This window comes from Tenrec ecaudatus, chromosome 2 (genome assembly GCF_050624435.1).
Source record: "Tenrec ecaudatus isolate mTenEca1 chromosome 2, mTenEca1.hap1, whole genome shotgun sequence".
Classification (NCBI taxonomy): domain Eukaryota; kingdom Metazoa; phylum Chordata; class Mammalia; order Afrosoricida; family Tenrecidae; genus Tenrec; species Tenrec ecaudatus.
Genome location: NC_134531.1, coordinates 198,976,629 through 199,048,717, shown reverse-complemented (window position 1 = coordinate 199,048,717; position 72,089 = coordinate 198,976,629). Strand labels below are relative to the sequence as shown.

The 72,089-nt window shown below is 37.5% G+C and overlaps 4 protein-coding genes and 1 pseudogene across 4 annotated transcripts in view; all 5 read left to right on the top strand.

Moving 5' to 3' along the window:
* The first annotated feature begins 18,721 nt into the window (after positions 1 to 18,721).
* On the top strand, positions 18,722 to 20,877 carry LOC142440366 (olfactory receptor 14I1-like; annotated as a pseudogene).
* Positions 20,878 to 29,928: 9,051 nt separating this feature from the next.
* On the top strand, positions 29,929 to 30,867 carry LOC142441196 (olfactory receptor 14C36-like). The gene has a single exon (XM_075543248.1). The coding sequence runs from the start codon at positions 29,932 to 29,934 to the stop codon at positions 30,865 to 30,867; it is 936 nt and encodes a 311-aa protein (XP_075399363.1). The 5' UTR covers positions 29,929 to 29,931.
* Positions 30,868 to 46,543: 15,676 nt separating this feature from the next.
* LOC142440365 (olfactory receptor 14C36-like) lies at positions 46,544 to 47,524 on the top strand. Its single transcript, XM_075542824.1, has one exon. The coding sequence runs from the start codon at positions 46,544 to 46,546 to the stop codon at positions 47,522 to 47,524; it is 981 nt and encodes a 326-aa protein (XP_075398939.1).
* A 13,852-nt stretch (positions 47,525 to 61,376) lies between these two features.
* On the top strand, positions 61,377 to 62,357 carry LOC142440364 (olfactory receptor 14C36-like). Its single transcript, XM_075542823.1, has one exon. The coding sequence runs from the start codon at positions 61,377 to 61,379 to the stop codon at positions 62,355 to 62,357; it is 981 nt and encodes a 326-aa protein (XP_075398938.1).
* A 9,338-nt stretch (positions 62,358 to 71,695) lies between these two features.
* Positions 71,696 to 72,089, top strand: part of LOC142440363 (olfactory receptor 14C36-like) — a 981-nt gene continuing 587 nt past the window's right edge. The window contains exon 1 of the mRNA XM_075542822.1: positions 71,696 to 72,089. This exon is cut by the window's right edge and continues 587 nt beyond it. Coding sequence (XP_075398937.1) covers positions 71,696 to 72,089 — 394 coding nt within the window.

Here is a 72,089-nt window from a genome sequence, read left to right as displayed (position 1 = left end):
ACCACAAAAGTGACAATAATTACACAATAAAAAAGATGGATTTAGACAGTATAAATGAGGACTACTTCCAATAATACTTACAGTCTTTTTTTTTTAATGTCTCTATGAAATGAGAATCATCTTTAGGAGAGAGAACTCCTCACAACATTAATTTTATTAACCAGACAATTCTTTGTAAAATGGTATAAAATTTTATTTTGAAAATTAAAGGACAATTGGGTGAAGATGGTAACTTAAGCGTATCATAATTCGAAACAACCCCCACAATTACACCAAGAAATATAGCCCAAAATGGTGCTAGACCTTGAGGGATTCTGAGTAAGCGATCAAATGGCAGAGAACTTCAGACTGGAAAAAGTCTTTAAGAAAATGCTGAGTTGACTACGATAGGAAATGCTTTTCCCCTCCTTGCGGTCCCTCCACTGAGCCATGCAAGCCACAGGTGGCTTTCACCTGAGGAGAGGGGTCAGTAAAGCAATGTGCCTCCACCCCACCAGGTGCGCTGATTGTATAAAGAGACACACTCCAGTCTTCAGCTCTCATATCATCGAATCAGCCTGCCTATCAGGTCATAGGGAATGTGACCGCTTCTCCCACACAGCATGGGCTAGAAAGCTGCTGTGAATTGTAGTCGAAGACCTCCTATAGTGGATCCCACTCCCACCCCCAGAACACTGCCCTTCTGTGTACCTACTAGCACAGGCCCTCGTACGCAACAAGTCACATCTCCTCGGGCTCAGTTGTGTCTGCCTCCCTTCTTCTTTGCTTGTAACTGGGCTAGAAATGGGCATCTTTTTTGGAACCCACCAGCAAGTCATTACAATAGCAGCTAGGAAGATTTCCTTTAGTTTCTATACTGGGTGTGCCAGCCTCTCCACATCTAGTAACTGCTGACCCTTGGTTTGCTGCTTGTCACTACTGAAATCTCTCCTCTCTTGGCCTTAGAGGATTTGCTACAGAAGGACCCTGCAGTTAAGCTAGGACACATGTCTCTTATGGAGGCTATGCTTCCAACCAGTCCAAGATGTATGGAGCTTATAACAACTCCACGATTTCTCGGAATTATATCTACAGACTACCAGTTCCTCATATTTTTAGATAGAGGAAAATCTGTCTGTGCTTTGCCTGAATGACAGCTGAGATATAAAGAGAAAAGAAAGAAGCCTAGCAAGGTTAATACAGAAGCAAACAGTTACATATGAGGCATCCCTACCCAAATGATTAAATGTGATTGTTCTAGAAAGCAATGGAATGATATATTTAAATTGGGTTGGTAGTGGGGCGTGTCAAAAAGAAACTACACCCAGTTATCAAACTGTCCTTCAGGAATAATGTGGAAGCTAACACATTCTTGGAGAAGCAGAAGCTTTGAGAGTTCATATCTACCGGACTGATCACACACACACACACACACACACACACACACACACACACACACAACTACTGAAGGTATTTCTTCATATAAAAGAGACAAAACACAAGAAAGTAATTCTAAACCATACTTAAAATTATCTTCATGAAAGGCAATTTCATAGACTTGAAGATTCTAAAATGTGGTTTTTCATGTTATTAATAAAGCATGCATTAAGATAAGTGAAAACATAAAATATACTATTCAGTAGTAACAACCATAAAATGAAAGTAGTAAAAAATGAATATTTGTATATGGTACTGAGGATGTTGATATGAATTCAAATTAGGATATCATAAATGTAACATTCATCATAACTGCTAAATTAATATCTAAATAAATAAAGGGAGGAATTAATGAAACTAGCTAACTGAAAAAATAAAAAACACACATTAGTAGCCAGTTGTTTTTAAAATTGTGGAAGATACTCAGAGAGTTCCTACTCATAGTGACCCTCAGTACTGCAGAATGAAAGGACACTGCTCCGTTCTATGACATTCTCATAACCTTTGCTATGTGACACCCATGGTAGGACTCATAGTGCCAATCCACCTCCTTAAAGGAGTTCTTTTGGTTACCTTGCATTTTACCAATCATGTTTTCCACCTCTAAGGACTGCTTACCCTCGACCACATGTACAAAATGCATAAGATGAAGTCTTTCCATCTTTACTTCTCAGGAGCGATCTGACTATTCTTCTCCCAAGTCAGGTTTGTCATTATTCTTGCAACACCATAATTCAAAGGGATCAATTGTTATGTGTTCTTCCTTACTCACTGTCCAACTTCTTCACGCATATACAGGGATTTACAATACCATGTGTTTATGTAAATATATTTATATAGGATGATAGGGAAATATATCTATGTGTGTATATATTCATATGTTAAATATTAAGGTTACAACAGACATTGGCCCTCCACTCAAGTACTTCCTCAACACAAGAACATTTTGTTCTAAACACAATGGCTGAAGATAAAATGGGTGCATGAGTAAATGTGGTGAAGAAAGCTGATGGTACCCAGCCAGCAAAACATATAAGATTTTGGAGTCTCTAAAGCTTGAAAATAAACAAGCAGCTATCTAGTTGAGAAGCAACAAAGCCCACATGGACGAAGCGCATTAGCATGTGTGATCATGGGGTGTCAGTGGGATCAGATATCAGACAACAATGATTCAGAACAAAAAAATCACATCAATATAATAGACAATTGGACATCCCCTAGCGCAAAAGTCAGAAGGAAGAGATGGACCAGTTAGGGTGTATGTAGCACCGACAAGACATACAACTTTCCTCAAGTTTTTTAATGCTTCCTCCCCCCATTATCATGACCCCAATTCTACCTTACAAATTTGGGTAGATCACAACACGTACACTGGTACACCTAAGAGTAAACACAGGGAATCCAGGGCAGATTAAACCCCTCCGAGGTAATAATGAGAATAGCAAAAGCAGGACGGGAAGAGGAAGGTGTGTGGAGAAGGGGAAAATTGATCATAATGATCAATATATAATCCCCTTTCAAGGGAACAGACAACAGAAAAATGGGTGAAGAGAGACATTGTTCAGTGTTCGATATGAAAAATAAATGATAAATTATCACGAGGGATGGAGTGTGGAGGTATGGGAAAATGAGCTGATACCAAGGTTTCAAATAGAAAGAAAATTTCTAGTTCCTAAATGCTTCTTCCCCACCAACTATCATGATCCGAATTCTACCTTGCAAGTCTAGACAGAGCAGAGAATGTAGACTGGTGCAGATAGGAGCTGGAGACACAGGGAATCCAGGGCCGATGACACCTCCAGGACCAAGGGTGTGAGTGGGGATACTGGGAGGGTAGTGGATGAGTGGGTTGGAAAATGGGAAACGATCACAAGGATCTACATGTGACCTCTTCCCTGGGGGATGGACAACAGAAAAGGGGGTGAAGGGAGACGTAGGACAGGGCAAGATATGACAAAATAATAATTTATAAATTATCAAGGGCTCGTGAGGGAGAGGGGACTGGGGAGGGAGGGGAAAAAAAGAGGACCTGATGCAAAGGAATTACGTGGAGAGCAAATGCTTTGAAATTGATGAGGGCAAAGAATGTACAGAGTGCTTTACACAATTTATATATGTATGGATTGTGATAAGAGTTGTATGAGTCCCTAATAAATTGTTAAAAAAAGAAAATTTGATTTCTTGATTATTATTTTCATGGGAGTTGATTATGAATCCAATTTAATTAAATTAATGGAAAACTCCTCCCCGCTTATCCTGGTGTCATTTTGGCATGTCCTAGTGATCAGGAGGATGCATGCATGGCACAGCTGTCAGCAACACAGCAGCATGCTAGCTACCACCGTACAGCAGAGTCCCAGATGAATGGTGGAGCAGGCCATATTCAACATGCAAAGAAAGTTTAAGAGCCAAAAAGAAAAAGAAAATGCAGGATTACGTTTTCACATAATGAAAATTACTGTGAATATAACAAGTCTGTATGTTTGTCAAAATGCAAACACTATCAGAATGGACACAAAACAAAATAAGCAACAACAAGCAAAAAGATTCTGAAACTTTCTCATAATCATAGGGTAGTTATAACAAGCAGATGAAATCATGAAGTAAAAGAGCTGAGCAGAAAATTCACACGTACAACTCTGGAAGACAAATTAAAATGTCATAAAGAAATGTGCATAGACCTAGACTTAAAAAACAAAAAGTCGGGAACATGCTCAGCATGACGTAAAATGATATAACTCAAGAAAAACTTGCAAATTGAGATACTGAAAGATTCTCTGGAGAAAATACTAAGAGTTGTAGAAAGCATTAAAAGAAATTGGAAAGAATATTCAGTGTCACATTACCAAGAACAGAAGGACTAGTCAATATCGTGTAGGATCAAGAACCCATGGTACTGAAGGAAGGTGTCTAAACTGTACTGCAACTGCTAGACAAAAACAAAGCTCCAGGAATTGAAGAAATGTCATTAAAAGGTTTTAACAAGCTGGTGAAACACTAGAACTCAATTATCCATGCCAATAATTTTGGAATACAGTTACCCGGCCAACTTACTTGAAGAGATCCATATTTGTACACATTCCTAAGAAAAGTGAACTAACAGAATGCTCAAACTTTAAAATAGTATCATTAAAAAGCAGGCTGGTTTCAGAAAAGGATGTGGGACAATGACTACCATTGGCTGATAGCTGGAGGAAAAAAATGAAACAGAGATTTTACATGTCTTTATAGACTACGGAAAGACATTTGTCTTTATGAGAATCAAAACAGAATCTCAGCGGATGTCATTAGGCTCACCTGGAACTTGGAAGAGAAGTGGTTGTTCAGTCACAACAAGGGAACATCTCGCTCACATAGGGTCGATGCAGACACATAGCAACCATACAGGACAGGTTACAGGTGTCCTTATGACTTCCCAAGTCTCTACCTCTTTCAGGGAGTAGAAAGCCTCTTTCTTTTGTGGTAAGACTCGTTTGAACTACTAACCTTGCACTTAGCAGCCCAATGAGCAACAATTACAACACCATATTGGGGACCTAAGGCCCATCTGTAAGCAACTGGCCATCCCCTTGAAGGGTCACAGTGAGGAGATGAGCCAGTCAGCGTGCAGTATAACAACGATGACACGTCCAACTTTGCTCTAGTTTCTAAATGATTCCTCCCCCGGAAGAAGCCCCCCCCCCCCCCCGCCACCGCCTCCGCATTATCATGATCGCACTTCTACCTTACAAATCCGGCTAGACCAGAGGATGTAAACTGTTGCATATAGGAACTGGAAACACAGGGAATCCAGGGCAGATGATCCCTTCAGGACCAGTGGTGAGAGTGGCGATACTGGGAGGGTGGTGGGAGAATGGAGTGGAAAGAGGGAACTGATTACAAAGAACTGCATATATCCTCCTCCCTGGGGAACAAACAACAGAAAAGCAGATGAAGGGGAACATGAGACAGTGTAAGATATGACAAAATGATAATATTTTAATAATTATCAAGAGTTCATGAGGAAAGGGGGAGCAGGAAGGGAGGGGGAAAATGAGGAGCTGATACCAAGGGATCAAGTAGAAGGCAAATATTTTGAGAATGATGATGGCAACAAATGTACAAATGTGCTTTATGCAATGGATGGATGCATGGATTGTGATGAGTTGCCGGAGCCCCCAATAAAATAATTAAATTTTTTTTGGTTTTTTGTATTTCTATATTTTTCCAATTTAAAAAGATATGCATAAATACATTAGAATTTATGCAAGCAACTTATTGATTATGTCAATCTTATGCAAATATATATTGCAAATGAACCTTGACCATTGTTCAAGAGTCATTATCACACTAATAAGAATGCCAGTTTTCAAGGCAAAACAACGTATAGGATACATACATGTATATGTATATTTAAATTAGTATAAATTAAACATGTGTATATGGGTGTGTATAGGTAAAATGACAGTAGATGTGTAATAAAATTAACAGTAAATATAAAACAGAAGTATTATTGAAACTACAGATGCTTGGTCATATCTGGTAAATTAATGTCAGCTACATAAAATTTACCTTTTTGATCATCAAAATGAAAATGGGGTTTCCATTGGGAAGGAGTGGATAACAATGTAATATCTTTCATAGATTCTGATAGCCCAAAGAAAAATTAAAACCAGCTACATTTTCCATGAGTCTTGTGTTTTAAGGACTGTCAATCAAATATTATACCTACATAGGTGCTTTGTTCTAAAACTAGAATCCTCTATGGTTGGAAACTTTACATACACCCACAGGCACTCGCACCACACTCATAAAGGACCCTGCCTTATTTCTGTAAGGAAATAGGAAGTGATCTGATGTCCAAGACTATGACATTAAGATTCTTTTATTTAAGGAAGGAGTGAAACAAAATGGTGGGGGTGAGTCTATAACAAAATATTCACTTTTATTACTGTGTAATCCTTAATGTTTAGGACATTGCTTTCCCCAAAGTATAAAATTAAACTCCTAGTGAGAAGAGAGAAGGTGATCAAGAAAAAGTTGTAAGAATTTATAATAGTTACTGCTTAAAGAAAATTACCGATATCATATTAATGCTAAATTTATTTGTAAATTTGAGTTCAGAAAAAGACAAAGCAACAGGATATTTACTCAGATTTATTTAAAACTTAGTTTCTAGAGTAATTAATTTCTTGGTTGACTAAATTTTATTTTAAATTCCTCAATCTTTTAAGTAATCATTTAAAGATGTATATTATGTAGTTCTCTGTAATATACATTGAACAACTGAACTATTCAATTGCATTATATTTAAATTATATAAAACTGTTGTGGAAAAAAGTCACTGAAGCAATTTACAGCTTATTAAGTTATATTAAGTCATTATGTCTGTGAATATTATGTAAAGTTGAGTTAGTCACACATTTTGTTTTGTTGTCACTACCTGTCATTTATCAGATAAGTAGTTTTAATGAAAATTGGTTCATTTGACAACATATGATTCCCTCTCACTCACATACAACACTCAGGCCATATGCACTGTTTCCTAGACCTAGAGCATGGTTGAATAAGCTTGTCATCACTATTAGGGGTTATATTATTCAAAAATAAGCTTAAATAAAGTTATAGGTAACTTGTTTTTAATGAGTGAATGAATAGTTTAATGACATTCGTATATGTGATGTGCAATAGTTTTTTTTCAAATGTGAAGTGTTACTTCACTACCTAGTTTATTTTGTCTTTATGGTGAGTATTTTTTAAAATTTTTATTTAAATGGAACTCTGAAACAACATTCTGAACTATACTTGATTTAGGTTTTATACAAGGTCAAATACATGACCTCTCTTTTGGACTACTTCTTAAACTAGATTTCAAATAATGTTAATTTTCATGCTTTCAAAGTTGTCAAACATCTGCTGCAACATGTTTCTAATTTGAACCACTGAGCTTGATGTTGCTCATACAGAGCTAAATAGTGAGTGGTGATTGTAGTAGAATGACGTAGGGAAGCATACTAAGATGGCACCATGAGAACCAAAGTCCCTGGTCTCTCAAAGAGTTTGTCTTGTATCAGGTGGGTAAGTTTCATGGTTTAGAACTGTGCCTTAAGGTGGTTAATTAATTAACTACACACAGAAGACCTACAAGTCTTTTAATGTCAAAGTAAGTTTTGCTTTATCATCCTTAGGTTATATGCCACTGACTACTCCACATCATAATATGTTCTTACGCCGATCAATAATTCATTATTCCTCAGGCACTGCTTTCAACACTGGAAACACAACTGTGAGAAAATCAGACGTGGTAACAAGACTGCATGAAGCGTAAGTTGATTTTCATTCAATCTGCAGGATTTCGTTCAGTTTTTTGATGGGAGCTACAAAGACTATAGCTAAAAATACTTTGTTAGGGAATTCAGTGTACCACAATACCATAATTTTCATTTCTCTGAATATAGTAAATAACACAAGCAACCAATATGTAGGACATTACTTCAAGGGAGGATGAGTAGTCGTGGATTTCTGGATCAAGGAATTACCTTATGTTTAGATCACCCTGGCTGGGATTTTATCATACACATTAGGTCCTCACCCTTAAGATAATCTCCATAGGCTATAAAATGTCATGGCATTCAAGAGACACTCCTCAAAAGCCTAAACCTCAACTAGGAGGTAAAAAGTATTATGTCTTAGTTATATAGGTCCATAGATGTAAGAAGTAATTAAAAAGTTGGACACAAATCAGTAGTGTTGATTTGAAAAAAATTTAAATAGTCACAGAGTGGTAATTGAACAGAAAGTCATGACATCATTATATAAAGAAGAAAGGGAATCCTAAAGTAATATTGATACATTGATTGGTTTTTATCACAAATATAACTTTAATCACTTATTTCTATGAAGAAACAAAGATAAATACCTTATGTACATAATTGTAGTAATAGCATATAAATATATAAGTATAAATTAGGATGAATTTATTATCCAGGTGTTAAATAATAAATAAGTAGTTAATATTTTTAATTTTTAAATTTAAATCTATCAAGCATTTTCCTGGATATCTGTTGTTATTGTTGTGGGCCATCAAGTCAGTCCTACTCAGAGAGACCCTGTGTGTCATAGAGGAATCGCTGCCCAGTCCTCAGCAAGCTTCAGTTTTTGTTACGTTTAAACACTTTGTTTTAATCACTGTATCTATATAGCTCCCTGAGAGTCTTATACAATGACACTCTGATTTACCAACATGATGTCTTTTTTCTTGGACTTTGTCTTTACTAATAACATCTTTAAAGTACATGGGATGAAATATTGCCACTCTTGCTTCTAAGAAGCAATATTGCTGTATTTCTTCCAAGAATGATTTCTTGGTTCTTTTGGAAGTCGAGGGTAATTCCAATATTTTTAACTAACATCATGATTTAAGTACATAAATTCTTCTGTTGTCTTCCTTATTTTCTCTCCTTATTCACTTCCATAAGAATATGAGGCAAGTGAAATTTCCATGGGTTAAGTGTACCTTAATCCGCCAAGTGACATCCTTCCTTATCAACATTTTAAAGAGGTCTTAAGTAGCAGATTTATCAAATGCAATCCATGATTAGATATTTTTAGCTGCTGTCTCATTGGATCATGATATTAATTTTGGGGTCATTTCTGATGATTTTGGTTTTCGTTATATTGTGTTGCAATCCATACTGAAGACTGTAGGCTTTGATTTTTATCACCAAATGTATCAAATCCTCCATCATTTCACAATAAGATTGTATCATGTGCATATTGCAGGCTGTTAGTAAGCAAAAACAACAACATGTAATACACATATGACACAATCTTCTTTTTTTTATAAGAAAAGGCTTTATATTCATGAGCAGCTGATTTGAGACAGTATCCCAGCCCAGTCCAGATCAAGCCCATAAGTCCAATATTAGCCCATATGTCTGATACCAATCTATAAAGTCCTCTTCAGACTCACGGAACACATGCAATGATGCCGAAGGCAGGACGATCACCAGCCAGTGGGTAAACAGTCTTTAGATCCAGTTGTGTTGTAAGCATCTTAGCGCTGACAGGGGTCTCTATGTGGCTCCTCTAGTTCCCAGGGCATGGGGTCTATCAGCATAGTGCCATGTGCCTTGTCAGTAGAGTGTTGTCTCAGGCAGGATACAGATAGAGAGAAGTGTCTCCCATCTCCAAGAAGGAGTACCAGATTTCCCAGAATTCTCAGAAGACCATAGCCACAAACAGGCCTCATTGACTATAATTTGATTGACAGACTAGACTCCACCCTTTCACTTATCTCTCAAATTGACACCAGCTTATGTAACGAACACACAGATCAACCATTGACCATTATAACACCAGGGCTCCGGACTTATCTATTGCAGTTGATCATTTATGACCGTGGCCAAACAGGACTCACAAACATGATGAGCATGAGATTTATTAGTAAAGTATCAGGTTAGAATTAAATATCAGAAATCACTTGGGATATTGTTCCTTAACAAGATAGTGTCTTTTTAGTAGTGTTCATCAGGAAGTATCAGACCTTGCTCCATGGGTAGGCAAAAATAGTTCTACCAAGTTCCCGCCTTAACGGCAAGCCTCCTCCATCAAACAAGAGCAGGAGTTGTCTGGACCAGAATGCCCACTACTCTGTTTCATGGCAATTCCTCGATTCTTCTTCCTCGGCTGCCTCTGTTTCCCTGCAGCTGCTTCTCCCTTCTTCTTTTTTTTTTTTTAGGAGATTTTTCTTTTCTTTTATTTTTTATTTTTTTAAATCTTTTTATTGGGGCTCATAAGGCTCTTATCACAATCTGCACATACATCAATTGAGCAAAGCACCCTTATACATTCGTTGCACTCATCACTCTCATAATTCACCTTCCACTTTGGTTCCTGGAATCAGCTCAGTTTCCCTTTTTTCCCCCCATCCCCCTCCCTCCCCGATCCCACCCCTGGTCCCTTGATAGTTTATAAATAATTATTATATCTTATCTTACACTCCCCGGCGTCTCACCTCACCCGCCTCCCCATTGCCCTAGACGAACCCCTCAACACCAGCGGTGGGAGTGGCGACACCAGGAGGGAAGGGCGTGTAGAAAGGGAGAAACGATCTCGGAGATCTATGTATGACACAATCTTCTAGCTGGAATGGAGGAGAACTTGACATACGTGCTGAAAAAAACTATAGACTACAATCTATATGTTGAGCATATCATTTGAGAAACTAGATTATATGAAGAAGAAGGAGACATTGGAATTGGAGTATGTTTTATTAACAACCCACTATATGCAAATGACACAACCTTGCTAGCTGAAATTGAGGAAGATTTGAAGCACTTTCTGATGAAGATTAATACAGTAATCTTGATTAGGATTAAAACTCAGTATCAAGAAGACTGAAAACCTCATTATTAAATCAAAAGGACAAATAAGTCTATGTTGGGAAAAAAATGACAAGTGGGTTCCTTAAAGGTTGGGAAAGTGAGACTTCATCTTACATATTTTGAACATATTGTCAGGGGAGAGCAGACCCTGGAAAAGGACATCATGTCTGGTAAAGTGGAGGGCAGTGAAGAAGAGGAAGGCCGCCAAGATGTACTGACACGATGGTTACAAAAATGGGCTCAGGCACAAGAACACTTGTGAGGATGGGGCTGTACCAGGGAGTGTTTCCTTCAGTTCTGCATAAGGTATCTATGGGTCAGACTGACTGGATGGCATCTAACAACAAGAACAGTTAGCAACACATTTTAGGATTTTTCAAAGGATTTCTGTCAGAACTCCAATCCTGTTTCAGAAGATGATATGGTGAGAGGAATCTCATTGCTAAAAGTTTATGAAAAATGGAATGTAGCAGAAAAATATTTGTTGTCATGAATTTCGGCTGTTATCAGGAGCGACCAGTTTCTGGAAAATGACATAACACTTGGGAAATTAAAATATCATTGAAAAAGAGGATGGCCTCAAGGAGATGGAGTGACACAGTGGCTGCAACAATGGGTTCAACCATAACAATTACAAGGCTGGTGCAGCACCTGGCAGTGTATCTTTCTCTTGTACATAAGGTTGTCAATAACAGGATGGATGGGGGGAAAAAACTGATGAAATCAAGCATAGTAGTGTTCATAGTTCCTATTTAAGCACAATTAAGACGTTTCTGAATTTAGAAAAAATCATTCAAATAATTTATGTCCATGCCCAAAAGTTAGATTACACTGGTTTTCAGTTGGTGTTAGGTAGTAAGAGTTAAAGATAGGAAGGAAATGCAGAGGAAAGTCAAAGGATTAAATTTTAAGTAGTTTGAAGACAAGAAGATTGTGGAAGAAACCATAGTCCTGAGAAAATATGCAAAAGGAGTGGTGCGATAAGATTGTTATGCATTAGAGATAATGATGCGTTTTGCCCAATTGATTTCATTGACTGACAGGTGATAGTACTAAAATATATGATCTTAAATATTTCTACATTTACTTTTGTCCCTTGTGCAGGACTGGAGTAAACTACTTTATATAACACACTCCCTTGTATCCCGAAAATATCAATAACATCTGCCAAACTCAGTACAATAAAGTCAATGGCAACTCACAACAGGGTAAAATTGCCCCCTGTGAAATCATTATGAAATTTAATGACTTTTCTGAGAATAATGTCTTTGTCTTCCAATTTTGTCCAAATTAGAGATGTGTCATATTCCATTTTGTATATTTCCATAAATTCCATTACTCCACAGACAGAGTTTTTTGTTGTTTCCATCTTTGGTTGCTCTTGTAGAAATTGTTGCCAAAAATAAGTGCATATAACTGCTCACATTGTGTTCTGTTTCTGTGGAGCATACGCAGAACAGAGAGATTGCAGGACCTTATGGTATGTCTCTTTGCATTTGTTTAAGGAAGTGTCGTGTAGTTTTGTGGTGACTGCACAATTCTGCAATCCTATCATCAATGTTTGATCATTCAAATATCTCCAAATACTTGTAAGTCTTTGCTATTTTCTGTTATGTTGAATTTATCAAAGCATATCTATGTGAGGTGGCATCTCATGATTGTTTAACTTGCATTTTCCTTATTGTTAGTGACAGCATTTCTTTTATGGCTGTTTGTCATATTTTCATTCATAAATTGCTCATTCATATTTTGTCTCATTTTAACTAAATTACTTGTGTTTTTCTTATTAAATTGTGTCATGTTTTAATTTTTATTAACCCTTTATATGATATATCATTGGTAATATTGTTTCCCAATCTGTGGGTTCTTAAGATTTACTCTTTTGAGGAAGTATCTTGATGTATATCAAAGTTATTTTTTGGAAAGTCTCGCTTCAATCTTTATCTTCTCTTGTTGTTCTTAGGTGCCACAGAACAGGTTCCAACCCACAACAGCCCTGTGCACAACAGAGGAAAACACTGCCCAGTTCTCCTCAACCATACAATTGTTCCTGTACCCAAGTCTTTGGTTGACCAAGCATGATATCCTTCTCCAGGGACTGGTCTTCCTGAAAACATATGCAAAGTAGATAAGATGAAGTCACCCTTGCCTCTGGACCTACTTCTTCCAAGATAGAGGGATTTGTTCTCATGGAAGTGCATGGTACTTTCAATATTATTTTTCAGCATCACAGTTTAAACACCTCAATTGTTTCTCACTTTCCTTTTTCAATGTCCAAGTTTCTCATGACTCTGGGACATTAGAAAATACTATGGCTTGAGCCAGGTGCACCTTACTCCTCAAAGTGACATCCTTGCTTTTCAACGTTCTAAAGGAGTCTTCCACCACTTGTCTATCACTTTGTGGTGGCGGCTTGTGTGTTCAGATACTGTTGGATGCTATTTCACCAGAATTTCAAATTCTACCAGTGGAAATTAAAGGCCACAGTTCTCACTGGAGCTTAAAAACTAAGAACAGACAACCAAGTAGAAACAACGTTAGGGATTTCATGGGAGAGCTTTGCAAAACAAATGACTAATTCATGGAAAGTGCCCTTTTCAGCAACAAAAAGGTGACTGCACACGTGCACTTCCCCAGATTGAACACAAAAATCAAATTGGCTGCGGGGAAGCTCAATAGCAACAGCTAAAACAACGGCAGGGAAAGACTGGGGAAACACCACCAAATGCTCCTCTGGACGTTCCAGATAGAGTTGAGGAAATCAAAAAACAAGTCTGAAAAAGTCAAAATATGGGCTTGAGGCTTTCCTACCTGAATTCCCAAAACATCTCAAGAATAGATTTGATGCATTTAATACTTGTAACAAAAGGCCATGTGGGGGCATCAGGAACACAATTCATGAAAGAAATGATAGGTTATTAAAAGACAGGAATGACAGAAAACACCAGCTTGGATATCAGGAGAGATTCTGAAAATTGTTCAAAATAACAAAGTAGTTAAAGCAATGGAAGAAATGATGAAGTCAAAAATGTTTGAATGAAAATTTCCAAGGTAGCTGGAAAAGAAAATGAAAAATATTTAATGAAATGTACAAAGAACTAGAATTGGAAAATAAAAATGTAAAACAAGCTCAGAATGTCTTAAACTGAAACACTTCAAGAAAATAGTCAAGTCAGGATTTGTAACCTGAAAGATTCTCTAGGAAAAATATTTTAAATGCACATATCATCAAAATAAGATGCAAGGAATAGACAGTCACTGTACCAAAAAGAACTAGGCAAAACTCCACCATTCCTGGAGTTAACATATGTGCAAAACCCATGAGCTGAAAGAAGAAGTTCAAGCTTTACTGAAGGCATCGCCAAAGACAAAGATCCAGGAATTGATGGAGTACCAATTAAAATGTTTCAGCAAACTGATGAAGGACAAGAAATTTTCAACTCCCCTATACCTAGAAGTTTGGAAGGTTACTACTAGGCCAACTGCCTAGAAGAGATCCATATTTGTGCCAATTGTGAAGAAAAGTGACATCATAGAGGGCACAAGCTATAAAAAAATATCACTGATACTACACACAAGTAGAATTTTGATCAAGATGATCCAACAATGGTTGCAGCAGTATATTCACAGGGACTGCCAGAAGTTCACACCTGATTCAAAGCACATTGTGAAGAAGGGATAGATTGTGGATTTTGGATAGACTTTGGCTGAAAGCAGAGAATAATATTGACTCTACTAAGGTATTCAAGTGTGGGAATCTTAATACACTTTAGATAACCTTGAGAAAAATGGGAGCTCCACAATACCTTATTGTGCTGATGTGGAACTTGGACATAGATCAAGAGAAAACTGTATGAACGGAAAAAGAATATGGTTTGAAATCAGGATAGGTCCTGAGCAAATCGTCAGAGAAGCTGGTTTCTGTTAATTAAAATGTAGCAACAGCATTGGAGGAGGGTGTATCAACAACCTGTTTTCTGCAGATGATACAACCTTACTTGCTGAAATTGAACAGGACGTGAAGCACTTGCTGAAGAAATCAGGAATCTCATCCTTCATTCTAGATTACAATGAAATTCAAAGTAGACAAATAAGACCAAAATCCTCACAACTGGACCAATAAGTAACATTAGGATACATGGATTGAAGATAACAGAGTTTTTGTCTTCCTTGGATCTACAATCAATGGTCACGGAAACATCACTTAAGAGATCACATGATATTATATTGGGCACAAATATTGCACAAGATCTCTTCATGTATTGAAAATCAAAGAAGTTACTTTTAACGACTAGGGTACATCTAATCCCAGTCTGATATTTTCCATTGCCTCATCTGCATATGAAAGTTTGACATTGAATAAGGAAAACGGAAGAAAAATCAATGCATTTGAATGGTGATAATGTACATCATTTTGTATTTTCTCTTCTTCACGTCTGACTTTTCTCCTTTTAATTAAAATATGTGCCTCTCTCACCCTCAACATTTTCTCATGGAATGTGAGTTCAATTCCCATCTACTGCACATTTTGGATTCTCTCCAGCAGATATTTTCCCATTTATCTTGGAGAAAGTTCTCTATCCACTTGAGGACCACAGCACCTAGGATTATTTCTGGAAGTCAGTCCATTCCATGTCACTGGGGCAGGGCTGGAAATCTTTGTGGACACTAAGCAGGGAAGATTGTATGCTTGATATGTTATGCATTGGGTTTCTTCATCACTGAACTTGAACCTTAAGTGAAGCCATTTCTTCTAGTGCAAGCAATGATCAGAATTATATTCCAGAAAATGAATATGTAGCATATCGAGAAGCAACAAGTCTTTCTTCAAAGTATTATCACACTTGTAGTTCTCCAGAGAGAAATCTAAATTTATGTACATGCTGTAGATGAGATCAATAATTTCAACCAGTGAATGTTTTTATTGTTGTTGAAAACAATGCATTTCAACCAAGATGTTCTATTAAAGAGATAGGTTGTTCTCATATGATTATGTTTTATTAATGTGTTGAAATACAAAAAAACCCAAAATAATTTAGCATACAATGTTTACTAGAATTTGGGAAAGGAAGTAGTTCGTGATCCAGGGTCACTCATTGATATGTTTGTTCCCAGTGTTCATCTTCATTCTGCCAAACCGTTGGTATTAGGGACACCTTTGCAGACATCAGAACCATCCAGAGGCCCCACAATGACAGGTTCTGTGTAGCTCTGGCTTGAATGCTGTCAAGATGATAGAGGAATAGATGTCCTCTCCTTGACTATCGTACACAGCTGGGAAATGAAAGCTCAAATGGTTGTTTAATTTCCAGCAGTTACACTATATCAGGGAGGCCTAGTACCTTACTGGGTTATGAGCTGGCCTGCTCCACATAACGTCAGCAATGGAATTTCCAAGTAGTTCTGCAGAAGAAAGATGAGACTTTCTCCACTAGCAATGATTAATAGCCTCAGAAATCCTTAAAGACAGTTGGACTGTGTCTTACAGGGTCACTATGTGTTGCAAATGACTGAATGGTTTGTTTGTTTGTTTGAAGTCAATGTGGGAAACAAGATTTTATTGTTTTATTAATTTAAGGATGGTATTTAGCACTCTGTTCAGTGAAGTGTTTGGATGTATGGGGTTGGTAGACTTGGATTTAGGATAGTCATATGTGATCAAATGATAGCTAGGTTGAGTAGGTGTACAGATAGATACTGATTAATTGGGAAGCCCACATAATCCATACTCCCAACACCCTTTTGGCGCAACATCTGGCTAAGACGTTGTGTTCTTGGAGTTCATTTGTACCTCACAAAAGAGGAGAAAAGGGGTGAATGATCTCATATTACTCTGGAGCCTGGCTTTACTCCAGAGAAGCCAGGCACATACCTGTGACTTTGGCCATGAGCAGTCTTTTAAGACAGCAGCAACACCAAGCTGAAATGAGAATATCCTTCTACTCACTCTCTAGCTATATTCATGTCCTAGTCAGCATTTCAATATGCAAGATTCTGGTCAACTTAGCTGACTTACTTTCAGAAATGTGAAATCCCCAACCAATTTTCATCCTGTCTCAAAGAGATTTACCAATGTAGTCCATTCATTCCTTAAATGATATGTGAATTTAAGTGAATAACCTTGAAAGGATCATTTTATTAAATATTTTATTTTATTTACATTTTAAATAATTCATTAAATATAAATGCCATTACCATTTACTGAAGTAAGTATATATGTAGAAGGGAATTTTACCTTTTAGATGAAAACATTAAACATATGTTAAATGAATGATCATCTGGCAGTTAGCTGCTCACTAAAAATATGAGAGCTATGTGTACATACATATAAACAGCACACATTTATATTATACGTAGACATAAATGTCATATATGTGTATACATATAAAAATCTATATATTTATTTTATATATTCACAATCATAAATTGTAAATGGTAGGAAAAATTACTTATGTACTAATAGCTAATATTTAACCTATATATACATTAACTAAATAATATAATATTTTTCCTTTTTGAAACATGGAAGTATGACTATCAAGGTTAAAATAATATAATCACTTTATCATCCTATAAACCATAGATTATAAGAAATTTGTTACATGGCATTATGTTGAATTTTATGTTTTAAGTTAGCAAATTATTTGGAGAAAAAAGTTGTTTTTGTTTGTTTTTAACAAGTCTGTTTTCTGATTCTTAACTCTTTTGCACTCTGTTAAGAATGAATTTACAACTCTCATTCCTTGGTTGTGACAGTTGTTACCCAATTAAGTACCTTACTACTGGTTGACTAGTTGTAAAAATCACAATAATGAACAAACTCACTGCTTTACAGTTCATTCTGAGTCATAAAAACCCTACAAAACAGAGTAGAACTGCCCTGGTCACTTCTGAAATTGTCAGTCTTATTGGAGTAGAAAGCCTAAACTTTCTCCTGAAGAGTGGCTCATGGTTTCTAACTGCTGACCTTGTGGTTAGGTAGCCAAATGCATACCCATTACTCCACCAGCATTCCTTTAAATAATAAAGAGTAGCAAAAAAAATTAAACATGGTTAAAAATTGCTATGCATCGCTTGATATTCTTAGAATGACTATGATGAAAGGTGCCCACAGCCGTGGTTTACAAACGTGCTCTGACCCAATTCCCCTCACACACCCCAGCACTCCCCCATTCTGCTCCCTATGAACCACAGCCCCACTAATTGCCTCTAGGCACCCACTCCTTCTGTTCTTACAAGCTCCTTTCAATAGCTGTTATTAATGGAACATCAGATGTTATATCTGTACTCTGGAATGGACATTTTGAACAAAGCAGCGTTCTGCTCATCAGCAGAAAATTGTTCATAAGACACTCTCCATGGGGCAGTAAAAACTGGCTGCTTCTCAGATACAACCTCCAGGGGAAATTATGCCTACTCATGAACATTTTCAAAAGTACATATAAATGTGAAAGACAAGAGCCAAAGGGGTTAAGAATAGTAATACCTTTATTGTAATTCAGAAGTAGCCTACTGCTTTTCAGTTCCCAGTTAGAGCTCAGTGTTCTTCTGATTGATTTTAGGGATAAGAGCCTTCATTATTCAAAGAATTGATATATGTGTCCTTCAAGAAGCAGTCTTATATGTGCTGCATAGTAGATGCATAGTACTAGTCTTAAGCTCTTTAAAATTATGAAGTCTCAGAAATTTAAGTGAAAGGCCATTTAGAATCCTATCTTGCAAAAGGTATTACCCAAGATCCCATTTGCTTCATCCATATGCAAGATATTCAAGATATTCAAAGCACTACTAATTAAGTTAAGGTGAAACTTATTCCAATATTTTCTTACTAAAAATATTTTCCACTTCATTTATCTTATTTGAATTGATTCTTACTCCTGCTCCTCCTTCCTCTTCTTTATCTCCTTTATGCAATAATCAGGACATGAATTCCCTGCTAAATGGCTAACCTCACAGAAGTAAAGGATTTCCTGTTTATGGGGTTTTCTGGTATTTGGGAGTTGTGATAATTACTTTCTGGACTATATCTGTTGATATAGCTGGCAGCAATGACAGGGAACCTTCTCATCATGATGTTGATTACTCTCAGTCTGTCTTCACACACCCATGTACCTCTTCTGGAAGAACTTCTCTTTTTGAATTTATGCTATAGCTCAGTCACAAAGCCTAAATGAATCCGCAGCTCCCTGCCACACAACAGCTCCATCTCTTCTCTGGCTGTGTGGCTCAAGTCTATTTTTCTTTACTTTGCATCTGCTGAGTTAGTTTTTCTCACTGTCATGTCCTATGACTGATTTGGGCTCATTAGCCATCTCCTGCATTTGGGGGCCATGATGCCTTCAGGAAAACGCCACCAGATCTCAGCTATAGCTGGTTCATTTGTTTTTCCTATGCTACCGTCCACACTGGGAACGTGTACGGGGAGCCCATTTCCAGACGCAGCAGGATTCACCAGTTCCTTTGTGACATCCCTCATGTGCGGGCCCTGGTGTCCTGTGAGATGTTCCTTGTTGAGTTTGTATCTCTGACTCTCAGCTCATGCTTGCTCAAGGAATGCTTTATTCTCAGACTTATGATCAGCTCATATTATCAGATCTTGTCAACAGCATTCAGGATCCCTTCAGTAGAAAGCAGATCACTTCTTCCCCACAGCTGATTGTCACCGTGCTCTTTCTCACCACCGGCCTCTTCGCTGCTTGGGACCAAGTGCCACATTTTCACCCAGTCACGATTTAATGGTTGCTATGGCATACACAATTTTCTCCCCATTCTTTTTTTTAAAGATCATTTTATTGGGAGCTCTTACAGCAATTACAACCATCCATACATCAATTATATCAAACATATTTGTACACAATTTGCCATCATTTTCTAAACATTTACTTTCTACCTGAAACATTGATGTCAGCTCTTCCCTTAACCCACCCACCCTTGTGTCCACTTTGTAAATTATAAATTATTGTTATTTTCATGTCTCACACAGACCACTGCCTTCCTTTCCCTATGGTTTCTGCTGTTCATACCACCCCAGAGGTGGAGTGTATGCCACTCATTGTGATTGGTTCCCCTTTCCACCAGTCTTCTCCCCTCCTTTGCCCTACCCTTTTGGTGCCAATATTAGCATTTCTGTTCCTGAGGATTTTATCCTATCTGATTTCATGTGTCCTGAGTTCTTATCTTCATTCATGTATATGCTATGGTCTAGCCCATAGTGAAAGGCAGGATGGAAGCCATGACAGTAGGGGCTGAGGAAACCACAAAGAAACAGAAAAATATGTGTTTCATCAGATCTATACCGAGCCCTGGTTACTCATCTCTTTTTTGTGATCCTTTATGGAGGGGTTGTCTAATTGTCTACAGATGGGTTTGGGTCTCTGCTTTTATCCCCCGCATTCTCAACCATCTGTTTTTGTTTGTTTGCTTGTTTTTGGTTTTTGATGCCTGTGACTTGATCCTGTTGACACCTCATGATGGCATAGGTTGGTGTGCTTCATCCATGTGTGCTTGTTGCTTCTCTGATGATGGCCACTCTTTTAACTTGTCTTAAAGACCCCAGACACTATCCTTTGATAGCTGGGCACCATAAGCACTCTTCACCACATTTGCTTATGCACCCTTCAGAAATCCTAGAGGGAGGGTGACCATCACAGAACAAAGTGCATTGAGGCAAGGCTTGAGAAGAGACGCAAAGTCTGTGCAATACTGAAATATGTATTTATATGCCAATATCTCTATTTTATGAATTCATGTATTTATATATGTACACACATATGCTTATACCTCTATCTATACTTTTGCTTCCTAGGTCTTTCCTCTGTTTCCTTTCACATTGTCTTTCTTCTGCCTCATAGTAAGTTCTCTCAGGTAGTTTGCTGTTATTCCAATACCCCCAGGATCTCTACATCCTCCTCATTGCTGATTTTTATTCCCTAGTTGTTGCCTGTCTATGGGATTTTTTCCTCACCACTACCTTCAACCACCTCCTTCTCCCCAAATTTCCTCCCAAACCATTGGTCCCATTGTTTTCTCCTTGAATTTCTCCCATAAGGAGATAAAAACTTCTATGTGGAGATTATTTCACAAAATAATTTTTTAAAAAAAGTAAAAACTGGCTTTATCTTGGCAAATATCTATATATATATTTCCTTTTTCCATAGCTATGGACTTTTGTCTTAACACATGTTATATAACCATCATCTGTATCTCTATAACTCCAATTGACGTTTATTATTGCTATTATTAAATACTTTTATTGAGGGCTTTTACATCTCTTATCACAATCCATACATCCATCCATTGTGTCAAGCACATTTGTATTGCCATTATACATCCCTCCATTGTGTCAAGCACATTTGTACATATCTTGACATCATCATTTTCAAAGTAGGTTCTTTCTATATGAGACCTTGTTATCAACTCCTCATTCCCCCTCCCCCTCACTCACTCCCTCATTAACCCTTGATAAGTTATAGATTATTATTTTCATATCTTACATCTTCCTCTGTCACCCTTTACCCACTTTTCTGTGCTCGTTCCATGGGAGGGGTTATATGTCGATCCTTGTGATCAATTTGTCCTTTCTCCCCCCATCTTCCCCTTATCCTCCTGGTATCTCTATTCTCATTTTAGGCCCTGAGGGGTTTAGCTATCCTGGATTCCCTGTGTTTCCAGCTCAGCTCTTATCTGGAGCGGTGTGATTGCTCTGGTCTATTCTGATTTATAAAGTAGAATTGAGGTCACGATACTGGGGAGGAGGGTAGGAAGCATTAATGAACTAGAAGAAAGTTCTGTGTTTCGTTGGTGCTGTGCTGCATCCTGACAGGCTCTTCTCTTCTCTGTGATCCTTCTGTGAGGGGATGTACAATTGTCTACAGATTGGCTTTGGGTCTCCACTCCTCACCCCACCACCCCGCCCACACTCATTCACATTGGTATGATTTTGTTCTGGGTCTTAGATGCCTGATACTTTATCCCATTGACACTTGATGATCACACAGACAGGTGTACTTCTTCCATTGTTTATCTTCAAGCTTTTATCTTTGGCTTATACTCAAGTATATATGGTAAGTACGTAGATCTATTTCTCCCTCATTATATATAAGTATATTTACATATGCATATGCCTGTATTCAGATCTCTATAAATATCCTTTGCCTCCTGGTTCTTTCCTCTATTTCCTTTTACTTTCCTCTTATGCCACCATCACGTTTGGCCTTCATTCAGGTTTAGTAATTCTTTGCTGTTACTTTACCCTGATTAAGCCCCATTAGGTCCATATTCCCTCATCTCAATGCTTTTGGTTCACTTGTTGTTTTCTTATCCATGGGTTGGTTGTGGCCACCCATCCCTTCTCCTGTATCCCCCTTTCCTGTATCCCTCAGGAAGCATCATTTTGTTGTTTTCATATCCGAATTTTTTATAATATGTGTCTTATCCAGATAGACTTGCAGAGACATTAATAAGCACAAAAGCCAGGCAAAGCCAAACAAAACAACAAAGGAAAACAAAACCAACAAAACAATAGCCACAACAAAAAGAAAGGCAATGACAAAGGAAAAGCCTATACATAGTTCCAGGTATGGGTTTTGACCTTTAGGAGTATTTTCTAGTTGAGTCTGATGGGGTCCCACACTCTTTCTCCATAGTCTATTTTTGCTATTCTCCAGGAATTTCATCATTTTGCTCCCCTTGCTGCTCTGTTGCTTGCCCTTGGTGTTTCCCCAAAGTGATGGGGTCAGATTGGGCACAATTCTCACACTATGTCTCCAGCCTTGATCCCTTAGTGCTATGGGTCAGTGAGGGATGTCGTCTTGTGGTGGGGCCATCCCTATGGTCTTCTCTGTGGATTGTCTGCTCTGAGCATGACTATCATCCTCTGGGCTTAGTGGGACAGGATGTGTTCCCTTCACTCACCATCCCTCATTGGATTTCCTGTGTGCTCTAGTCAGAGGTGCCCATTTCCCCCAGGTGTAGCTTCAGTGCTGTCCTCTGAAATGCATTCTTCTGGAGTGGTGGTGGGTTCCACATATTTGGAATTGGGACTGGCCCCCAAATGAGCTTTGGTTGTTGTTATTTTCAGCACAGCCATTCTTCTTTTCTAATTCAGAACTTTAAGTTAGTTAACTTTTTGTTAAACAATATCTATAAATATGGTTCTCATTTTTAATTATTAAATTTTTAAAGAAAATTTCAAGTAAATAAATAGTGGTAAACACCAGCAACTGCCTTTAATTTTTTTCTGGGAAGACCAGAGCTTTGGAATCAATGAACAGATAGTAGTTTCTTAAACAATCATAATTTAGGTTACAAAACTAGTGAACTTAGATATAGATTTCAATAGCCAAGATTTTGAAGTATTACCACTATCATATTGTTCACATTGTGAGATTTTCTGCAGTGCATTCATAAGCACAGTATCATAGATAATGTTTGACTGCAACAGCCTTGGAATTCCTCTCAGGGTTCTCTTCTCCCCTCTCCAGTTCTGAGATTGTAAAGCAGCAGCAGAAGCTCTTATACATTGTGCATTGTTATGAGTGCTCTGTTAAAAGATTAAGATGTGACCAGTTTCAGTCTACACAGCACTCTTTTGTGGTGTTTTAGAAGTGTTTAAAATTCTACAAACCAAACCAGACTGCTTACTTGATCAATTATCTACTAAGCATACTAACGTCTCGGTTAATAAAGCATATGAAAACTGACTGCTTTAAACCTGTGTGATTTCTTTTTGTTTCCACAAATGAAGGGGAAATGAAAGGACAATGATTTGATGATGTAGAATTTGTGAAGAAAAAATGAGAGAGGTTGTATTGGCCATTCAAACAGATGCGTTTGAAAAATTTTTCCATGAATGGAATCACAGATTTGGCAAATGTATTAAAAGTGTAAAATGTTAAGTTTGAATTGTTAAAAAACTTTATAACTTTGAAAAAAATCCATTTGGGCAGGATAAACCCTTGAGGTGGAGTTTTTTCCTTGTTGGATTTTTGGTTTGTTACTGTGGTAGTTACATAATCTATTGTCAAGTTGAGAGTCTTAAGAGTAAAGGGGTGGAGTTTAACCCGTCAATCAGGTCACCGCTTGATGACCTCATTAGGTGGTGTTAAGGCAGTGGTTCTTAACCTTCTGAATGCCACAACCCTTTAATATAGCTCTTCATTTTGTGGTGAACCCGACCATAAAAGTACTTTCATTGCTATTTCATAACTGTCATTCTGCTAATGTTATGAATGGTAATGTAAATATCTGATATGTGGGATGTATTTTCATTGTTACAAATTGAATATACTGGTAAGTAAAACATAGTGATTAGTCACAAAAATAATATGCAATTAATTATTGTGCAATATTTATTTCTAATTACAAATAAAGACATTTTTTCTTGAAGCATGATGTAGCATGGGTAACAGTCTTAATATAACAACAGTAAACTACATTGCTACATTTTGTTACAGTTTGCATAAAAAGCAAACAACAATGGGAAGGTTGAGATAGCTTCTTTCTCATTAGATTAACATATCTGCATGTAAGGCAGACCCCCTTGGAGACAGATAGAGGAGTGTTGTCTTGCTTCCTAAGCCCATAGGAAATACAGTTTTTTCCAATGGTCTTTAGTGATCCCTGTGAAATGGTCCTTCAACCCCCAAAGGGATTGTGACCCACAGGTTGAGAAGCACTGCTCTAAGGAAATAAGCAGCTCACTGGAGGCAGGACACAGGCTCACTCCCTGAGAGACATTGCAGCTGACAAGACACCTGGAGCTACCCTAGTGCCCTCAGGTGGAAGAGCCACATGGAGAGCCCTGCCAGGGCTGTGATTCTTCCACTGCCTCTGGATCCACAATACTTTTCACCCACTGGCCTGTGATCTTCCTGCATTCAGCACCATTGCATGTGTTGAGTGAACCTGAAAAGGAATTTACAGCTTGATATAAGATATATAGGCTAATATGGATGTGATCTTGTCTGGACTGGGATGTTATCTCAATATTCAATTACTCCTGTATATAAACCTCTTTTTTTATAAAACATGAGTGTCTATGAATTTGTTTCTCTACTCTACCAAGACTGACACACTTTCTTCTTATAAATAACTTTACATGGTGATTCTCTCAATACAGATGGTCACTTCATGAGATAGAACTGAGACTGAAATCAGCTTTGTAAAAAGAATACTGTAAAAATAATACAGCTACATTGATAACTTAAATAAATATATATGTAAAACTAAGTAATAGTCTACAATAAATCTATAACAAACTAAAAGAATAAGAAAATTAGACCTTAAGCAACCTAGATGGAAATATTATGGCATAATTAGAAATCCACTCAATGTAAAACTTGACAAAATGAATTACACAAAATTTTGGCATATGCCAAGTATACATTAGAGATTTAAACTTTAGAAGAGTTTTAGCATTATTAAAAATTGAGTCAAAAATACGGAGTTTCCCTTTCAATACTTTCCCCATTAGCACCTTCTACTGTTATTAGCAACCTGCCATTGGTGTGGTACATTTGTTGAAATTGATGACCCATTATTGACAGGTTTTTTTAAACTAAAGTCACACTGAAATCATGGTTCAATACTTGTAAAAGAGAGGTTTTGAAAATACCTGAAGTCATGTATCCACTATTACAATATCCACATTACAAAAGAGAATAGTGTAATTGCACTAGAAATTCCTGGCTCTCCCTCTTCCGCCCTTCGCCTCTTTGTGACCCGTGGGCAATCGCTGATTTCTCCTTTCCTTCTACAGCTTTTCTCTTTAACAAATTCGCATGGAGTCAGGGTCAGACAGCATGCTTAAGAGCTGGTTTCTTTCACTCTGCAATATGAAATTCAGGTTACCTTGCTTTTACTTGTGGATTCATACTTCATTATTTATTATTACTAAATAAAGCTATATATGTTATCTGAATATTAACTTCATTTGCAGTTTCCTAATAAGATATTGATAATATTTTATCCACTTATATGTTTCTGTATACTTTCATGGATGTCTACTCAGATAAATTGCTCATTTTTAAATTGAGCTATTTTTTATATTATGAAATATTAAAGTATTTATGTATTTTAGATGCAAGTACTTGCACCTTCACTGGTATTTGCAATTTATTTCTCACAGTATGGCTACCAATTCGATGTAATTAAGACCAAATTTTTCACAACTGGACCAATAGATAACATAAAAATGATAAATGGAGAAAAGGTTGAAGATATCGAGGAATTTTTGTTGCTTTGATCCACAATCAATTCCCATGGGAGCAGAAAACAAAAGATCAAAACATGTGTTGCATTGACTGAATCTGCTGCACAAGAAATCTGAAGAACATTGAAAACAAGGATCTTCCTTGAAGAACTAGTGTGCAGTTGACTCAAGCTGGTAGTTACCAGTGCCTTAAGTGCACAAGAAAGGTGGACAGTGAATTAAAAAGACTGTGAATAAAAAAGACACACATGCATTTAAGTTGTGATGCTGGGCAGTAATATCGGAAGTTCAATGGCTATTACTACTAAAAGGAGAAACCAATCAATATTGGAAGAAATAGTGCCAGAGTGCTCCATAGAGGCAGAAATGAAAAGATTTCATCTTACATACTTTGGACATATTTTCGTGACAGACCAGTCCCTAGTGAAACATATCCTGTTAGGTAAAGTAGAGGGGCAGCGAACAAGAGGGAGGTCCTCAAGGACATGTATTGACACTGAGGCGGCAATGGGCTAAAGCTTAAGAACAACAGTGAGGGTGGGTGAGGACCAGACAGTGTTTCTCTTGTGTCTAAGGTCACACGCATCAAAACCTCTCAAGAACAACTGTGTGATCAAGTCAGCAATAGGACCTCTGAGTTTTCCTTCTTTGATCATGTCTTTAAAATCCACAAAAAATCACTCAAGAAATAAGTGAAATATTAGAAGAACTGAAATTTTTGTGTGTTTAAATCATATTATTGCAATATTCTTCACCATAGTTTTAAAAAGGTCAATATACTAATATGTTTTGATATATCAAAGTTGGATTCATACTCAAGATCCTATTTGCTATCCAGGTAGAGGCAATTATGTTCTTGGAATTCCTCCGTGGGAACTGGCTATCCTTGAATGCCAAGGGATACACACCCCTGGGGTTCTCGAGTGCCAGAAACCTCCTCTTGTTCTTAGATAAATCTGAAAGCATATTATAAAACAGAACAGTTCTTTTAAGGGTCTCAGTAATTGTGAGAAATACGCCTACTCATTTTTGTCTTCACTTCAAACATTGCATCCTTACCAGAAATCCCCAATTTTCTTTCGAAGATATGAAATAACATCTTGTGAGTATTTGTGGTTATTAATTTAATTTTTCATCTCATTGTTTTTGTTACAACTTGAATAGCTGATTTCACTTACTACTTTTACTCGGGTCAGCTTATATTCAAGTATGTACGGTAAGTACATTTACAGAGCTCCTCTAAAGACAGTTTCCAGAATATTATCTGTATACATTCATTTCATAATACTTTGGAAATTTGAGAAAATTGTAAATCAATACTGGATATGTGGGTAAATGGAAAATCCATCATAAACAAAATATATTTTGAAATTTGGGGGGTTTTAAAGTGTATCCTATCAATTTAAAAATCAAAAAAACAAATTGATTTTACATTTTGAGGGATGAGAGAATCATGTAATTCTCTCATCTTCTATGACAAATTCTCCAATACCTGGATATACCCCATCCACTTGCAAATTTTCAGCTAAGAAATATTTTTTAAACTCTTTCCATACCTTTTCAGGATATTTTATATTGTCACATTCATTTTAAAAACAACTAATTGCACTTAAAAAAGGAGGGTGCTTTATATTTCCTTTTTCTTTTCTTATTCGAATTCAGTCAATACAGTGCTTATGGTTGGTTCACTGTAGCTGCAAAAATGGGCAGAAGCTAGAATGTGAGGAAGCTGCAGGACCAGGAAACATGTCATTCTGTTGTGCTTTGGGTCTCTATGGATCACAGCCAACCAGATGGTACTTAACAACAATAGGTACAGCTTCACACTGGATTGTGATCCAAAAGGTCAATAGTTTTTCACTATATGTTCAAAATATTAAATCTTCTTACATTTCTATAATATGGTAGTTTAATTCTGTCATTGACTTTAACAGGAGTAATATCAAGCAATTATTGTTAATATTTCAATCATCAAGAAAATATAACCGAAATAAATTAGCTACCTTTGAAATAAATTAGCTACCTTTGTTTATTCAGTAGTCATATTCAACCAAATAGATTTTGCAATGCTACCAATAAACTCTCAAACAGCAGGATTATATATAAGAGTAAGAACACAAGCAATTTAGTGAAAGGTTGAAAGGGATCTCATTTAAGTTTTCAAATATGTTCAGGATTTAGGAATAAAATCAGTGTTCTATAAAAAATACAGGGAATACTGGTTGTATAGGCGCTGCCCACTGGGATGCCAAGCACAAAAAGCGAAATTCAAAACCAACAGAAGCTTCACAGGAGAAAGATGAGCCCTCAGTTCCCTAAAAGATGAACAGCCCCAAACGGAAAGCAGCACTTCTCTGCCCATGGATAGGGTCACTTTGGGTTGAAATAAAATCGATGGCAGTGATTTTTGACAAACAAAATAGAGCATCAAACCAAATTCATCTCAGTCAGCTTTAAGTACAATGAAACAAATATTACCACAAAAATATTTATTTTCTTACATTTCAATAAAAGATAAAATATGTATTATTTGAAATTTATAGAACTAGGGGAGATTAATTGTGTTGAATTATATAAATTGAGAAAGCATTTAATCAAAATATACCAATCACATTTTCAGGTGAAGTGATCATTAATAATATATTTAAGTTCTAAAATATGGCAAGACATATTTAAGGTCAAAATATGCTTATACTTATAAAATTTTAATTTCAAGAATGAAAATAAAATCTAAAACATAAGTACAACTCCTTTTCAATAACATCCCTAAAAGAATGTGGTCTAAGTCAGCAATTGGTAGGAAATCACGGGAACGACCTTCCAGTTCTGGATCACTGTGATATAAAAGTGGACCCTAAATAGGCTTTTATGGCTCTTGCAGTCCTTTGACAGCCACAATGGATCAAAAACAAATTAAAAGGACCTGGGAACATAAATTGTCCTGGTGGGAAACAGAAAAGCTGTTACAATCCAAAATTCTGGTAGAGAAAAAGCTCCCTCTAAAACAACCTATCCTTTGAGCAGAAAAACCTATCACTTACAGGTGCTCTTAAACGTACATTTTCATAGATTTTTATACCAATTTGTTTCATAGTACAGTTATTTCATTTCAACATGTGTATAACATTTTCTAAATAGCATAATTACAATGTCAATAATACTTTGGAATGTGTGAATAATTTAAACTATGTATATTAGCCTAAATAAAAAATCCTGGTGTAATAATAATTCCCTTGATTAATTATGGTATCTAGTTTAAATAAGAATTAAAATTGCCCTTTAAAATGTAATAAAATATTTCAAATCAGATGTCTAAATAAAACCAAAATTTCTTAGCTATTAATATGAATGAATATATATTGATAAAAAGAAAATTGTTATCAGAGAGAATAATTCTTCAGGGAAGTTTCCACATAAAGTTTAAAAAAATAGTGGTGGAAATGGAGATAAAATAGTATTTTTTCTCAGTAGGTAGAAAGTGAGCTCAAACAACTCATAAAATATTGAGTTAGTCTAATGAAACTTTAGTCTACTATCTCTGTATGGATTATAATTTGGTTACCAATTTATTACATGCTAAATATGTTGTAATAAAATATGTTCATAGACATTACCTATATTAATGCAATAAATCTGCAAGGCAAACTTATGATTTCGACTCCCAATATTCCATAAGCATCAATGATAAAAATGAAAACCAACTTGAACACAACTGATTTTGATGCCACTCAGAAATAATTTACACCAGGAAAAGTACTAAAGGAAGATGCGTAAATATTATGGTATTTTATACTAAAAATTCCAGATATAGGAAATATATTGGATAAATGGGGATCAAGGCATATATTTACTATCTTTATTTCCTCTGTTGATTCTTCTTTTTTTTTTTTAAGGTAATTTTACATGTGTCTCACCAAGTCCTAAAGAAATTATCCTGAAATGTCTAACTCTACCATAGTGACTGAATTTCTACTCTCAGGATTTTCTGATGTGTGGGAGGTCAGAGTCTTGCACACAATGTTATTTTTACTAATGTACTTGGCTACTCTCACAGGGAATCTTCTCATTGTCACAGTGATCACTGTTGATCAAAGACTACATACCCCCATGTATTTCTTTATCCTGAATCTCTCTGTCTGGGACATGTGCTACATTTCTGTGACTGTACCAAAGGCGTGTGTCATCTTTCTACTACACAACAGGGTGATATCTGTGGCTGGATGTGCAGCTCAGATATTCCTTGTAGTGTTATGTATTTATACAGAATTTCTGATCCTCACCATCATGGCCCGTGACCGCTATGTGGCCATCTGCCAGCCCCTCCACTACCATGTGATCATGACCCCGCGTGTCTGTGTCCAAATGACGCTGGCCTCTGTGCTCAGTGGTCTGGTCTATGCAGGTGTGCACACTGGGAACACATTCCATTTGTCCTTCTGTCATTCTAATGTGGTTCATCAGTTTTTCTGTGATATTCCCTCCCTGCTGAAGCTCTCCTGCTCTGACACCTTAACCAATGAAATTATAATTTTTGCCTCTTCAATGATAGTAGGTGGTGGCTGCTTTTCCTTCATTATCATGTCTTATATTCACATATTTTCTACTGTGCTCAAGTTTCCAACCAGAGGAGAACGAAAAAAGGCCTTTTCTACATGTATCCCACACATCCTCATTTTCATAATTTTCCTTGGCTCTGCTGCCGCCGTGTATCTGAAGCCAACTTCCAATTCCCTTCTGATACAGGATATGATCATTTCTGTATTCTATTCTATAATTCCTCCTTTATTGAATCCTATTATCTATAGTCTTAGAAACAAACAGATAAGAGAGGCTATAAGGAGAGTTATGATAAGAACATTCCCTTCCTTCAGGTAAATATTATTATTTCAACACATTTGTGCTTTGGTTGTAAGAGTTAAAAATGTTTCAAAGTTAATGTCTGGTCATTTACTAACTCTGGGGAACTGGATTGGATTGTAACTAACATACAGTGTATTATGTCTAGCAATGAAATAATAGCACACACTTGATTTTGTTTCCCCACAAAAAATACACATTTCTTGATGCCTATGACTTCCCTGCTACAAACTTTTATCTTTTTGTGAATATATATTTCCGTATATTCCCTCCTCAAGGGAGCTTTGGTTGCTGAAAGTGTAGCTGCTAGACTGATAACCAGAGGTCTGTGTCAATCACTCCATAAAAGGGGAAAAGCTTGCCAATCTGCTTATACACACATCACAGCCTTGGACTCGCTCTCTAGGGTCATGGAGACAAAATTAACTTGATGGCCAAGAATTCTACAGAATTCGGATAAAGCATATTAGTTTTGCCTGATGTCAATGTACAATTGTACAGTAAGACATACAATCTAGCATTTGTTACTGTTTACAGGTGCCATGGAGTCCAATTTGATTCCAAGCTCTTGTGAAAATGTTGAACTGCCTCAACATGCTTTCATAGCTGTTAAATTCTCCCATCTGTATACTTTAATTAAGCAGAATGCTTGTTCTTTATCCTATATAGCTGCTGGGTAGGTCCAAACAGGAAAAAATTTTGTTGCTTTGTTTGTTTATTAGCAGTTAAAGATGTAATTGTTTAAACTACAAAGACTCCTAATCTTCTATTTATACTACTAATAAAAATGTGCATAATGACATCTAATATTTCTTTATATGATACGATGTATAATGTTTTCTCTTACAGGAAAGGGGAGCATTCTGTTTTTCAAGGAAATTAATTACACCTTCTTATCCTCTCCATAGGTTTCAAAATAAAATTAAAGTTAGAAATACTGTTATTGAAAACCTTGTTGTTATGTTAGGTCAAAAGTTTTTTTACTAAAATTGTTATTGATAGATGATATCAAGTCGTCTTCAACCCATTGCAACCCTGTGCACAACAGAATGAACCCCTACACAGTCCTGTGCTACCCTGACAATAATTCCTAGGCCGGATCCCTTTGACGCAGCCACTGTGTTAATCCATCACATTGAGGGTCTTCCTCTTTTTGCTGCCCTTTCACCTAACCAAACATGATGACCTTCTCCAGGGATTGAGCTCTCCTGAAAATATGCCCAAAGTATGAAGATGAAGTCTTGCCATCCTTTCCTCTAAGCGGCATGCTGCATTACTTCTTCCAATACGCATCAGTTTGTGTTTTAGCAGTGCGAGGAAGATCATAGAAGAATCTATGCATTTGCGTTGTGGTGCTGGAGAAGGATGTTGACAGTACTGTGAACTGCTCAGGAACAAACATGTCTGCCCTTACTCATGGAAACCTTATATATATATCAGAAGGAAACACTGTCAGTCCACTCCCGTGTTCCTAATAATTACTATGTTTGAGCCTATTGTTGCAGTCATTGTGTCAATCCATCCTTTTTAGAGTCTTCCTTGCATTTTTCTTCTGGTTATCTACTTTATATTCAATATTCTTTGGCAACGCCATAACTAAAATGTAATAAATCTTATTTGGTCTTCCTTATGCCTTTTGTAGATTTCATACACACACTGAAAATCGTTACAACTAGTGGATTATTATTATTTTTAGTAGTGAACTAAACTTTCTCTGCCAAGAAAATAAAATTAAAGTACACTTGCCTCTTTTTTGTTGTGTGTGTTTCTTTAATACCTCCTTTATAATAATGATTCTGTTGCATATTCTTGAAATGTTACAAAGGTAAAATAATGACAAAATGTATTTTATACAGTTAGATATATCGTTTGCTCATGTAAGAAGATAAATTATTCTTTTGAAAAAAATAAATAAGTTTATTGGGGGCTCTTACAACTCTTATAACAATCCATCCATCAATTGTATAAGCACATTTGTACAAATGTTGCCATCATCATTTAAAAACTATTTTCTTTCTGCTTGAGCCCTTGGTATCTGCTCCTCTTTTTTCCTTCCCTCTCCTGCCCTCCCCCTCATGAACCCTTGATAGATTATAGATTTATATTATTGTCATATCTTACACTATCCACTGTCTCCTTTCACAGATGTTTATGTTCTCATTCCCAGGGTAATGGGCAGTTTTACATTGATCATTGTGATCAATTTTCTCCCCCTACTCCCTTCATCTTCCACCTACCCTCATGGTATCGCTACTTCCCTTACTGTTCCCGAGTAGGGAATATGTCTTAGATTCTATGTGTCAAATGTGTCAAGAGCTCTTATCTGTACCAGTGTACATATTCTAGTCTAGTCGGATTTGTAAGGTAGAACTAAGGTCCTGAGAGGGATGGCTGGCTGGGAGCACTAAAGATGCAATGATAAAACACACATATGTTAATTATGTTAATTATTATGATAGAAGATAGTAATTGGGCCCCTGGTATTCTGTGATGCATTGACTGATTTGTTCTTTCCTTGTGGCCCTTTATTTTCTACCGCGCTGAAGACAAAATGGCAGCATGAGAAAATGTGGTGAAGAAAGCTGATTGTGACTGCACATGGGATCTTTATTTATTACATTACCTGTAAGGAAGGTGACCATCATAATTGTATAAAGCACATTTGTACATTCATTGCCCTCATCATTCTCAAACGAACAAATTGTGTGGATTTTGATAAGAGATGTATTAGCCCCTAATAAAATGATTTTTTTTAAAAAATCAATTTAACTCAGACTTCCTGTGAAAACATAGAACTACCTCAGAATGTTTTCTTAACTGTAAAATGTTCATCGCTGTAAAAGTTACTGAAGCAGAATGCTAGTTTTATCCTGTGGAGCTGGCTGGGTGAGTTCAAACTGCCAAGCATTTTTGTTTTCTTGTTTGTAAATATTTAATCATTTGAATCACAAAGGCTCCTAATATTATATTTAAAGTGATATTAAAATGTACACAATGACATCTAAAATCTTGTCATATTATAAGATTTATAATGCTTTTCTTACAGCAAAGGGAAGCATTCTGTGTTTAAGAGAAATTAATTGCATCTACTATTCTTCCTTAAGTTTCAAAAGATGAATTAGAATTATAAACATTTTTTTTGAAAACCTTGTTCTTATGTGAGGTCAAATGGTTCCTTATTCATTTTTTAATGGTTTGGTGACATCCAGTTGGCTACAACCCATAGTGACCCTTGCTCAATAGAATGGAGCCCTGCCTGGTGCTGTGCCATCCTGACAATAATTCCTATTCCCGATCCCATTGACACAGGTCCTGTGTCACACCGCCGCATTGAGCACCTTTCTCTGTTTGCTGCCCTTCAAACTTACCAAACATGATGGCCTTCTCCGGGGACTTATCTCTCCTGAAAATATGTCCAAAGTATCTAAGATGAAGTCCTTCCATCCTTGATTCTAAGGGCACACGGCCAGACTTCTTCCAATATAGACTACTTTATTTGTTAAAAGTCCAAGGAAACTCATAGAAGAATCCATGCGTTTAAATTGTGGTGCTGGAAAAGAATGTTGACAGTTCGATGAACTGCTAAGGAAGAAACAGATCTGTCCTTACTCGTAGCAACCTTACCTGTATCAGAAGGAAACACTGCCAATCTTACACGATGTTCATAATAATTACTATGTATGAGCCTATAGTTGCAGTCATTGTATCAATTCATCTTTTCAGAGTCTTTCTTGCCTCTTTCTTCTGGCAATCTACATTATATTCAATATTTTTTGCCAACACCAAAATTATTGAATTGTACTAATTCTTCTTTGGTCTTCATAAGCCCGGTATGTATTTCATATACACAATGAAAATTATTACAATTACTATGTGAATAAAATAGCATTTTTAAAATTGGCATGAGTAGAACATTTTTTAATATTATTTTAGAAGGTAAATTGAACTAATTTCCAAGAAATTTGAGGTGTGTGTGTTTCTTTAATATCTCCTTTACAATAAGGGTTCTGATGCATATTCTTGAAATGTTATAATGGTAAAATAGTGAAAAACTACATTTTATATAGCTGTATAGTTTGCTCATGTAAGAGGATAAATTATTCTTTTAAAAATAAATCATTTTATTGAGTGCTCTTACAACTCATACATCAATTGTATCAAATACATTTGTACCAATGTTGCCATCATCATTTTAAAAACATTTTGTGTCTACTGGGGCCCTTGGTGTCAACTCCTCTTTATTACCTCACCCACACACCCTCCCACACTTGTGAACTCTTGATAAATTATGAATTTATATTATTTTCATATGTTAAACCATCCACTGTCTCCCTTCATCAACATTTCTGTTCTCATCCCCGGGGGTGGTAGGGGAGGGGAGGGATAGTTTTACATTGATCATTGTGTTCCATTCCCCCTTGCTCCACCTATTCCCCTGTCTTCCACCTACCCTCATGGTATCACTACTTCCTTTACTGTTCCTGTAGGGTTTATCTGTCCTAGATTCTGTGTTTTGAGAGCTCTTAACTGTACCAGAATACATGGTCTGGCCTAGCCAGATTTGTAAGGTAGTACTGTCATGATAGTGGGTGTAGGAAGCATTAAAGAACTAGAGGTATGTTGTGTGTTGCAAAGGTGCTATACTGCACCCTGGCTGACTCGTCCCTTTCTTGTGGCCCTTTTGTGAGGGGATGTCCAATTGTCTACGGATGGGCTTTGGGTCTCCACTCCAACCCCACTCTTTCACATCGATATGATTGTTTTTTGGGGTTTTGATGGCTAATACCTGAACCTGTCAACACCTCGTGACCACATAGGCTGGTGTGCTTCATCTATGTGGGCTTTATTTCGTCCCTGCTAGATGGCTGCTTGTTTTTTTTCAAGCTTTAGGGTTATGGATGCTATATCTGCCAATAGCCAGGCACCATCAACTTTCTTCACTACATTTGCTTATGCACCTATTTTGTCTTCAGCAATCGTGTAGGGAAGGTGAGCATAAAAAAATGCCAGATTATTAGAACAAAGCATTCCTGTATTGAGGGAGGACTTCAGTAGAAAACCAATGTCAGTCTTCTACCTTAATATTAACATATAAATATATGTACATAGACCGAAAACCCTATCATTAAATATTAATATATCTATTTATATACATGCCTATATTTGTACCTGTATGACTTTAGCATCCTAATTCTTTCATCTACTTTATTTTAGTTTCCTCTTGTCCCACCATCTTGTTTGACCTTCGCTCGGCTCTCAGTAATTCTGCTCAGATATACTGCACTTGATCAAACCCCACCAGGCATTCTACACCCTGCTGTCCATCGACATTAGATCACTTGTTCCCTTGTCCCTGGGTGTGTTGGCTTTCTCCAGCCTTTCCCTCAACTGCCTCACTTCCATATTGGCCCAAAACCATCCGTCCAATTATTTTGTTCCTGCTAGTGTTTTCCAGCCTATCTCATATAGATAGACATAAAAAAAGAGAGAAAGACAGACAGACAGAGAGAGATTGAGACAGAGATAGGTAGAGAAAAGTAAGGGGGTGGGGGAAGCCTATGTTTATATGCTGGCCTATATGAATGTTTTTTTTATCAAGTTTGACAAATGACCAAGTCCTGCCTCCTGAGTCCAAAGTCTATTTTTGGGATTCCTCACGGACTTAATTGTTTTGTTTCCCTTATTACTCTGCTGTGTTCTGTTCTTTTTCACCCTGCTGTGGGGGATCAGACTGGGCATAATTCCCACACTGTGACTCCAGTGCTTTCCCCATAGCGCTTGAGGTTGATGAGGAGACATTGTATCTACTAGTGGCTTTGGTCCTATGGAGGATCCACTATTTTTACAGTAACCTTTCAGCTTTGTTACTGATATTATCTGTTGAATGGGAAAATTGTTGACCATATTTGATGAACAATTTTAAAATCATAACCATATTAGGTCTTGATTTTAAGTTTGGCACTCAATCAATTTTATTTTTATTAAAAAATAAAGTTAATTGCAATTGTAGTGAACACAGAGGACTAGGAAGTGTGGGGAATATGTAGAAGACACAGGAATATGTTTGTTGACATAGCCAGTGCACATGGGAAGAGATATGGAAAATCAAAACAGAACTAGGTCTGGAGCAGGGTGCTGGTGTAGAAGAGTGAAAGAGGTGGCCACTATGTTGTATTGCCCCACCCTCAGGAAGCACCTATAGACACTGGATACTCCTACTTACCCCAACTCCATGAAGATTCTGCTTCTGGCACTTGGAGTTCAATCCTTTATTCTCTCATATTAATTTTTTTCCTGACAGATTCTCAAATAGAAGATGCTTAAGACCTGATTTCAAACAATTACACTTATGAATGAATAATCATTGCTTTCCCTATTCCTCCCAATTCTCAAATATTTTTAGGGGCTTATAGTAGCTATGTAATCATTTGTCGATTTGAGACACTGTCTCACTCTACTCACTCCCTTGGAGACCATCTACTGACAAGACACATGGCACTATGCTAATAGACTCCATGCCTTGGGAGCTGGTGAAGCCACATGTACCTATCTTGATGCAGTCCTGGGTGCTGGAGAAGCCACATGGAGACCCCTTCCACTGCTGAGATGCTTAAACCGCCACTGGATTCACAAGACTTCCACCCATTGACTTATGATCATCCTGTCATTGCATATGTTTCATGAGTATGAAGGCGACTTTATAAATTGGTATAAGACATAAGGGCTAACACCAGATCCATGGACTTGATCTGGACGGGGCTGGGATGTTTGCTCAATATTCAATTACTCTTGTATATAAACCTCTTTTTATACACATACGAGTTATACACATATGAGATTTGTTTCTCTAGTCTACCCAGACTGACACAGGGCAGAATCTTTGATTTCTACCGTCTTCCTTTTCCCTATTTTGGGGTTATGAGAGAGAAACATGAGAGAGAGAGAGAGAGAGAGAGAGAGAGAGAGAGAGAGAGAGAGAGAGAGAGAGAGAGAGAGAGAGAAACCAACTACCCATGAAAGGACACCTGACAATAAAACAGGAAGGAACTAGAAAGAGAGCAAAAATAAGTATTCAACAAAAACCTCTCATATTCCTAAGAGGCCAGAGCAGGGATTATAGAGAGCAGAGGTGAGGTGATGAGGGGAGTCACAACTCGTGTTCTCTCCACCCCTGCCCACCACTCTGCAGACCTTAGTACAACTCAGGGGATAAGAATGCAAATTCAAGTCTGATTGGAACAAGGGGGAAACAGAAAAACAAGTCATTAAAACCCAGTTAATTCCCCTAAGAAAACATATTTTCTACCACCTTTACTTCTCAAAACTCCTTAGTTAGTGGGGGAAGGAGAGAGAAATTCATAGGAAGAGGTGGCACTAAAGCAGAGATTACTAGGGGATATTCCTACACTCGCTTCCCCTACCAATTTGTATCTTAACAGGGCTGGGAGGGAAGTACTTTCCAGGTCAGATGCACCCTGGGTCTCCTGAGGGTAAGTGCACAGCTATGGAGGGACTGCCTCCAGAGAACAGGTCTCACCTGGACCTTTGTTGCACACCTCACAGAAATGGTGAGAGTCGTGGTTAGACACCTTCTCCTGGACTGAAATATAAGCTGAGCTCTGGTTCTTGTCACCCCTGTGACATGGCACCTTCCCCTCTTGTCTTACTCTTTGTCCCTGGAGTCAATCCTTCCTGGTTAGCACAGCCTCACCACTCTGCTGTTTAAATGGGCTTTCTGTTGAGTGCACTTTTCTGAATTCACTGTTGACATGATGTGGACTGAGTGTACAAGGGACAGAGATTAAGGCTGAGGCCACAAGAGGGATTGGGCACCACAAAGGTCCCAGTTTAGCCTCTGCCAAAGGTTCCCTTCATTTTCTCCAAAAGCAAGACACTTGGAGTCCGCTTGAGACATTATTTTCAGTACTTAAAATCAGCACTTCCTTTTGATATTATTAATATCATAAGGCGATGTGTCATACTAATCTCATAAAACATAATACTTTAAAACTAGAATGGTGCTTGAAAATGTTTGTATTATATAGCATTTTCAATACAAATGCAGCTTTTTTTCAAATGCAGCTTTATATATAAAATAAATACAATAATTTATATTTACTATCTTAGATATGGATTATAAACCTAGTAATATGTAAGCAATATTACATCAAATAATTATATTAGAATAAATGTAATAGAAGTTTAAGTAGACCAATTATCATGGAAATGGCACAGAACAAAGCAGTATTTGTTCCGTTATGTAAATGCTGCATCCGTCTGAGCTGACACGCCAGCAGCTACAGTAACAGCAACAGTAGACGCAGCAAAAATTGACATATATTCTGCTGGTCCACAAATGGAACACCTTTTTGCAAAACCTTAATTTGGAAATCAATTCTCTGATGTAGGTAGGCATATTACCATTACACTTTAAGTTCTTATGTAGAATTTTCATTCAGTTAGGATGGCAAACAATTGTCTGCAATAATAATATAACAACACATGAAAAAAAAACTTGTGAAGATAAACGGAAAATTTAATAAAATACTTTCGTAATGAAATTGTTTGGGTTATGACTCATAACAACTGATGGAACAAGGACATGAAAAGTAATCGTGAGAAAATTTGGAAACATGTAAGGAGGATGGCTGAACAACATGAGCAACGCACTTCATACCATGGACTAGTACATGTGATGAAGTTAAAATGGGAAGAGTGTTTGTTTCATATACATTTACAGTAATTAAAAAAGTAAAGATACAAAGAAAGTGTGATCAACATAGTTGACTAACTTGACCTAATTGAAATTTATTGAAAATCATATTATCATCTGAAGTGTATGCATTATTTTCTAACTCCCATTATACATTCACCCAAAGGATTATATTCTGATAGTTAAGTAAAATCACTACAAAATTTAAAGGACTGTGATCTTAGGAAAAATGTTCTTGGATCTCAGAACCTATGTAGACAGAGGAATATAACAATATCTATTTATACATATATTTGTTTCATTAAGATCCTAAAATGCGATGCAGTGTGGTGAAATGTTATCCACCATGGTTAAAAAATAAGAAGGAATTGAAAAGAAGTGTCGCTGTACAGAGACTGTTTGGTGCTTACACGGCACCATTTAAACCCAAGAGCTTCAAGGAGCACAAGCTCATTGGCTTTCTGGCAAGTTGATGTATCAGATGTGAAGCCATTAAAAAGTAATTCCTGAGTCAAGGTTCAAAGCCATATTTGTATCTGTGTTGTCAATGAAAAGAAATGAAATTTAAAAAAATTAAGCTCTAGGATTTATGCCATCACAATGTTAAAATAAATTTAGAATGATTATACCACTGAAATTAACAAACCAATTATTAATATAAATTACTTTCCTAATCTCTGTTAAAAATCATTGTCTTTTTCACACATTAATCTAATAATTTAGTGACTTCTGTGTGTTTTCACATTAATGTTAGCATATAATTTATTTGTATTTAATATTACTTGTGTCTTTATAAATAACATGCAATTTTGAAAATTCCATTAAAAAGGGTCTAAAATTAATTTTTCTCAGTATGAGGTGCCATGACATCGTCTTCTAGCTCATAGTGAGCCTACATCCAACAAGGCAACGGCACCCGGTCCTGAGCCCGTGCCATCCTCACAACTGGTCTTAGGACGGAGCTCATTGTTGCAGCCACTGTGTCAGTCCATCTGGCCTAGGGACTTCCTCTCTCTCACTGCCCCTCTACTTTACCAAGCCTCATGTTCTTTTCCAGGGACTGATCTCTCTGGATAGCATATCCATAACACATTACATCAATTGCATATCCAACACAATGCATATCCTTAACAAAAGCATATCCATAACACAATGCATCAATTGAATTACTTCGATTGCAATTGCAATCACTCAATTTGGACAACCTGTCAGAAGTGAGCAGTTCCTGGAGAAAGACATCATTCTTGGTAGAGAGAGTGAAAAAAAAGAGGATTTCCATCAACATGGTGGAAAAACACAAGGCTACTACAATAGGCTCAGATGTATGAACCATCGTGAGAATGACAGGGATGAGGCAGGGTTTCATTCTGCTCTGCATATTGTCACCACGGATTAGAACTGACTCAATGACCCCAAACAATAGCAACAATACGAGGTTACTGTGAGTAATTAACTCAATGACATTGAGTTTTGTTTATTTGGTTGGATGTTAAGTACATAAAAAATAATAATAACTGTAACAACAACAACAATGTGTAACTGACTGTCTGCCTGTAAATTTCCATGTAGTTCTGGCTTGTATGCTACTGGAAATTTTGCTGGTTTTCAAAAAATGTCAGTACTAAAAGAATCACCCATGGTTGAATGGTTTCAGTGGAGCTTCTGTACTAAAACCAACTATGAAGAAAAGCAGAGTGACCAACTTATGAAAATACTATATGACAAATATTATTTGATATTTTTATTCTGGACATTTCATCAAAAGGGATTAATCACTCACTAGAGGAAGACTTCATATTGGTGATGTAGAGGCTCGTTGTGGAGAATGGAGAACCCCATGAGATGGACTGGCACACCATCCAAAATGATGGACTTGTACATGTCAGCAAATGTCAGGATGCTATAGTAGCAGGAAACATTTGGGTCTAAGCTGGGTCTTTTACTGCCTATATTTCATGCAAGAACTGAGCAATTAAGGAGTCTACATCAAAATTAATGCATAGTACTCCAGTTATCCTACCTCAGACATTCAAAATTGTAAACCAATCAATAAATTTACTGTATGCTTAAATATATATAATGCAATATATGTGGTAAACATTTTGTTCATTTTGGTAAATGCTGTCTTATTAAGATTTCCTCATGATATTCATCTTAAAAGTTCACATAAATATATTTACTGTGTTATGTTCCACAACCTCAAATTCTTATGTAATGAATTTTGCCTAATGTGAAGTTGTTCCCTACATTGAAAATCAGTGGCAAGAAGGGTGTAAGATGCCTGGTACGGATTCAGCAAGAGCAATGTAACCGAGAGAAATTACTGAAACCAAAGGAAGGCTGAGCATGATAGTGGGACAAGAGGAGGGTAAAAGGAAATAGAGGAAAGAACTGGTGACACCGGGTATTTACAGAGGACTAAAGACTGTAAATATATTTATATAAGAGTGTAGGAAAATAGATATATGTGCATAGATTTATGGGCTTAGTATTAAGGCAGCAGATGGGCATTGGGCTTCCACTCAAGCACTTACTCAATGCAAGAACACGTTGTTCTATTAAATTGGCATTCCAGGAAGCACACCTGCCTGACATGATTGCTGAAGAAAAATGTGTGCATAAGCAAATGTGGTAAAGAAAGATGATGGTGCCGGTTATCAAATGATATAGCATCTGGGGTCTTAAAGGTTTGAAGATAAACAAGGGCTGTTTGACTGAGAAGCATCAAAGCCCACATGGAAGAAGCATCCCAGCCTGTCTGACCACGAGGTGTACAAGGACCAGTTATCAGTCATCAAAGAAATAAAAATTATATCAGTGTGTGCCCACCTTCCTGAAATGATCACTGAAGACAAACATGTGCTTAACCATATGTGGTCAAGAAAGCTGATGATGCCCAGCTATCAAAAGATATAGTGTCTGGGGTCTGAGGGTTCAAGGATAAACAAGTGGCCATCTAGTTCAGAGGAACAAAGCCCACATGGAAGAAACACACCAGCCTGTGTGACCACAAGCTGTCAAAGGGATCAGGTATCAAGCATCAAGGAGCAAAAAATATATATCATTGTAAATGTGGGTGAGTGCAGAGTGGAGACTCAAAGCCATTGGTAGCCAACTGGACACCCCTTACAGAAGGGTTGTGTGGGACATGAGCCAGTCAGGTTGCAGGGTAGCAATGAAGAAACATAACTTTCCTCTAGTTTTTAAATGCTTCCCCAACCCCTCCCCACTATCATGATCCCAATTATTCCTTACGAATCTGGCTAGACCAGAGGAGGTACATTGGTACAGACAGGAACTGGAAACACAGGGAATCCAGGACAGATGATCCCTTCAGGACCAGGGGAGAGAGTGGCGATACCGGAAGGGTTTAGGGAGGGTGGGTTAGAAAGGAAGAACTGATTACAAGGAACTACATGTAATCTCCTCCTTGGGGGACAGACAACAGAAAAGGGGGTGAAGGGAGACATCAGACAGTGTAAGATGTGACAATATAATAATAAGTGTTTTGAGAACAATGATGGCAACAAATATGCAAATTTGCTTGGCACCAAGGATGTGATTGTGATGAGTTGTACGAACCCAATAAAATGAGCAAAAAAAAAAAAAAAGGAAAAATATTAGCATATTTCCTGGGTCACTGGGGAAGATTAAAAACTAGGTCAAATGGGGAGCCCACTACAAGGATCTACATAAAACCTCCTCCATGAGGGATGGACAACAGGAACATGGGTTAAGAGAGACTTCAGACAGTGTAAGATATGACAAAATAATAATTTATGTATTATCAAGGGTTCATGAGCAGAGATGGAAGCTGGGAGGGAGGGGGGACATGAGGAGCTGATACTAAGGACTCAAGCAGAAAGCAAATGTTTTGCGAATGATGATGGCAACATATGTACAAATGTGTTTGACACAAAGGATGTATGTATGGATTGTGATAAGAGTTGTATGAGCACCAATAAAAAGATTAAAAAAATAAAGATCTCATGTGCAATATCTTGTGATATCCAGTCACAATCAGCTTTCTTCACCACATTTTCTCATGCTGCCATTTTGTCTTCAGGGATCCTGTAAGGAAGGTGACCATCACAGAATACCAGGTAATTCGAACAAATTGTTGCATTGAGTGAGTACTTCAGTAGGGGCCCAATTACTATCTTCTATCATAATAATTAACATATAAATATATGTACATAGATCTATGTTCCCTATCATTATATGTAAATGTATTTACATATGTACATTCCTGTATTTAAGCCAAAAAAATGTCCTTTGTCTCTGAGTCCCTTCCTCTATTTCCATTTGCTTTCCTCCAGTGCCACTATCATGTTCAGCCTTTTTTAGGGTTTCAGTAAACCCTCTCAGCTGCGTTGTCATGATCTTTGAATTTTTTAATGGTCAAATATATTAATATGTCTTGAGACATAAAAGTTTCAATAACAGGACCCATACTTAGGGTCCTGTTCACTATCCCTGTAGAAGCAATTATCTTTTTTAAATTCCTGCTGGGAGGTGGCTATTGTTGAATGCCAGGGGATGCACTCCCAGGGGTTTTTCTCCTGCCAACAGCTTCCTCGTGTTCTTAGATCTATCTGAACACAGAGGTACTAGTTAAAAAGCAGGATTGTTGTCAGAGTCTCAGTCATTTTGAGAAATGTGCCTACTCAGATTTGTCCTCACTTCAAATACTGCATCCTTACCGGAGATCCTGAACTACCTATACAACATATATAATAACATCTTGTGAGTATTTGTTGTTATTAATTTAATTTTTCGCATACTCCTCTTTGTTACTACATGAATAGATGATCTACAAAGAATACTGTAAATGAGGTTAAAATAGAATATATAAATAGGGAATATACTCACACTCATGAACTAGTTTTTGACTAAATCAATTTTAAATACCCCCAGTCATTATAGTAGGATTCACAGTTGTTCATTAAAAACTGAGAGGGGGTGGGAAACAGCCTTTTACCTTACTGAAGCTAGAAATTGTGGCAGGTTCAGAAATTGGTGTGTACAGGTCTACATCTCAACGGCATAGTTTGGATAGTTTAAATGTATACTAATATATTTATTCAGTATATTTTGTTTGAAGAAAAATTATTTGCTATTTTTAATATTTAACTAAGGATATTTAAACACACTGTCCATTTGCTAAGCATTCAATTTTATATTTTCTTTCTACAGAGTGACCCAGTGATTATATGACATATATGCAAATTTTATACACAGAGTTCCTTTTACTTAAAGTACATTCAAGTATTTTTGATATCATATTATTGCATACATAAGCATTTGGTCATAATTATATTTACAGAGAGCCCATCAAGACTGCTTCCAGGTCACTAGCTGCATATAATTAATCTCACAATACTTTTTGAAATTTGAGGAAATTGTAAGTAGATTAATGGATATGTGGGTAAATGAGAAATCCATCAATGAACAAAATATATCTTACAATTTGGGGGCTTGAAACAGTATCTCATCTGTTGTTCAAAAAAGTCAAAGAATAGTTTAATTTTTACATTTGAGGGATGGGAGAATGATGTAATTCTCTAAACTCCTATAGCTGATAGACCCATCCGCCTTCAAACATGAAGCTAAAGAATTACACATTTTAAGCTTTCCAAACTCTACTCATAACATTTCAGCATATTTTATATTCTTATGTACATTTTAAAAACAAATAATTACACGGAAAAAACCAGAGTGTTGCGATTTATGTTTACTTTTTGTTTACTTATTAGAATGCAGTCAGTACTATTGATTTGCTTCACTGTAGCAGCAACAATGGGCAAAAGCTAGGATGTGCAGACGATGCAGGACCAGGTAATATTGCCTTCAGTTGTGCTTAGGGACCCTATGGATCACAACCAATCCAATGGTACTTAACAACAACAAAGGATCTAGGTGTGCATTGCACTGCGATCCAAAAGGTCAACCATTTGAAACCACCAACAGCACCATTGGAGAAAGGTGGGACTTTCTACTCCCACAAAGAGTTACAGCCTGAGAAACCCACAGGTGCAATTCTATAGTGTGCCCTCAGGTCACTCTGAGTGGGCCTTGAAGCCCTTGCAGTGATTAATAGGATCATTTACTTGGTCTTTTCATTGTACCATTATTGCATTTTAACTTTTGTATATAACTTTCTTTGGTTGCATAATTACAATGAGAATTATATTGTATAATATGTGAATAATGTAAACAAAATTTGCTAGCCTAAATAAATGAAACCTGGTGTAATTATGATTCCGTTTGATAATTATGGTATCTAGGTTAAATAAGAATAAAAATTACCCTATAGCATTAAATAAAGTATTTTATAAAAGTGCAGATAGAGAAAATAAGATGTCTAAATGAAACCATAACTTCTCAACTGTTAATATGAACAAAAAGATATTGCCAACAGAAAAAAAATTCTCATAAAGGATAATTCTGGGGATTTTCCAAATTGAAAAAAAATCTATGGAAAATGTAGGTGGAAATAGAGTTGAAAATAATAATTGTTCCTCCATAGGGAGAAAATGAAATAAAACTAATAATGAGAAAATGAGATATTCTATTAAAACTGTAGTCTACTCTCTCTCTATGTCTTGTATTTTGGTCAGAAATTAATTATATACTAAATCTGTTGTAATAATATACATAAAAGGAAATTACCTATATTAATTCAATAAATTTGCTGGGAAAACTTTGGATCTTTGAGGCCCAATTTTACATATACATCACTGATAGAAATGAAAACCAACCTGAGCACAAGTATTTTGTTGAAACTGAGAAATAATTTGCCCCAGGAGAAATACTATAGGAGCAAGAGCTAATATTAGGGTATGCTATGCTTAGAAATGTCAGATATAGTACATATAATGCATATATGGGGATTGATGCACATAGTTACAATCTCTTCTCTCTTTTTCTTTAGGAATTTTTAAAATGTGTGTCCCAAAATTTTAAAGAAATTATACAAAAATGCCTAACTCTACCAGAGTGTCTGAATTTCTACTCTCAGGATTTTCTGATGTGTGGGAGTTGAGAGTCTTGCACACAATGTTATTTTCACTAATGTACTTGGCTACTCTCACAGGGAATCTTCTCATTGTCACAGTGATCACTGTTGACCAAAGACTTCATACACCCATGTATTTCTTTATCCTGAATCTGTCTGTCTGGGACATGTGTTACATTTCTGTGACTGTACCCAAGGCGTGTGTCATCTTCCTGCTAAACAACAGGGTGATTTCCATAGTTGGATGTGCAGCTCAGATTTTCCTTGTATTTTTTTGTGTTTATGCAGAATTGCTGCTGCTCACCATCATGGCCCGTGACCGCTATGTGGCCATCTGCCAGCCCCTCCACTACCATGTGATCATGACCCCTCGTGTCTGTGTCCAAATGACACTGGCCTCTGTGCTCAGTGGTCTGGTCTATTCAGGTCTGCACACTGGGAACACATTCCGTTTGTCCTTCTGTCATTCTAATGTGGTTCATCAGTTTTTCTGTGATATCCCCTCCCTACTGAAACTCTCCTGCTCTGACATCTTAGCCAATGAAATTGTGATTTTTGTCTCTTTGATGATAGTAGGTGGTGGCTGCTTTTCCTTCATCACCATGTCGTATATTCACATATTTTCTACTGTGCTCAAGTTTCCAACCAGAGCAGAACGAAGTAAGGCCTTTTCCACCTGTGTCCCACATATCCTCATTGTCATAGTTTTCCTTGGCTCTGGTGCTGCTGTATATCTGAAGCCAACCTCCAACTCCCCTCGGATACAGGACATGGTCATTTCTGTGTTCTATTGTATAGTTCCTCCTTTCTTGAATCCTGTCATCTATACTCTTAGAAACAAACAGATAAAGGAGGCTATAAGGCAAGTTATGAGAAGAACACTCACTTCTTTCAGGAAAACTCTCATTATATCAACACATTCCTACTTGGATTGCAGGCGGTAACAATGGTTAAAAGATAATGTTCTCCTCACTCCCAAACTTTGGCTTTGATTATAATTAATAATCCTTGTATTTATGTGCTTGTGATGAAATAATAGCACAGACTTGATTTGTTTTTACCTATAAAGGATACTCATGTCCTGGCTCCTATGACTTCACTGCTACATATTTGTATCTTTTTCTAAATGTCATTATCCATATATCCTCTTTATTTAGAGAGTTCAAGGGAGCCCCGGTTCCTGGATGTGTACCTGCTAGATAAATAACCAAAAGTTCTGTGTTCTAAACGATCAGTCTTTCCATCACAGGAAAACCTTGGTGATCTAATCCTGTGCACATCACAGATTTGGACTCCCCCAGTAGGGTCACTGAGACAGGACTAACTTGATGGTCATGGATATCGACAAAATTCAGTAACAGAAGCCATATTATCTATGTCTGATGTCATTATACCATATAACAAACACTGTAACATTTGCTATAGTTACAGGTGCCATGGAATTAATTTTGACTCAAACCTCTTGTGAAAATGTCCAACTGCCTCAGGATGTTTTCAGATAAGTAAAAAGTTCTTGTCTGTAAAATTTATTGAAGCAGAATTCTACATTTTTATCCTGTGAATCTGCCGAGTGGGATCCAACAGCCAATATTGTTTGTTTGCTTATTAGCAGTTAAATATTTAGTAATTTGAACCAAAATGACTCCTAATCTTATATTGAAGTAATACTAAATGAGAAAAATTACAACTCAAATCTGACAATTTCATAAGAGTTTACAAGCAGGCATGCTGTTGGTTATAAAAATTAATTGTGCCTTTCAAGCTTTTCCATAAGTTTCAAAAATAAATTTAAATTATAAGCCATTTTATTAAAAAGCTTTGTTGTTATGTGAAGTCAAACAGTCTCTGACTCATGTTGTTCGTGTCTGGTGCCTCCAGTCTTCTCCAGTCCATAGCGAGCCTGTGCACAGCAGAATGAACCATGCCCGTTCCTGTGCTGTCCTGACCATCGCTCCTGTCTGCTCCCATTGAGGCCTTCACAGTGGCAATCCATCACATAGAGCACCTTCTTCATTTCCTCTGCCCTTCCAGTTACCAGACATGATGATTTCTCCAGCAAATTATCTCTCATAACAATATGTCCAAAGTATGTAAGGTGCGGTTTGCCATCCTGGATTCTAAGGGACCCTCTGCCTTACTTTTTCCAATTCAGATCAGTTTGTCCTTTAGAGGACTGAGGAAGAGAGTAGCAGAATTGCAGCATCACAAATCCTACACCATGGTCATAACTGTTACGATGACTGAGTCTACTGTTGCAGTCACTGTGCCAATCATCTTTCTGGAGCTGTTCTCCTTGTAACTTTCTCTTGACAGTCTGCCTTTTATTCAAATTTCTTTGCCTACACCATAATTCAAATGCAATAATTCTTTTTTCGTCTTCCTTAGGCCTTATACAGGTTTCAAGTGCATACTGAAAAGTAATACAAATAATATGTAAATAATGTCATTTAATATTGCAATGTTAAGAAAATTTTTGGCTTACTATTATGTCTGAGAAGTTAGTTAGAAAACAATGTTAAGAAGCACTTCACTCTTTGTGTGCAAATGTGTGTGTGCGTCTTTCTTCCTCTTTCTAATAATGGCTCCGATGTACATTCTTGAAATGTTACAATGGCAAATAACAAAAAATACATTATATAACATATATCATATAACATGTTACATATATGTATAGTTTGCTCATTTAAAAGGACCCATTATTCTTACAGTACCCTTTTAATTTATTAATGCTGTTTTCTGGTGAAGGGAAACATGTTTCACCATACTAGACCACAAATTTTTAAATCATATCTATAATATGTCTTGATTTTATAATTGACACAATTGATTTTCTTTTTGCTATTTGAAACTAACTGAATTGGAGCCAATAAAGAGACTAGTGGGAATGGAGGGGAATATGCAGAACACACGGGAATATGTTGGTTGCCATAACCAGAGGCACAGTTTCTGACATGGGAGGAGAGTTGGAGAAGGAACAAGAGGCCCAGGAACAAAGCTGGTGTGCAGGGGCAGAAAAGGGAAAGGGTGAGCATTGTACTGTATCGCCTTGCCCTCAGGAGAACCTTTAGACTCTGCACACTCCTGGTTATCCTGACTCCTGAACAGTCTGCTTCTGGCCCTAGGGTGGCACTTATATACTCTCCTGTCAGACACTCAAACAGAGGAGATGCTCAGGACCTCACTGGAAACCATGACACCTATGAATATAATGCACAATCTCTGCCTATCCTATTCCTGCCCATTCTCAAATCTTGTTAGGGTTGGAATGTTTCATTATTGTCTTCCTCCTCCATCTTCCTGGGTTAAAAGAAAGGGGGAGGGGAGAGAGAAAGAGAGAGAGCAACTACCCAAAGAGGGACACTGGAAAATAGAAAGGAATAAAGTAGAAATGGAACAGACGTACTTATTAAACAAAGGGATCTCAAATCCCTAGGAGACCACCCCTAGAAAGCAGAAGGTTAAAGGGAGTGGCACTGTATAGCCTCTGCCACCCCTGCCCCCAGTCCTTGAGAGGGGAATACAACTCAAGGGACAAGTATGTTGGTGCATGTCTGATGGGAAGATGAAAGCAACAGGAGAACAAATCATTAAAACCTAGTTCATCTGACCACCAATTACATACGGAGAGGGAAGAGGCCAAAAGGAGCAGAGAATATCTTAAGGTGAAACACAAAGTGAGAGGGCTTGCTTTACAGACTTTAACACCTACTATACAGCCACAATGGTCAAAACATGGTTCTGCAACAATGACAGATCCACAGAAACCGGAAAAAAAAACCCAGAAAATCCAGAAATATAATAATCAGCATATAGACAACTGATCTTCCACATGGGCCCAAAAACCTCCTGTGGGAGGTGGATGACCGGTTGAACAAGTGATGCTGCAAACACAGGATAGCCACATAGAGACAAATGAAATGAGACCCTGACCGTACCCCGTGCACGAGATCAAAAGCAAGGTGGCTCACAGACCTGGAATTAAAAACCCAACATATCAGGACCGTCAGGGAAAACATCCAGACAAACCTGAGAACCTTGGCACAGGGAATAAATAAACTAACTGCAATAGGGAAGGGTATACAGACACAATTGAACCTGAAATTGATAAGTGGCAAATACTAAGGATAAAAACACCTGTGTGCATCTAAAGACTCCACCAAGAGAGCAAACAGAGAGCACACGACGGGGAGAGGATTTTGAGCAATTACACAACACACAAAGGGATTAGTACTAAAATCTAGAATACCTTCTTAGTCTGCAAAATAAAAATACCATTAACCCCCTGAGGAAGTGGACAGAAGGTTTGAACAAAAATTATACTTGGGAGGAGACTCCAATGGCTAATAAGCATACAGAAAAAAGCTCCCGATTATTAACCATCAGAGAAATGCAAATTAAAAAACCATAAGATACCACCTAACAGCATTGAGAATAGCCAGAATCAGTAAATCAGATAGCAACAATTCTTGGAGAGGATGTGGTGAGATACTAACTCTTCTCCACTGCTGGTAGTTGTGTAATTATGCAAAATCTGTGGAAAGTGGTCTGTTGATATTTAAAGCAAATGGAAATTGAGGCTCATTAAAACCCAGCAATGCCTCTGCTGGGCATCAATCCAGAAGAGATAAGAATCAATGGAGCAATGCACAATCACAAAGAACTGGAAGCAGTGTACATTCCCATCAATAGAGGAGTGGATTAGAAAACTCTAGCACATACATACAATGGAGAACTAGGCATCAATGAAAAGCACTGATGATCCATGGAGCACCTGATCTCCTGGGAAGATATGGAGGAAAATAGGCTAAGTGAAGCTAGCCAATCACAAAAGGACAAGTACAACATGAGTCCACTGAGGTAAGAATAAACGGCCGGCACAGTAGGTATGGAAGAAAGGCCACACATCTCACATTATATCAGTTGAGGAACAGGCAATAGGTCAAGGTACTAACCAAACCCAAGAATGCACATGTAATTCCAACACAAAGAAGGTGAAAGGGGTGGGGAGAAAAGGTGGTGGGGAAGAGGGAGATAAAGACACTGGAGGAGGAGGAGACTAATCCAACCAGGGGGAGGTTATTGTTAATTATTCAATAGAAATGGAAGTGCGAGTGCGAACCCCACCCTGGCATGCCAAACCTTGATGGCAACATACCCACATGGGGCCACCCATGAACAGAGATGTCTGCAGGGCCCCAATCAAAGTCAAACTGAACCTCCCCTAGAAGCATGTGCTACAGAGGACGACACTAAGCTTAAAGGGTCCGGAGAGGAGATGGCCTGCCATGCCCCCATAGAAGCAAATCAAGAAGGAAAGAGAGACAGTGAGGGACTAGGCCCCACACTGGCATACCAAGCCCTGAGGACAGAGTCCCTGCACGGAGCTGCTGAGGCAGAAAGAGGACACTGACAGCAGCAGGACACAGTATGTCCCCTCTCTGGAGCATACAGCAACAGAGGACAATACTGGGGACACAGGCAAGAAGGGAGTGTGGTCTGACCAGCTCCTCTGCAGATCCCAGGACCCCAACCTCCCTCCTTCCAGTGGGGCAAACCAAGAAGGAATATAGCAGATCAACAATGGGAACAAAACAAAACACAAAGTCCGTGAGGAGCCCCAAAATAGACTTCAGGCTAGGAGGAGCAGTTCTCAGACACCCCACAGCCAGTGAGGGGAGAGTTGTAGAGGACAGACACAGAGATCTGGAATTATTTATGCCATATATTTATTGCTATTTTTTTCTATCTTTGTTTTATTTTTGTTTTCTCTCTGTTATTGTTGTTTGCCTACGTATATAAAATGGGCATGGGAAGCAAGGCTGAGGAGAAAGCAATGGGACCAACTGATCCGGAGGGACTTGTGGGGAAGAGGAGGCAAGAGAAGCGAGAGGTAAACAAACAACGCCATAGACTTGGGAATTATTAGGCAATTAAAATCGACAACTAGGAGAATGTAGAGATCCTGGTGGAGTTGGAGCAACAGCAATGTAGCTGAGAGGAATTATTGAGACAGAAGAAGGGAGGGCATGATGGTGGGGCAGGAGGAAGATGAAAGGAAACAGGAAGTGTCTAGGAAGCAAAGCCCTATAGAGAACTATAAACATAGGTCTATACAAATGCAAATAGAGTAATTCATAAAAATGGATGTGTTGGCCTATACATGTATATTTCACTTTTAAAAACTGTATAGTTTTATGACTTTTAACAAATTATTTGTGTGATTTATCCACATTCACGATTTACAGAGCAGTGTATTAACACCCCCAACCACCATCACCAATCTCTTGTACTGTACATTAGCTGCCAGTCTCTTCCTTGACTCTAATCTCTAGTCATCTTTAACATACTAGTTACACAATATGTAATATTTGAGATCAGATTCTTGTACTTAATAAAATATGTTTGAGAAGAAAATCATGCATGCTGATTTCTTTGATTGTGTGTTTGTTACTACTTCATTGTTTATTAATTTGTCTTTTGTTTGTTTGCTTTTTTTGGGAAATCATTACAAAGTTTCCAAGTCTACTTCAATTTCACTCTCCTTTTTTTAAGCCAATGACAATATATTTGGGTTTGAGGGATAAGGAGGATATGAAAGGATAATGAATAGCTCGTGTTTTTTTTTAAGAAAGAGACTATATATATTTACACAGCCAATCTCAAAATATGAAATCTACAGCAATATTCTATCAAACCCTCAAAATATGGAAGTTTTTTTCTGCTTGTTTGAATTTTGGCATATTACTTCTTATGAATGCATTTTCAATGTTGATTCTCTTCATTGACAATTGAGAGTTGTACATGTGAAAATAAAAGTGAATGTCAAGAACACTATAACATACTAAAAGAATAAGAAAATTAGATTTCAAACACTCTAGATTGAAATATTTTGGAATGATTAAAAACCCACTCGATATAAAACTTGACAAAATACATTAACACAAAATGTTGGCATTTGTCAAAATATAGAACAGAGATTAAAATACATAGAGTGATTTAAATTTTAGAAAAGTTGCAGAATTATTTAAAAATTGAGGAAATAGTAGTGAGAGTCTCCCTTTCACCCGTTTCCCCGTGAACACCTTCCTCTATTAAGAAGGAATTGCAATTAGGGTGGTGCATTTGTTATAATTGCTGAACCATTACTGATAAATATTTATTAACTAATGTCACTCTGAAATCATGGATCACTTCTTGTTAAACCTAGGGGCTATGGAAATGCATAAAGCCGTGTATCAACCATTACAGGAACCACATTACAGAAGAGAATAGTTTCCTTGCACTAACCATTTCCGACACTGCCTATTCCCCCCTCCTCATCTCTTCTGAATCCTTGGGAAATCATTGATTTTTCATTCTTCTGTTTTCTTTTAACCAGGTTGTCCTGCAGTCAGAGCCATTTAACATAGAGCCTTTCTAGCTGGTGTCTCTCACTTAGCAATAGGCAATTCAGGTGATTGTGATTTTGTTTGTGGACTCACACTCCATCTTCATCTTCACTAAATAACATTGCATTACATACATATACCTCATGTTGTTCATCCACTGATCTAACTGGGAGCACAGCAGAATAATGCTAGGAAGTAAAAATAGACTTGATGACAATAGCAAGTTGAATAAAACTGAAATATCTGTTAAAGTTTTTTATGTCGTTATGTGTCCTTAAATGAATTGGACAAATACCTGCCTTTTGGATTGCTTGGTTGTAGGAGAAAAGTATAGTCAGCTTTATACTTTCAAGCTTTTTACTGAAGTAAATAATTAATTATTCATATTCTCTAAAAATGAATGGCAGCTTCAATTGCTCTGTATCCTTAACATCTTGATGTTGTCAGGATATACATTTTACTGTTTATGTTAGTTATGTAGCTTATCTCAATGTTGTCTTCATTTGCAATTTCCTAACAGAAACAAAGAGAATGCTTGCATCTATTTATATGCCCTCTGTGCATCTCCATAGGTGTCTGTTCGGATATTTTGTTCACTTTCAAATTGATTTACTGTTTGCATTGTGAATTTAATTGTTCTATATACTTAAGTGCAAGTATTTGTACCATGACTTTTTTGTTGCAATAAATTTCTCCAACTATGAATTTCAATTCATTATATAATAAGACCAAATCCCTCACAACTGGAACAGTAGAGAACATGATCACAATAAATGGAGTAAATGTTGAAGTTGGAAGGAATGTTTTCTTGCTTCGATCCACACTCCTTGTTCATGGAAGCAGCAATCTGATCAAAAGTTGTTTTAATTGCCTAAAGCTGCTGCACCAGACATCTGTTGATTATTTAAAACAAGGGTGATCTTGTGAGAACTAGGGTGCACCTGACCCAAGGCTTGGTATTTTCCATTGATTCCTTACATGTGGAAGCGGGACAGTGAATAGAAAAGATTGAAAAAGAATCAATGCATTTAAACTGTGGTGCTGGAGGAATATATGGAAAGTACACGGACTGCTAAAGGGACACACAGATCTGTACTGGAAGAAGTAATGCCAGAGTGCTCCTTACAGGCAAGGATGACAAGACTTCATTTACATGCGTTGGATACAGTGTCAGGAGTCCGAAGCCTGGGAAAGGTGTGGTGTTAGGTCAAGTAGAGGGACAAGAGGAAGTTTCTCCAGGAGGTGCACTGACACTGTGGCTACAACCAGGGACTGCAACATAAGAGCAATGAGGAGGGAGGTCGAGGACCAGGAAGTGTATTTTTCTCTTGTGCCTGAGGTCACTCTGGCTCAGAACTGAATTCACAGCAATTAACAAGTACAAAACTGTGGAAATAATTCAACAACAGGATCCTTGTCTTTTCCTTCTGCGATCATGTGCATTTAATACACAAAATTGACTCTAAAAATAAATGAGATCAGCACCACCTCCTTACCCTCTCCTCCCACTCTCCCTTCTCCCCCCAGAACCTATGGTCCCATTGTTTTCTCCTTCAGATTATTCATCCAGACTATCTTATCTAGATAGTTCTGTAGAGATAATAATATGCACCCAAAATCAAGCCACAGCAAGGTAGGCGATGAGTGAGAACACAGCAACAACAACAAAAATGGATACCAATTATCCACAGAAGAATAAATTAATTAAAAGAAAAAATGTTTAAAGAAAGAAAAACCTGTAAATAGATCAAGGTCTGAGTTTTGATCTCTAGGCATGTCCTGCAGTCAGGTCCAATGGGCACCATGATTTGGCTCCAGAGTCTCTCCTTTGTACTCCCTCAGGGACTCCCAGCTCTGTTCCCATGGTTGCTCTGCCACACACTTTTAGGGGTTTGCCTCGGTGTCACAAGGTCAGTCTGGGTCAGTCCTGGCACTGAGTCTCCAGTGTTGTCCCCTTTAGGGCCCTGGGCCATCAAGGCATGGCATGTCTTGTAGTGGGATCAGCCATAAAGTCCACTCTGTCCTTTGGCTGTTCAGAGCAGGTATGTCATACTCCAGGCCTGATGGGCCAGGATGTGCTCCACTCTCTCTTCTTCCACCTTCATTTGCTCCCATTTGCTCTGATCAGACTTGCCCCTCTCCCCTAACTGCAGCTTCAGAGTTGTCCTCTCAAGTAATTCTTCTGAGGTGAGGGCAGTTGTCCATGTAGTTGGTATGGGGGCTAAGCTCTCAGGCCCCTCCACTGGCTCCCCACTCCTTACAAGCCTGCTGCATTTGTCTGGCACTGGCTTTATATCTGGTCCCTCTTTCCCTAAGGAGACACAAACAATACCCTACTCTTGGGTGGGTCTGTTCCTTATTCCCCCATCACACACCTTTTGTTTTTTTTATTTCCCCTTATCTCCCTCCACCCTCTTTTTAGTAGGCTACCATATGTACCCCTGGATTTGATCTGGCTCATGGCATACTACCTGGAACTCACCAGGGATAGGCAAGCAACAAGTGGTCCAAAATCAGTGGCAAGGAGGGTGTAAGACACCTGGTAGGGATTCAGCAAGTGCGATGTAACTGAGAGAAATTACTGAAACTCAAAGGAAGGTTGAGCATGATAGTGGGACATGAGAAGGATAAATGGAAATAGAGGAAAGAACTAGGTGACACAGGGTATTTACAGAGGACTAAAGTCTGTAATGTACATATGTAAATATATTTATATAAGAGTGGAGGACAATAGCTCAATGTGCATATATTTATGGGTTTAGTATTAAGGCAACAGATGGACATTGGGCCTCCACTCAAGCACTTACTCAATGCAAGAACACGTTGTTCTATTAAATTGGCATTCCAGGAAGCACATCTCCCCGACACAATTGCTGAAGAAACAATCTGTGCATAAGCAAATATGGTAAAGAAAGCTGATGGTGCCCGGCTATCAAAAGATATAGAGTCCGGGTTCTTAAAGGTTTGAAGAAAAACAAGTGGCCAATTGACTGAGAAGCATCAAAGCCCACATGGAAGAAGCACACCAGCCTGTCTGATCACGAGGTTTAGAAGGGACAAGTTATCAGACATCAAAGAATTAAAAATCATATCAGTGTGTGTCCACCTTCCTGACACGATCACTGAAGATGAACATGTCCATTAGAAAATGTGGTGAAGAAAGCTGATAGTGCCCGGCTATCAAAATATATAGTGTCTGGGGTCTTGGAGGCTTGAGGATACACAAGTGGCCATCTAGTTTAGAAGCAAGAAAGCCCACGCGGAAGAAACATACCAGCCTGTTTGAAGACGAGCTGTCAAAGGGATCAGGTATCAAGCATCAAGGGGCAAAAAAATAATATCATTGTAAATGTGGGTGAGTGCAGAGTGGAGACTCAAAGCCCATTAATAGCCTACTGGAAACCGCCTTACTTAGGGGTTATGTGGGATATGAGCCAGTCAGGGTGCTGGATAGCAATGATGAAACGTATAACTTTCCTCTAGTTCTTAATTGCTTCCTCTCCTGCCCCACTATCATGATCCCAATTATACCATACATATCTGGCTAGACCAGAGGATGTACATTGGTACAGATAGGAAGTGGAAACCCAGGGAATCCAGGACAGAAGAGCCCTTCAGGACCAGCAGTGAGAGTGGCAATACCGGTAGGGTTCAGGGAGAGTCTGGTAGAAAGGAGGAACCGATTACAAGGAACTACATTTAATCTCCTCCCTGGGGGATGGAAAACAGAAACGTGGGTGAAGGGAGACTTCGGACAGTGTAAGATATGACATGATAATAATAATTTATAAATTATCAAGGATTCATGAGGGTAGGGGAGGGTGGGAGGGAGGGGAAAAAATGAATAGCTGACATGAAGGACTCAAGTAGAAAGCAAGTGTTTTGAGAAAGGTGATGGCAACAGATGTACAAATTTGCTTGGTACCATGCATGGATGTATGGATTGTGATAAGAGTTGTAAGAGCCCCAATAAAATGACATAAAAAAGAAAGAAAAATATTAGCACTTTTCCTGGTCATCAGGGCAGATTAAAAACTAGGTCAAAGGGAGAGCCCACTACTAGGATCTACATATTACCTCCTCCATGAGGGATGGACAACAGAAACGTGGGTGAAGGGAGACTTCAGACAGTGTAAGATATGACAAATTAATAATTTATAAATTATCAAGGGTTCATGAGGGGAGGGGAGCTGGCAGGGAGGGGGAAATGAGGAACTGAACCCAAGGGCTCAAGCAGAAAGCAAATGTTTTGAGAATGATGACGGTAACATATGTACAAATGTGTTTGACAAAAAGGATGTATGTATGGATTTTAATAAGAGTTGTATGAGCCCCAATAAAATGATTTTAAAAAACCAAGATGCTATATCTTGTGATATCCAGGCACAATCAGCCTTTTTCATCACATTTTTTCATGCTCACATTTTGTCTTCAGGGATCCTGTCAGGAAGGTCAGCATCACAGAATGCTGGCTTATTAGAACAAAGTGTTCTTGCATTGAGTGAGTACTTCAGTAGGGGCCAAATGTCTGTCTTCTAACTTAATACTTAACATATAAATATGTGTACATAGATCCATATTCCATATCATTATATATAAATGAATTTACATATGTACATTTCTGTATTTAAGCTTAAAGATGTCCTTTGACACCGAGTTCTTTCCTCTATTTCCGTTTGCTTTCCACCAGTGCCACTATCATGCCCAGCATTTATTAGGGTTTCAGTAAACCCTCTCAGGTACATTTTCATGACCTTTGATTTTTTTTTAATGGTCAAATATATATGTCTTGAGACATAAACGTTTCAAGAACAGGACCCATACTTAGGGTCCTGTTCATTATCCATGTGGAAGCAATTATCTTTTTAAAATTCCTTCTGGGGTTTCCCTGATGGTCCCCATAAATAAACAGACAAGACAGCAAGTCAACTGAAAAAAAAATTCCTGCCAGGGATGCATTCCCAGGGGTTTTCCTCGTGCCGACAGCATCCTCGTGTTCTTAGATCTGTCTGAACACAGAGGCGCTGGTTATAAAGCAGGATTGCTGTCAGAGTCTCAGTCATTTTGAGAAATGTGCCTACTCAGTTTTGTCCACACTTCATATACTGTGTCCTTACCGGAGATCCTGAACTACCTATACAACATATATAATAACATCTTGTGAGTATTTGTTGTTATTAATTTAAATTTTTTCTCTTACTCCTCATTGCTACTACATGAATAGATGATTTCCTTTACTTCTTGTACAGTTCACTGATTTACACAGAAGCACTGTACATGAGGTTAAAATAGAACATATAAATAAGGAATATACTCACACTCATGAACTAATTTTTAATGAAATCAATTTTAAATACCCCCAGTCATTATAATAGGATTCACAGTTGTTCATAAAAATTGAGAGGGAGTGGGAAACAGCCTTTTACTTTGCTGAAGCTAGAAATTGAGGCAGGGCAGAAACTGGCCTACATCTCCAAGGCTTAGATTGGATATCTTAAATGTATGCTAATATATTTACTCAGTGTATTTTCTTTGAAGAAAAACTATTTGCTATTTTTAATATTTAACTAAGGTTATTTAAAAACACTTTCCAATTGCTAAGCATTCAATTTTATATTTTCTTTCAACATAGTGACTAAGTGATTATATGACATCCAGGTAACTATTATACACACAGTTCCTTTTACTTAAACTACATTCTAGTATTTTTGATATCATAATATTGGATACATAAATATTTGGTCATAATTATATTTACAGAGATCCCATCATGACTGCTTCCAGGTCACTAGCCGCATATAATTAATCTCACAATATTTTTGAAATTTGAGGAAATTGTAAGTAGATTAATGGATATGTGGGTAAATGAGAAATCCATCATTGAACAAAATATATCTTACAGCTTGGGGCCTTGAAACAGTATCTTATTTGTTGTCTATAAAAGTCAAAGAACCTTCGATTTTTATATTTGAGAGATGGCAGAATCATGCAATTTTCTATAATCCTATACCTGATAGACCCATCCACCTTCAAATATGAAGCTAAAGAATTACACATTTTAAGCTTTCCAAACTCTACTCATAACATTTCAGCATATTTTATATTCTCGTGTTCATTGTAAAAACAAATAATTACACTAAAAGAAGCAGAGTGTTGTGATTTATATTTACTTTTTGTTTACTTATTAGAATGCAGTCAGTACTATTGATTTGCTTCGCTGTGGCAGCAACAATGGGCAAAAGCTAGGATGTGCAGACGATGCAAGACCAGGTAATATTGCCTTCAGTTGTGCTTAGGGACCATATGGATCACAGCCAATCCAATGGTACTTAAAACAACAATGGATGTAGGTGCCCATTGCATTGCGATCCAAAAGGTCAACTGTCTGAAACCACCAGATGCACCATTGGAGAAAGGTGGGACGTTCTACTCCCACAAAGAGTTACAGCCTGAGAAACCCACAGGTGCAATTCTATAGTGTGCCCTCAGGTTCCTCTGAGTGGACTTTGAAGCCCTAGCAGTGACTATTAGGCTCATTTACTTGGTCTTTTCATTGCACTGTTACTGCATTTTAATTTTTGTATATAACTTTCTTTGGTTGCATAATCACAATGAGAATTATATTGTATAATATGTGAATAATGTAAACTACATGTGCTAGCTTAAATCAATGAAACCTGGTGTAATTATGATTCCGTTTGATTACTATGGTATCTAGGTTTAATAAGAATAAAAATTACCTTGTAACATGAAATAAAATATTTTGCAAAAGTGAAGATAGAGAAAAAGAGATGTCTAAAAGAAACCATACCTTCTTAAGTGTTTATAAGAATAAATAGATATTGCCAACAGAAAAAGATTCTCATAAAGGATAATTCTGGGGACTTTTCAAATTGAAAAAAAATTGTGGAAAATAGAGGTGGAAATAGAGTTGAAAATAATATTTGTTCCTCAATAGGGAGAAAATGAAATAAACTACTCATAAAAATGAGATATTCTGCAAAAATTGTAGTTTACTCTCTCTATATATGTTGTATTTTGGTCACTAATGAATCATTTGATAAATGTGTTATAATAATAATATACATAAAAGGAAATGGCCTATATTAATGCAATAAATTATCTTGACAAACTTTAGATTTTTGACACCCAGTTTTATATATACATCACTGATAGAAATGAAAACCGATCTGAGAGCAATAATTTTGCTGCCACTCAGAAATAATTTATACAGACAGAAATACAATAGGAGTGAGAACTAATATTATGGTATGCTATGCTTAAATGTTAGATATAGTATATATAATGCATAAATGGGAATAGATGCACATTGATACAAATTCTTCTCTTTGTTTTTTTAGGAAATTTTAAAATGTGTCTTCCAAAATCTTAAAGAAATTACACTAAAATGGCTAACACTACTACAGTGTCTCAATTTCTACTTACAGGATTTTCTGAAGTGTGGGAGATCAGAGTCTTGCACACAATGTTATTTTCACTAATGTACTTGGCGACTCTCACGGGAAATCTTCTCATTGTCATAGTAATCATTGTAGACCAAAGACTTCATACACCCATGTATTTCTTTATCCTGAATCTGTCTGTCTTGGACATGTGTTACATTTCTGTGACTGTACCCAAGGCTTGTGTCATCTTCCTGCTAAACAACAGGGTGATTTCCGTGGTTGGATGTGCAGCTCAGATTTTCCTTGTATTTTTATGTGCTTATACAGAGTTGCTGCTCCTAGCCATCATGGCCCGTGACCGCTATGTGGCCATCTGCCAGCCCCTCCACTACCATGTGATCATGACCCCACGTGTCTGTGTCCAAATGACGCTGGGCTCTGTGCTCAGTGGTCTGGTCTATTCAGGTGTGCACACTGGGAACACATTCCGTTTGTCCTTCTGTCGTTCTAATGTGGTTCATCAGTTTTTCTGTGATATCCCCTCCCTACTGAAACTCTCCTGCTCTGACATCTTAGCCAATGAAATTGTGATTTTTGCCTCTACAATGATAGTAGGTGGTGGCTCCTTTTCCTTTATCATCAGGTCTTATATTCACATATTTTCTACTGTGCTCAAGTTTCCAACCAGTGGAGAAAGAAGAAAGGCCTTTTCCACCTGTATCCCGCACATTCTCATATTCATAGTTTTCCTTGGCTCTGCGGCTGCTGTGTATCTGAAGCCAACCTCCAACTCCCCTCAGATACAGGACTTGATAATTTCTGTGTTCTATTGTATAGTTCCTCCTTTCTTGAATCCTATCATCTATACTCTTAGAAACAAACAGATAAAGGAGGCTATAAGGCAAGTTATGAGAAGAAAACTCACTTCTTTCAGGAAAACTCTCATTATATCGATACATTCCTACTTGGATTGCAGGAGCTGACAATGGTTAAAAGATAATGTTCTCTTCACTCCAAAACTTTGGCTTGGATTATAATTAACTATCCTTGTATTTATGTGCTTTTGAATATAATAGCACAGACTTAATTGCAGCTTTAAAAATCCTACAGCATGGTCATAATTGTTACTAAGACTGAGTGTACTGTTGCATTCACTGTGTCAATCATCTTTTTGGAGCTGTGCTCCTTGTAATTTTCTTTTTACACTCTGCCTTTTATTTAATTTTCTTTGCCTACTCCATAATTCAAATGCACTAATTCCTTTTTCGTCTTACTTAAGCCTTATACAGGTTTCAAATGCATACTGAAAAGTAATACAAATAATATGTACATAATGCCATTTAATTACTGCCATGTTTAGAAAATTTTTGGTTTAATATTACATCTGAGGAATTAATTAAACTTCATCTACCAAGAAAACAATATTAAAATACACTTCACTCCTAGTGTGCAAATGTGTGTGTGCTTATTTACTCCTCTTTCTATTAATGACTCTCATTCATATTCTTGAAATGTTACAATGCAAAATAACAAAAATATACATTATATATCATATATCATATACCATATACTATATTGCATAAAACATATAACATACAACATATATATAGTTAGCTCATTTAAAAGGACCCATTATTCTTACAGTACTCTTTCAAAATTATTAATGATGTTATCTAGTGAATGGGAAAAATTTTTACCACACTTGACCAAGTATTTTTAAATCATATCTATATTATGTCTTGGTTTTATGTTTGACACAATTGATTTTCTTTTTCCAATTTGAAAGTAACTTAATTGGAGCCAACAACGAGACTAGTGGGAAGTGTGGGGAATATGTAGAAGAACAGGAATATGTTAGTTGACATGACCAATGACACAACTTCTGACCCGGGGAGAGAGATGGGTAAAAATGCACCAGGAACAAAGCTGGTGTGCAGGGCCAGAAGAGGGGATAGGGGGCCACTGCACTCTATTGCTTTGCCCTCAGGAGAACCTTTAGACTCTGCACACTCCTAGCTAGCCTGACTCCAGAACAGTCTGCTTCTGGCCCTAGGGTGGCACGTATCTACTCTCCTGTCGGACACTCAAACAGAGGAGATGATCAGGACCTCACTGGAAACCATGACTCCTATGAATGTAATGCACAATCTTTGCATTTCCTACTCCTGCCCATTCTCAAATCTTGTTAATGTTGGAATCTTTGATTCTTGTCGTCCTCTCCCATTTTCTTGGGTTAAAAGAAAGGGGGAGGGGAGAGAGAAAGAGGGTGAGCAACTACCCAAAGAGGGACACTGGAAAATAGAAAGGAATAAAGTAGAAATGGAACAGACCTACTTATTGAACAAAGGGCTCTCAAATCCCTAGGAGGCCACCCCTAGAAAGCAGAGGGGGGAAAGGAGTGGCATTATATAACCTCTATCACACCTGCCCACTGTCCTTGAGGTGGGAATACAACTCAAGGGACAAATCTGTTGGTGCGTGTCTAATGGGAAGATGAAAGCAACAGGAGAACAAATCATTAAAAGCTAGTTCATCTGCCCACCAATTATATATGGAGAGGGAAGAGGACAAAAAGAGCGAGAACTCCTCAAGGTGAAACACAAGTGAGAGGGCTTGCTTTACAGACTTTAACACCTACCACACAGCCACAGTGGCCAAACGTGATCCTGGAACAATGTCAGATCCTCAGACCAATGGAAAAGAAGAGAAAGTCCAGAAATAATATCATCAGCATATGGACAACTGATCTTCCACATGGGCCCAAAAATCATCTTGTGGGAGGTGGATGGTCGGTTGAACAAGTGATGCTGCAAACACAGGATAGCCAAATAGAGACAAATGAAATGCGACCCTGACCGTACCCCGTGCATGAGATCAAAAACAAGATGGTCCACAGACCTAGAATTAAAAACGGAACATATCAGGACCATCCAGGAAAACATCAGGACAATCTTGAGAACCTAGTAGCATGCAAAAAATAAACTAACTGCAATAGGGAAGGGTGTACATACACAACTGAACCTGAAATTGATAAGTGGCAAATACTAAGGATAAAAACACCTGTGTGCATCAAAAGACCACCAAGAGAGCAAACAGAGAACACACAGACTGGGAGAGGATTTTGAGCAATTATACAACACACAAAGGGATTAGTACTAAAATCTAGAATACTTTGTTAGCTGCAAAAGGAAAAATACCATTAACCCCCCGAGGAAGTGAACAACAGACTTGGACAGAAATTATACTAGGGAGGATACTTTAATGGCTAATAAGCATACACGAAAATGCTCCCGATTATTACCCATCAGAGAAATGCAAATTTAAACCACCATAAGATACCACCAGCCTTGAGATTAGCCCAAATCAGTAAATCAGAGAGCAACATTTGTTGGAGGGAATGTGGTGAGATACTAACTCTTCTCCACTGTTGGTAGTGCTATAGATATTCAAAGATCTGTGGAAAGTAGTCTGGTGATATTTAAAGCAAATGGAAATTGAGGCTCATTACAACCCAGCAAGGGATCTGCTGGGCATCAATCCAGAAGAGGTAAGAACAGATGGTGCAATGCAAAATCACAAAGAACTGGAAGCCTTGTACGTTCTCATCGATAGAGGAGTGGATTAGAAAACTCGGGCACATACATACAATGGAGTTCTAGGCATCAATGAAAAGCACTGATGATCCATGGAGCACCTGATCTCCTGGAAAGAGCTGGAGGAAAATAGCCTAAGTGAAGCTAGCCAATCACAAAAGTACAAGTCCAACATGAGTTCACGGAGGTAAGTATAAATGGCCAGCACAGTAGGTATGGAAGAAAGGCCACCCATCTCACACTATATGGGTTGAGGAACAGGCAATAGTTCGAGGGACTGATCAAACCGAAGAATGCACATGTAATCCCAACACAAAGAATTGGAAAGAGGTGGGGAGAGAAGGGGGTGAGGAAGAGGGAGATAAAGGCACTGGAGGAGCAGGGCACTAATCTACCCAGGGGGAGATCATTGTTAATATTTCCACAGAAGTAGAAGTGCGAGTGCAGACCCCACCATGGCATGCCAAACCTTGATGGTAACATAACCACATGGGGCCACCCATGAACAGTGATGTCTGCAGGGCCCCAATCAAAGCCGAACTGAACCTCTCCATAGAAGTATGTGATACAAAAGATAACACTAAACCTAAAGGTTCTGGAGAGGAGATGGCCTGCCATTCTCCCATAGAAGCAAACCAAGAAGGAGAAAGAAACAGTGAGGGACGAGGCCCCACACTGGCACACCAAGCCCTGAGGACAGAGTCCCTGCACGGAACTGCTAAGGCACAAAGAGCACTGTAGAGCTGACAGCAGCTGGACACAGTATGTCCCCTCGCTGGAGCATACAGCAACAGAGGACAATACTGGGGACAAGGACAGGAGGGAGTCTGGTCTGACCAGCTTCTCCCCAGACCCTAGGACCCTAACCCCCCTCCTTCCAGTGGGCCAAACCAAGAAGGAACATTTCAAATCAACAATGGGAACAAAACATAGACACAAAGTCCCTGAAGATTCCCAAAAATTGACTACAGGCTAGGAGGAGCAGTCCTCAAACCACCCACTGCCAGTGAGGGGAGAGTCCTAGAGTTCAGACACAAAGATCTTGGAGTATTTATGCCATATATATATATTGATATTTTTATTTTCTCTTTTCAATCACTCTTTTTTGATCTTTGTTTTGTCTCTGTTATTGTTGTTTTGCCTACTTATATAAAATGGGCTGGGAGCAAGGCTGAGGAGAAAGCAATGGGACCAACTGTTCAGGAGGGACTTGTGGGGAGGAGGAGAAAAGAGAAAGGAGAGGTGAACAAACAACGCCATAGACTTGTAGATTATTAGGCAATTAAAATCAACAACTAGGAGAATGTTGAATCGTGGTGGAGTTGGAGCAACAGCAATCTAGCTGAGAGGAATTATTGAGACAGAAGAAGGGTGAGCATGATGGTGGGCAGGAGGAAGATGAAAGGTAACAGGAAGTGTCTAGGAAGCAAAGCTCTGTAGAGAACTATAAACATAGGTGTACAAATATGCAAATCGACCAATTCATACAAATGTATGTGTTGGCCTATACATGTATAGTTCACTTTTAAAAACTGTATTGTTTTATGACTTTTAGCAAATTACTTGCGTGATTTAACCACATTCACCATTTACAGAGCAGTGTATTAACACCCCCAACCACTATCACCGATCTCTTGTACTGCACATTAGCTGCCAGTCTCTTCCTTGACTCTAATCTCTAGTCATCTTTAACATACTAGTTACACAATATGTCATCTTTTGAGATCAGATTCTTGTACTTAAGAAAATATGTTTGAGAAGAAAATCATGCATGTTGATTTGTTTGATCGTGTGTTTATTACTACTTCATTGTTTATTCATTTGTCTATTGTTTGTTTGCTTTTTTTGGGAAATCATTACAAAGTTTCCAAGTCTACTTCAATTTCACTCTCCTTTTTTTAAGCCAATGACAGCATATTTGGGTTTGAGGGATAAGGAGGATCTGAAGGGATAATGGATACTTTGTTTTTTAATGAAAGAGACTATATATTTATACAGCCAATCTCAAAACACGAAATATACAACAATATACTATCAAACCCTCAAAATATGGGAGTTCATTATGCTGTTTGAATTTCGGCATATTACTTCTTATGAATGAATTTTCAATGTTGATTCTCTAAATACAGAGTGGTCACAATACAGTAAAACAATATAGTTTCATTGACAATTGAAAGTTGTACATGTTAAAATATGAATGAATGTCAACAACAAATTATAACGAACTAAAATAATAAGAAAATTAGATTTCAAGCACTTTAGAGGGAAATATTTTGGCATGATTAAAAACCCACCCATTAGAAAACTTGACAAAATACATTAACACACAATTTGTGCATTTGCCAAAATATAGAACAAAGATTAAAATACATTGAGTGATTTAAATTTTAGAAAAGTTGTAGAATTTTTTAAAAATTGAGAAAATAGTAGTGAGAGTCTCCCTTTCACCCTTTCCCCATGAACACCTTCCTCTATTATGAACAACTTGCAATTAGGGTGGTGCATTTGTTATAATTGCTGAAACATTACTGATAAATATTTGTTAACTAACATCACTCTGAAATCATGGATCAATACTTGTTAAACCTACGGACTTGGGAAATGCATAAGGCCGTGTGTACACCACTACAGGAACCACATTACAGAAGAGAATAGGTTCCTTGCACTAACCATTTCCGACACTACCTATTCCCCCTCCTCATCTCTTCTGAACCCTGGGAAGTCTTTGATCTTTCACACTTTCTTCTGTTTTCCTTTTTACCAGGTTGTCCTGCAGTCAAGGTCATACAACATGCAGCGTTTCAAGCTGGTGTCTTTCACTTAGCAATAGGCAATTCAGGTTATTGTGATTTTGTTTATGGACTCACACTCCACCTTCATCTTCACTAAATAACATTGCATTACATACATATACCTCATGTTGCTCATCCATTGATCTAACTGGGAGCACAGCAGAATAATGCTAGGAAGTACAAATAGGCTTGATGGCAATGACAAATTGAATAAAACTTAAATATCCGTTAAAGTTTTTTTATGTCGTTATGTGTCCTTAAATCAATTCGATAAATACCTGCCTTTTGGATTGCTTGGTTGTGGGATAAAAGTATAGTAAGCTTTATACTATCAAGCTTTTTACAGAAGTAAATAATTAATTATTCATTTTCTCCAAAAATGAATGGCAACATCTATTGCACTGTATCCTTAACATCTTGGTGTTGTGAGGATATACATTTTACTGATTATGTTAGTTATGTAGTTTATCTCATGAAGTCTTCATTTGCAATTTCCTACAGAAAAATAGAGAATGTTTGCATCTATTTATATGCCCTCTGTGCATCTCCTTAGATGTCTAGTCAGCTATTTTGTTCACTTTTCAATGGATTTACTTGTTGTATTGTGTATTTAATTGCTTTATATTTTAAGTGCAAGTATTTGTACCATAGCTTATATGTTGCAATGAATTTCTCCCAGTATGAATGACAATTCATTATATAATAAGCCCCAAACCCTCACAACTAGAAGAGTAGAGAACATAATCATGATAAATGGAGTAAATGTTGAAGTTGGAAGGAATTTTTTCTAGCTTCGATCCACACTCCTTGTTCATGGAAGCAGCAATCCGATCAAACGTTGTTTTCCATTGCCTAAAGCCGCTGCAGCAGACATCGGTTGAGTATTGAAAACAAGGATGGTCTTTTGGGAACTAGGTGCACCAGCTCCGAATCATGGGATTCTCCAGTAGCTCCTTCACATGTGAATAAAAAGATTGGAAAAGAACTGATGCATCAAAATTGTGGTGATAGGGAACAATGCTGAAAGTGCCTGGACTGCTAAAGCGACACACAGACCTGTACTGGAAGAAGTGACACCAGAGAGCTCTTTACAGACAAGGATGACAAGACTTCATTTATATACTATGGATATACTGTCAGGAGTCCAATGCCTGGGAAAGGTGTGGTGCTAGGTCAAGTAGAGGGACAAGAGGAAGTTTCTCCAGGAGGTGCACTGACCCCTTGGCTGCAACCAGGGACTAGAGCATAAAAGCAATGGGGAGGGAAGTTGAGGAGCAGGCAGTGCATTTTTCTGTTGTTCCTAAGTCGCTCTGGCCCAGAACTGACTGGAGGGCACCTCACAAGCACAACAATGTAATCAACTCAGCAATAGGAACCTTGGCTTTTCCCTTCTGTGATCATGTATTAGAATATAACAGTTAAGTCCATATTTAGGACCCTGTTCACTGTCCATGTAGAGCCAATTATCTTCTCCAAATTACTTCTTGGGAAGTGGCTATTTATGAATACCAAAGGGACATACTCCCAGGGGTATTTCTAGTGCCATCAGCATCCACGTGTTTTTAGATATATCTGAAAACAGAGATAGTTGTTATAAAACAAAACGATTCCTGTAAGCATCTCAGTAATGGTAAGAAATATGCCCACTCAATTTGACATCACTTCAAACATTGCATCCTTACCAGAAATCCTGGATTGCCTACCCAGTATATAAAACAACATCTTGTGAGTGTTTGTTGTTTTTAATTTAATTATCTTTCTTCCTCCTAATTGCTACTCCTTGAATAATGGATTTCATTTACTATTTATTCAGTTCAATAGTTCATACAGAAATACTTTAAGAGATATTAAAATAGAAAATCTAGATAGGGAATATACTCACATGAATGAACCAATTTTTTCTTCAATCTATTTAAAAATAATGCCAGTCATCATGGTAGAATTAATAGTTCTTCCAAAAAACTCCAAGGGAGTGGTAAACAACATTGTACATTTCTGATGCTACAAAGTGCAACAGGTGGAGAAATGGACTCTGTACAGCCTATATCTTCAGTGCTTAGTTTTAATAGTTTAAATTTATATTAAAATACTTGCTCAAATGTATTTCCTTCAATAAAAATAAATGTATTTGCTATTGTTAATATTTAACCAATAATTTAAAATAGTTTCAATAGCTAAATTTTGAATTTTCTTTCAACATAGTGACTCAGAGCTTATCTGACATACTTGTAAATTTTAAACAGTTTCTTTTACTTAGGCTATAATTCTAGTACTTTCTGACATCTTATTATTGGATATATGAGCATTTGGTCATACTTGCATTTACAGAGATCCCATCAAGACTGCTTCCAGATCATTATCACGATAAACTTAATCTCACAATATTTTGGAAATTTGAGGAAAGTAAAAATAGATTAATGAATATGTAGGTAAAGAAAATATCCATGAACAAAATATATCTTACAATGTGGGGTCTGAAAAGAGCATCACATTAGTAGTTCTATAAAAGTCAAAGGACAGTTTGATTTCACATTTTGAGGGATGAGAGAATCATGTAATTCTCTAATCTAATAAGATAAATTCTCACATGTGTAATGTCCCCAATCTACCTGTAAATGTACAGAGAAAGAAATATTTTAAACTTTTCAAACTCTACCCACACCATTTCAGGATATTTTCTATTGTCATGTTCCCTTTCAAAACAAGTAATCACATTTTAAAAGAGCAGAGTGTTGTGATTTATATTTGCTTTTAGTTTATTTATTAGAATGCAGTCAGTACTATTGATTTGCTTCACTGTAGCAGCACCAATGGGCAAAAAGTAGGATGTGAGGATGGTGCCAAACCAGGTAATATTCCGTTCTGTTGTGCTTAGGGTCCCTATGGCTCAAGCCATTCCAATGACACTTGGCAACAACAATGGATGTAGTTGCACATTTCACTGAATCCAAAAGATTAAAAGTTCAAAGCCACCAGATGCTCCATGGGACAAAAGTGGGACCTTCTACTCTCACAAAAAGCTCCAATCTCAGAACCCCGCAGGTGCAGTTCCACACTGCTCTCTTGAGGCGTTGAGAGTGGGCACTGACACCAAGGCAGTAATTAACAGACTCATGTATTCGGTCTTTTCATCATACAGTTATTTCATTTTAACTTTTGTATATAATTTTATAATTTGCAAAATTACAATGAGAATTATATTGTAGAATATGTGAATAATGTAAACTACATATGACAGCTTAATTATATGAAAGTTGGTGGAATGATGAATCACTTGGTTACCTATGCTATCTAGGGTAAATATGGAAAAAATTATGCTGCAAAATGTAATAAAATATTATATGAAAGTGCATATAGACAAAATGAGATGTCTAAATAAAACCATACCTTCTTAGCTATTAATATAAACAAATACATATTGCCAACAGAAAAAGATTATCAGAAAGGATAATTCTGCAGGTGACTTTCCAAATAGAAAAATAAATGTGGGAAATGGAGGTGGAAACAGAGATAAAAATTAATATTTTTTCCTCAATAGGGAGAAAGTGAAATAAAACAACTTATTAAAATTGAGATATTCTGATAAAATGGTATTAATAATACACATAAAAGGAAATGCCCTATGCTAATGCAATAAATTTTCCAGGCAAGCTTTAGATCTTTGACTCCCAATATTACATATACATCACTGATAGGAGTCAAAACCAACCTGAGCACAATTTATTTTGCTGCCACTCAGAAATGATTTACACCAGGAGAAGTACTATAGGAGTGAAGGTGAATATTCAGGGATGTTTACTTAGAAATGCCAGATATAGAAAAAATAATGGAGAAATGTGGATCAATGTACCTTTCCTCATTTGATTCTTGTTATTTTTTTATTTTATAGGAATTTTTTTAACTGTGCTCTCAAAATTTTAAAGAAATTATACCAAAATGCCAAACTCTACCACAGTGTCTGAATTTCTACTCTCAGGATTCTCTGATGTGTGGGAGTTGAGAGTCGTGCACACAATGTTATTTTTACTAATGTACTTGGCTACTCTCACAGGAAATCTTCTCATTGTCACAGTAATCATTGTTGACCAAAGACTTCATACCCCAATGTATTTCTTTCTTCTGAATCTATCTGTCTTGGACATGTGTTACATTTCTGTGACTGTACCTAAGGCATGTGTCATCTTCCTGCTAAACAACAGGGTGATTTCCGTGGTTGGATGTGCAGCTCAGATTTTCTTTGTGCTGTTATGTGTTTATACAGAATTTCTGCTGCTCACCATCATGGCCCGTGACCGCTATGTCGCCATCTGCCAGCCCCTCCACTACCATG

Excerpts from the sequence above, each read along its gene's own strand:
- LOC142440364 (XM_075542823.1), top strand. The coding sequence starts at position 61,377 with ATGGCTAACACTACTACAGTGTCTCAATTTCTACTTACAGGATTTTCT.
- LOC142441196 (XM_075543248.1), top strand. The coding sequence starts at position 29,932 with ATGTCTAACTCTACCATAGTGACTGAATTTCTACTCTCAGGATTTTCT.
- LOC142440365 (XM_075542824.1), top strand. The coding sequence starts at position 46,544 with ATGCCTAACTCTACCAGAGTGTCTGAATTTCTACTCTCAGGATTTTCT.